Source organism: Magnolia sinica, chromosome 9, assembly GCF_029962835.1.
Source record: "Magnolia sinica isolate HGM2019 chromosome 9, MsV1, whole genome shotgun sequence".
NCBI classification, from domain to species: domain Eukaryota; kingdom Viridiplantae; phylum Streptophyta; class Magnoliopsida; order Magnoliales; family Magnoliaceae; genus Magnolia; species Magnolia sinica.
Genome location: NC_080581.1, coordinates 66,689,553 through 66,761,641, shown reverse-complemented (window position 1 = coordinate 66,761,641; position 72,089 = coordinate 66,689,553). Strand labels below are relative to the sequence as shown.

At 40.5% G+C, this 72,089-nt stretch overlaps 2 protein-coding genes and 2 long non-coding RNA genes across 4 annotated transcripts in view; 3 read left to right on the top strand and 1 right to left on the bottom strand.

Annotated features, from left to right (window-relative positions):
- The window catches only part of LOC131255058 (UDP-glycosyltransferase 90A1-like), a 10,721-nt gene extending 4,687 nt beyond the window's left edge, over positions 1–6,034 (top strand). The window contains exon 2 of the mRNA XM_058255756.1: positions 4,506–6,034. Coding sequence (XP_058111739.1) covers positions 4,506–5,908 — 1,403 coding nt within the window. The 3' untranslated portion in view covers positions 5,909–6,034. The remainder of the gene's footprint in view (positions 1–4,505) is intronic.
- A 17,084-nt stretch (positions 6,035–23,118) lies between these two features.
- LOC131256405 (uncharacterized) lies at positions 23,119–24,471 on the top strand. Its single transcript, XR_009176794.1, has 2 exons — positions 23,119–23,204; positions 23,866–24,471. It is a non-coding gene; the product is annotated as an uncharacterized LOC131256405 (long non-coding RNA).
- Positions 24,472–30,418: 5,947 nt separating this feature from the next.
- Positions 30,419–31,239, top strand: LOC131256404 (uncharacterized). The gene is made up of 3 exons (XR_009176793.1): positions 30,419–30,486; positions 30,567–30,624; positions 31,130–31,239. It is a non-coding gene; the product is annotated as an uncharacterized LOC131256404 (long non-coding RNA).
- Positions 31,240–59,669: 28,430 nt separating this feature from the next.
- LOC131255573 (U-box domain-containing protein 19-like) lies at positions 59,670–62,054 on the bottom strand. Its single transcript, XM_058256322.1, has one exon. The coding sequence runs from the start codon at positions 61,975–61,977 to the stop codon at positions 59,935–59,937; it is 2,043 nt and encodes a 680-aa protein (XP_058112305.1). The 5' UTR covers positions 61,978–62,054; the 3' UTR covers positions 59,670–59,934.
- Positions 62,055–72,089: the final 10,035 nt, after the last annotated feature.

The following is a 72,089-nucleotide window of genomic DNA, read 5'->3' as shown; positions in this document are numbered from 1 at the left end:
ATCGAATGAAGAAAGCTCGTGGGTAGTGTTAGTAGGATATTTTTCTTCATATGGACGACTTAGATTGCCCATAATATGGACTAAGTGTAAAATATGAAGACCCCACTTTGGTATGCTTTTCCTTAAGTGCGAAATTATCCTTTCAAGGCCTACCAACTCCTTATAAATCTGGATCTTCCGATTTAACTACTTCCTTCTGTCCATCGTAACTCAAATTTGGACTACACTTTAGTCTCATATGATTACGAGGTTATACAAAATTTAGGCCTCGATATATGATCCTATACCATTGAAGGTTGAAGTCAATTCCTTTCTTTTGGTACAAAAGGTAAAATTTTATATCTAGGATTTTTCCACCATCGATCAACTACCAAAGTTTGTCCAACCGTTTGCCTATCTTGACTACACATTTCTCCTTAAATTGGGCCTTGATAATTAAGTGTGGACCGTTAATTGAGATCAAGTTCATTTTGGCACCTATTAGGAGAATTTTCAAGATATGCCAATCTAAATTTTGGATCACTAAGAAAATCATATACCCTGGCTCTATTTGACGACCCTGACACAATGGATGAATTAGATTTAAAGAAAGATTGTTAAAAAAGAAAAAATTGGAGAAATCCAATTCAAGTGGGATGTGCAACACACTCCTCGCCCACTCCTTTTAAAACAGGTGTCCGTTCCCCTCTCCACTCACATGCCTAATGAGAAAGAGAAAGAGAAAGAGAGAGAGAGAGAGAGAGAGAGAGAGAGAGAGAGAGAGAGAGAAGGAGAAGCCTAGATGCCCTCTTCATTCTCCATATGCAGGGTGTCTCCCTCTTGCTCAAACGAAGTCATGATTCATATGGAAGCTTTTCATGCAAGCTTTCCTACATGGATACCTACCAAGGTTTATATCTAAAACTAAGGTGAGTAATTTCTTTAAACTTATATTAATTTGAGTTTGTATGATTTATACCGTTCCCTCACATACTTTGAATCCTCCCTACAAATATTTAATTTACTACTACCAATTATATATCCTTTAGGAATAATGGTTAAGGTGTGATGTTAATTATACATGATATTTCTGAATTTATGTGAGGAATTCCTTTAAGATTACCTTTATTTAAGTTGATATGAATCTTGCCTTTTACCTATTCTCATGTTACAATGATTCACTCTCTGCAATTGTTTAATTTACCATCAAAAATTATTTATCCTTTGGGATTATGGTATGATGTTAATTTGGAGTGATCTTCATTATTTTGATGTAGGGTGATGGATACAAGTCTTGCCCTTGCCTTTACCAATTTTGTTAAGTTATCCCTTACTATTCTTCTCTTGTTTGACTTGGTCATTGTCACTCTTATCTTTGTTGAGTTGGTCATTGTCACTCTCCTCTTTGTTGAGTTAGTCATTGCTACTCTCCTCTTTGTCGAGTTATACATTGCCACTCTTCTCCTTATTTTGTTAGCTTTATGCTATCTATCTTTATAGCTTGTGCATATGCCTTGGAATTTCAAAACTCCCATGATTCAAATCAAGTTCCTTTTATTGTAAGTGATGTGTTAAAGGTATCACAACTAGGAATTCAAATATTTTATCATAAATGTAATGCACTCCGGGTCGAGACCCTCTCGGTTGACGGGTAATTTCATGGGTTTTAGGTAGTAGTGCACAAATCGATGTAAGTAATTTGCAATGCGTGTTATATTACTTTCAAGATCGTAAATAGTCGCTCTATAAACAAATCATTTCATGTAATTCATCTGACTCATGTGTTGTGCTGCTTCGAGGTGTTCACGTAAATATACAGTAGCATGTCCACGTAAATACACGGTAGCGTTGGAAATACTACCGTGCATTTATGTGATGATCACTATGTATGATAAGCTGCATATTTTTTGCTAGGCATGCATTTCATGTAGGTTGTTAGCGCATGCTGATATCCCTCGTAGTAGTGGAGTACGAGACGTATCAGAACTCTTACATTACTTCCATGAATCTCTTTAATTATCATTAATCTTAAAGGATAACCATCACTATGAGTAGGGTGTTGATCATCTCTAACCGTACAGATAATACATGTGATGTACAGATTGAAGACCTAGAGGACTATCTCCATATGGAAGATTATACTGAATGAATAAGAAGATAGTTATATGATTTAGTTTTATATTTCCGCTACAAATTCGATAATGTAACAAGCTCTCATTGGGAGGGCATTTGATAATTTGTTAAATTCTTTTACTTCAATGAAATAATAACTCTGGTCAATTTTATTCTCGTGAATGGTTAATGTAATTGGATGTGATCATTATAATGAAAAAATATGGTACGATTTTTAAAGCATCCAATTTATACACTATTAACACCCCGAATTCTCGGGCACAAGTATATACTTAGGGCCGCGAAAATTTAGAATGTTACAATTGGTATCAGAGCATGAGAATGAAATTAACTAGGCCTAAAGGAATGAACCATCATTAGCTTTACGCGGCTGGAATAAAATCATAAATTCAATACTTAAAATTATTTTCCCAAAATAGTTAAGAAATCATGGAATTAGAAACATATATTCAGGTTTCGCATCAAACGTACTAGATGTGGAATTTAGAAATTATAAATCTAGGTATCCCCATAATAAATTTTCAAAATTCGATACTTATACTTAAAACTTTAATGGCCGACATTCATTCAAAACTGTTTCTGTAACATGGTCCACTTGAGATTGAGATATACCTCATTTTTGATCTCATACCATAAAATGATCTAGAAAAATAGATGGACGGCATGGATGAAACACATACATTCATGGTGAGGCCCACATACCACTGACTATCAGCCATTGGCCGGTGGCAGGGCGAGTAGCCAATGTATTTCCACCGGCGGGTACGACGAAATCCGCTTCCGGCTTCCGCGATAAAAACAACTATAAACAAATAAACTAGAATCTTCGACCATTGACTTTGATTATTCTGCCGACCTAAAGCATCCCCCAAGGATATCAGATTAGGTGCACCCCCGGCCTTACCCAACACGGTACAGCCCTGAGCGTGGGGCACACTTCGATGCATATATTGTATATCCTCACCGTCTATCATTTCTTCCACCTCATTTTAGGGTATCATCCAAAAAATGAAGACGATCCAAAACTGAGGTTAACTAAAACATGCGAAATATTTGTGATTGACCTCTAAAATCTTCTCGTGGGCTACAAAAGTTTTGGATCAAGCTAATCTTTGTTTTTCCCTTCATCGAGGTATTTTTCACGTTACCAACGGGTTGGATGAAAAATCAAAAATACAGAAACATCATCATAGACCCTATGAATGTTTTAATGGTAGGAGTTCAATCACAACTTTTCCTGAGATTTTGATCTACTTCATTTTGGGCTCACGACCGTAAATAAGCTCCCAGAACAGATGGACAGCGAGGATATAAAATACATACATCGGGGTGCACCTAATCCACTCCCCTCGCAAAGACATTTTCCGTGTGTCGATACTCGGGAATCCCGGATCAGAGCCGTCCATCTTCTCGGTGATACCCTAGATGATATATGTGTCTGTAGTCAAGCTGCAAGAATTAACTGCTGATGATATATGCCGAGCTGAATGCAAAGATCGACTCTCCTTGCAGTCCCCGGTGGGGCCACACGTGATGGTGATCCTGAGTCGAGAACAACCGATCATAAGGTTGTCGACTGTGCCTTAACCCAGAGCATCCACATGATGGGCCTCAAAGTTGAAGTCACCAACGTCCAGACGATCTCACAAAATGGACTATACTGAAACACTATGCTGGTTAATTTACGATGTTTTCTTCGGAAACGGATTGGCTACTCCCCTGCCACCAGCCCCGTGGCTGATAGTCGGTGCTCTGTGGGCCCCACCATGATTTATGTATTTCATCCATTTTTCTATACTATTTAATGGTATGATACTAAAAATGAGGAATATCCCAATCTCAAGTGAACCACATTATAGTAAACAGTGTTTAATGAACTTCGACAGTTAAAACCTTTCTGGGGCCATAGAAGTTTTGAATCAAGCTGATCTTTGTTTTTTGCCTTCATCTGCGTCTGTATAACCTAATAAACAGATTGGATGTACAGTGGGTCTTAGGATTTTAATGGTGGATATCTAGTCACTATTGTTTTCCTGTGGTGTGGTCCGGATAAGATTTATATACATCTCATTTTTGGGATCAAGCCCTAAAATAATCTGTAAAAATGGATGAACGGAATGGATGAAACACATACATCATGGTAGGGCCCACAGAGCACCGACCACCAGCGACGGGGCTGGTGAAAGCCGGAGTAGCCAATCCGTTTCCGTTTTCTTTCTACCATTCTTTTATTTATTTATTTATTTTTATTTTTTATTTTTTTACAGCTAAGATCCGTAACTCAAAAAATAGAACTTTTTGGAGCATGGCCAACCCAACCAACGATCATCACATGTACCAGGAACGAGTTGATGATTATAAATGTTGAGAGGAATGAGTTAGAAAGGCATAAGAAGAGCAAGGAGAAATAACAGAGATGGCTTCTCCACACCACATAGTTCTTTTTCCTTTCATGTCCAAAGGCCATACCATCCCACTCATTCATCTATCCCACCTCCTCTTCAACCGTGGCCTAATCATCACCATCTTCACCACTCCTTCAAACTCTCCTTTCATCCGCCACTCACTTGGCAGAACCCAAGCCACCATTATCGACCTCCCCTTCCCAGGAGATATACCACAACTCCCCGCCGGAGTGGAAAGCACAGACCAGCTCCCTTCCATGGACCTCTTGCTTCCCTTCCTGGAAGCCACCAAACTCTTCCAGTCCCACTTCGAAAAGGCTCTCCAGAATCTGCAAGGTGTCATCTGCATAATATCAGATGGCTTTCTTGCCTGGACCCAGCAATCAGCATCAAAATTCAATATCCCTAGGGTAGCTTTCTATGGGATGAACAACTACTCCATGTCCATCTGTCAGACGGTGATCCGAGACCGACCCCACAAAGGAATCACCTCCAATGACCAGCCATTCTCTCTTTCTTCCCTCCCTTGGCTACAAATCACAAAGAATGACCTTTCATATCCATTCAATGATCCAGATGCTTCAGGTCCTTTTTATGACTTCGTCAAAGAGACAATTGAAAAGCTGTCGGAGAGTTATGGAATGATCGTAAATGACTTCTACGAATTGGAACCTACTTACACTGACTACTGGAACTGTAATTTCAAACCTAAAGCTTGGTGCGTTGGCCCGCTGTGTCTGGCCATGCCATGTGCTGGGATTCCAACCAAAACCTCTATCGAGGTGCAATGGCTCGATGAACGGTTGTCCATGAAACGCTCGGTCTTGTATATTGCATTCGGCACGCAGGCGAAGATGCAATCTGCACAGTTGGCTGAGATTGCAACTGGGTTGGAGCGATCGGGGGTGGATTTCTTGTGGGTGCTGAAATCGAATGAAGTGGAGTTGGGAGACGGGTTCGAAGAGCGGGTTGCTGGGAGGGGTTTGGTTATTAGGAAGTGGGCTGCACAAATGGAGATACTGGGACATAAAAGCGTGAGAGGATTCATGAGCCATTGTGGTTGGAATTCGGTGATGGAGAGTGTTTGTGCGGCGGTGCCGATCTTGGCTTGGCCGATGATGGCGGAGCAGCATTTGAATGCGAAGATGCTAGTGGAGGAGCTGGGGATCGGTTTGAGGATTGGAGCTGGGCATGGGGAAGGTGGTGATGGATTGGTAAGGTCAGATGATGTGGAGAAGATGGTTAGGGAATTGATGGTGGGAGTGAAGGGGAAGGTGGTGGGAGAGAAGGTGAAGGAGATTGGGGAAGCGGCGAGGAGGGCTATGGAAGAAGGTGGATCATCGTACCGTACGCTGGACTTGCTCATCGACGACGTCTGCCAAAAGAGGTGAATCTGATCAAATTCTCTCAGGGCTGATTTTTGGATGATGAATCTCGGAGAATGGTCCATCAACATTGCGGCCCTGGACGGTATGGATTGGCGTGCACGTCGACTGCAAGTATAAATGAATATTGATGTGATCCTCTCGAGCTTTCTTCTTCTTCTTCTTCTTTTTTTTTTTTTTTTAAATAAAAAATAAAATTTCAGCACCACCGTTTCACCTTTTATAATAACTGAGATGGATATCCTTAGCCTTCATTATCTGTTTTTTCTTTCAACCGAACCGTTCACAAATAGTGTCTTTTTTATTGTTACAAATTGTTTCAATGTGTTAGATTCGATTGGAACGCATCACCAGAGGTTTGTACCGGCTATTGGTTCAGTCCGCGTGTCAAAGGACAGCGTTTAGCTCAAATTTGATCATGCCTAAAATCCGTTTATTTGCGAATGAAAAAGCCTTTCCTGAGAGATTTAAAAAAATAAATAAATAAATATTCGTGTATATGACCTTAATTAAGCAATAACACATGTAGATATAAAGTATATCCAGATAGAAATTAAGGGCCTGAAATTTTTTTAATTAATGTGGAATATGGAAACCGCTTGATGTTTAGTGGTATTTGTTAATGCCAGACAAGGAAAGTGCTCCATCATTTTATGCTGAAATTTTTTGGTGACAAAGGTTTATCTTAATGGTGAATTCAGGATGCACTTCATGAACTTTTTAAAAAAATAAATCCAAAATGACCTGTACAATAAAGATTTTCTCCTTTATGCAATACACAACCTAACTTTTTTATGTGTGGCACTTCTCTAGGCCCACCATGATTTATGTGTCAAATCCACACCATCCATCAACTTTTCTATGTCATTCTAAAGCATGATCCAAAAAATAGGCACATCCAAAACTTAAGTTAAGCACACCACAGAAAGTAGTGGGAATGGAATGACTACCGTTAAAACCTTCCTGAGGTCCACCGTGAAGCTTATTTACCATCTAACCTATTCATAAGGTCACACAGACCTAGATAAAGGGAAAACACAAAAATCAGCTTGATAATAGCCTTCCATGGCCCCAAGAAGTTTTCAATGGTAGGCACCTATTTCCTAATGTTTCTTATAATGTAGCCTACTTAAGCCTTAGATCTACATTCTTTTTTGTCTTAATTTCTAAAATGATATGGAAAAATGGATGGACAGTACAAATAAAACATATACATCATGGTAGGCCCCACAAAGCCCTTGACAGGTCCATCTCTAGCTAGATCCGGGTGGGGGTACTACATAATCCTCGCCCAAATTTGGGGACGCGGATTTTCTACAAAAGCCTTTTGCAGGAAATTCCTGCGTTGGAAACCTAGGTGGAGCCCACTGTGATGTTTGTGATAAATCTAACCCATCCATACGTGTTTTGAGCTCATTTTAGGACTTGAGACAAAAAATGAGCAAGATACAAGACTCAAGTGGGCTGAACTAAAGGAAAACGTGGGTAGATAAACATTTCAGTGAAATCCATCCGTGTTTGTGACCTTATCAACAGGTTGGATGGTTAATAAACATTTTAATGAAATCCATGAAGTTTGTAATAGTAGGGATTCAATCATGATTGTTTCATATGGGTAAATGTGTCAAATTAACATATTTCAAATATTTCAGACATTAGTTAACAAAATGATTATTCTAGATTCACTACTAGTTTTCCAACTTCAGATTCAGATTCTGGATTCAGACTTCGGATCTCAGATTTAACAAACAAGCCCTAAGAGTATTTTTATTACTGATAGGAATAAGTACGCCTACAATCAACTTTGAAAGACAACAATATGTTTGTCACTTAGTAGGAATCGGGCTTCTTAGAACATATGGTTATCAGGTGTGGGAGAGTTATTTTTTTGTCACAAGGTGAGAGCCGGGCTTCACAAGTGAGACGACCGATGGCAGGAGGGATTTTTGACAACCCGTTCGTCACTTAATGGGGATCGGACTTTGTAAGTTAGATAGCTGACGGGGTGACAATCTGTTTGAAACCTAGAGTGCCATGCCCATAGGCAAGACGGTTGGCAATTTGACTATTTGTTCGTCACTCGATGTGGGCTAAATTTCATAGGTAAGAGAATCGACAAAATCTCTAAGCATGTAGGAAGGAAAGCCCTACAGCTTTCCTTTTGAAACTTAAGGATCTTCTTATTAAGAGATGTGCTCATGGTCAGAGGGTGGAGGGGTAACTAGCAACCATACTTCAAGTTATATATTCTTGGTCTTCTCTAAAATCATAAGTGGAGTATAGGGCAGCCGGCATAAACCTCTAATGTCAGTCCAATCATATCAGTGTGTAAAATAATTATGTCTAGGTTAACGCAACCATACTTCAAGTCATAAAAAAATTTATTTATTATGATCAAAGTGTCAAATTCAGAAACTTGAATGGTAAAAGTATAACTAGAATGACACTTGTCTAGGAAACTTTTAAGCCTAATGCATTATAATGTGTGGCCTTTTGTTGAGATTTTGTTGCCATATAATATCATCTAAATCACTAGATCTGGCGCAATTAAATCAGGCGTAAAACAATGCTAAACTTGTGGCATGTACAAATTGCAAGCGGTGAGCATAGATGTAGATGATTTGGATACATACAACATGTAGACACTAGACGTGGATATGGCGGTGTCACACCATCCGCCAATGGTGTTGTATTGGCCATTGTGGGGCCCACTGTGATTGAACACCTACCATTAATAGCATCTGAGAGCCACTAAAGTTTTGGATCAAGGCATATATATACCTTGATCCAAAACTTTAGTGGCTCCCAGATGCTATTAATGGTAGGTGTTCAATCACATTATAGTAATTGTATAAAGACATGAATGATTGTGAATATTGTGTGTGTATGTGTGTGTATGTATGTATATATATATATATATATATATATATATATATATATATATATATATATATATATATATATATATATATATATATATGAGAAAAGGTTCTATGTAGTCGAGCTCAGGGAACTTCCCATGAGGTCAAGCTGTGTGGGCCCCACCGTGATGCGTGTCGACCATCAACACCGTGCATTTGATGGGCCTTTAAACTATATGATATCCCAAAAATCAGTCGTATACAGAACTCAGGTGGGCCATACCATCTAAAATCATGTGAAGACATGCCTAAAACATATAAAAGCACTTGGTGGGGCTCACCTGAAATTTGGAAGCATCTGACACCTGGTGTGACCCCTCATCCAAGTGAGACACACATAATGGATGGGTTGGATTTGTGAACCACATCTCGGAGGGCCCAACAAATGATTATGAATGTTTTAATGGAGGGTAACCCCTCTCAACTTTCGAATGTAGTGTGGCCCACACAAGTCACTGATTGACTTAATTTTTAAGCCATATGCCCACCATGGAATGGTTTATCTGACTGATGGGGTAAATGTTCGACACAAATCACGGTGGGGCCCACACAGCTCGATCTCATGGGAAGCTCCCATGAGCTCGACCACATAGAACATTTTCCATATATATATATATATATATATATATATATATATATATATATATATATATATAGATATATATATATATATATCAACCGACCGCGGATTGCATAGTTGGTACTGATTATCGGTCGATGTTCTATGAGCCCTAGCGTAATGTATATTTTTTATACACTTAGGTGGAACCAATGGTGATCGAGTGCCTACTATTAAAAACTTCCTAGCGCCCACTCGACATTTGGATATCTCACCCTTCCTCCACCCCTTTGACCCTAGAACTATTTAGAAACCTTTGGAATTCCTCCCAATCCTAATTACACCCTATATATATATATATATATATATATATATATATATATATATATATATATATATATATATATATATATATATATATAGCCTTGGAAAGAATCCCATACGAAATCGGAAACAAATCCTGTAAATCTGCAGTTTTGCGTAAAAACTGCGCAGAATCCTTTTGATGTCATTGAAGGCCTTTCGATGACATCAAACTAATCCTTTCAATGCCATCGAAGCCCTGTCAATGCCATCGAACTAACGCCTCAACAATCTAGAGAGAAAACATGATTTTCCATAAAATCTCGTTTGCATCAATCTAGTTTCGATGTCATCAAAGGTTCAATCGAACATCCATTGATGTCATCAAAAAAATGCCCAAAAAGGTCAACGACCAACCGGAGAAAATTCAGAAAATCTCGATGGGATTGAGCACTGTTCAATGTCATCGAAGGTGACATTAAACAGACTGTTGATGACATCGATAGACCTTGTATCTGATTAGATTTAAGACATCAAATACAACAATCTTCACCATGTCTTTAATCTTCAAACGTGTAGTTCCTTATTCTCTTTTCTTATATGTATCTCGCATCATAGCTCCATCAATGCTTCTCGTGCACACTCTATTTTCCTTTTATGCCATCGCCAAGCCCAGAGAAGTTGCACAGAACTTGAACTTCTCCGTTGGAACGACCTTAGTAAGCATATCTGTCGGATTCACACTAGTGTGAATCTTCTCTATAGTTACGCCTCCTTCATTAAGTACCTATGGGATAAAGTGGTGATGAACATCAATGTGTTTAGTATGAGAGTTATAAATAGAATTTTTAGCCAAATGTATAGCGCTTTCGCCTTCACAATTAACTGGCATGACTTCCTACTGAAGCTCCAATTAATTTATCATGCCTCTCAACCAAACACCTTCCTTAAAGGCTTCTATCACTACCATATACTCTGCTTCGGTTGTGGAAAGAGTCATTATAGATTGAAGCTTCGACATCCAACTAATTGCTCTACTCACCAGAACAAACGAGTATCCTAAAGTCGACTTTCTGGAATCTACACTACCTACGTAGTTTGAATTCACATACCGTATCAACTTTGCCCCTGTCTTTTCAAAAGTTAAGACGTAGTCTTTTGTACCTCGAATGTATCAAATTAGCCATTTCACCACTACCCAATGTTGCTTGCCGTGGTTTGACATGTATCTGCTCACAACACCAACTACCTATGAAAATCTATTTTCGAACGGACCATTACATACATTAAACTGCTAACCGCATTCGAATAAGGCATGTGAGACATAACCTACTTTTCCTCATTTGATTTAGGACATTATTCTGAGGAAAGCTTGACGTAAGCTATCACGCCCCAAAACCGAAAATCGGATTCACAGGAATCTCGATCGCCGAATTCGGTACCAACAGCCTCCGCAGTACCCCATTCTCGGCTCCTAGCGTCCATACGCCAGATTCTGATCCTGGGATCCTATAAGGAGGATTTTTCAACGTACATTTAACTCGTAATAAGCATAACCACAAGATTACCCAATTCACAAAGGCAACATCATCATCACATATCCACTAATATAAACATTTGAGTACAATGCTAAAAGGAAATACATAAATCGAAAATCAAGCTCCAGAAGGTCGCTGCATGCCCCAAGCTCAACACTGGTGCAACCTAACATCACCTGCACGCATCTATCGTGCATAAGCTTATAGAAAGCTTAGAGGGTAGTGTAAGTGTGTGCATAAGGTGAATGTCAGGTAAGTAATATCAGAGTAATCAAAGTGAGCAAAAATACTGATAAACCCATAATCATACAATATCAGAAACACTAGCAAGATCATAAATCATACAAAATCAGAGAAATGCGAAAACATACAGATATGCCCATAAATACCATCAGCCTTATCCAGGCTATGCGACGCAAAAATATAATAAAAACAATATCATATACTAATGAAGTAATGTAGATCAACTATGTAATGCGGAGACAACAAGCCAAATGTCAGATGCCGCTGATGCAATGCAATATACAAATCCTGATGAGTCCACGAATACCGTCAGTTGTATCTATGTCATATAAATGCATAAGCATAGTAACCCGAAATGCCATATGCGGCGGATGTAATGCGATATGTGGTGCGAATGGAATGACCATGCTAGAGTGTGAAGTCGGGATGATAGTACGTAGTATCGCAGGTCACGGGGTCCATCACAAGGGACTTCTATCCAAACCAGTCTCATACCTAAATTTGGATAGTCAGACTCAATGTGGTAAACCCCTAATCTCAGGTTAGTCGCGCGCCCAACCGAAATCCTATTCATGCGAATGTACACGTAACAAATAGTTGCGCACCACTAGCCCGAGTGGATAGTGAATGAATGAATGAATGAATGAATGAGTATGCAACGCCTACTCAATAAGTCCACATATCAGTACGGTTCCTCTCTAGAAAAATCACCGGGGTCTATTACACTCCAAACCAGAGTGCCGCCTCATCGCGCGCAACAAGGTGAGTGGAAGAGACCTCACTATCCGCCTGCCAATATCAGGCCCGGCTCGTTGATAGCGGACCCATTCCTCAAGCTGGTCAAATCAGCCTAGCTTTGCCCCCTCCTCTCAGGCAGGTAAGGTCGCACCCCCTTCCAACCGACCACGACACAGTGGGAGACGCGGCCTAACGGTATACGGCCCTCATGCGCTCATGCATCCACTCGGTCTAGATGTTGGAGCAACCTCTGGAACCAAGAGGGTTTAGGACTTTCACCCAGGGATATCTATAACACCCTATGTAGAACAGATTTTCGGTGTTCCATCTGGCCATCCACAAAATACCTGTGGAGGCTACGACCCTGATGTCGCTAGGGCGTACAATTATCACAATGCAAGATGCATGAGTCATATAATCCAATCATGCATCACTCCTACGCATACCATGCGGTCAGGTGAGACAATCTCTGCCTATCAGGGAGTCTCATAACAACCTGTCCAATGACATATGCAATGGTCAACCACATCTCATAAAAAACATGCAGATGATGCGTATGGGTAAGTATCATGATGTTATGCTGTCAAATACTCATAATCGATATCAATAATCGGCATCGACAATCGACCTCTACAATGTGGACATTTAACCAACATTGCCCCCAAGGAATGACCCACATAGAGCCTAACATATAGTAGACCCATGGCCTCACACAAGGACCTAATATACAACACCATGGGCCTCGCTCAAGAGTTTAATACACATCATAATAAGCCTTTCACATGAGCCTAGCATACATCACAATGGGCTTCATCGCCTGACCCTTAAATGCATCACAATGGGCCTCATCACATAGGTCTCAATACTCGGCCTCGACAATCGGAATCGGCTTATACAATCGGAATAAGCAAATCGGTCACGCCAATCGGCAATCGATCACGACAATCGAAAACGATCGATAATCAGAACCGACAAATCGGTCTCGTCAATCAAAATCGGCAATCTGCCATAACAATCGGAATCGATCGATAATCAAAATCGACAAATTGGTCATGACAATCGGGATCGATCGAAAACCAAAGTCGGCAGATCGGTCACGCCACTCGAAATCGACAATCAGCCACGACAATCGGGATCGATCGATAATCAGAGTCGGTAAATCGATCACGATACTCGAAATCGATAATTGGCCATGACAATCGGAATCGATCGATAATCAAAATCGGTAAATCGGTCATGACAATCGAGATCAATCAATAATCAGAATCGAAAAATCGGTCACGACAATCAAAATCAATCAATAATCAGAATCGAAAAATCAGTCATGACAATCGGGATCGATCGATAATCAGAGTTGGCAAATCGGTCACGACAATCAGGATCGATCGATAATCAGAGTCGGCAAATCAGTCACAATAATCGGGATCGATCGATAATCAGAATCGGCAAATCGGTCACGGTAATCGGGATCGATCGATAACCAGAGTCGGCAAATCGGTCACGACACTCGAAATCGACAATCGGCCACGACAATTGGGATCGATCGATAATCAGAATCAGAAAATCGATCACGATACTCGAAATCGACAATCGGCCACGACAATCGGGATCGATCGATAATCAGAATCGAAAAATCGGTCACGATACTCGAAATCGACAATTGGCCATGACAATCGAAATCAATCGATAATCAGAATCGATGAGAATGGGCCTAATAAGGCCTAAGGGAAGGTCACAATGTGGACATCTAACCATTATTGCCCATCAATGTGGACATCTAACCAACATACTCCCAAGGAGTGGCCCACATAAGGGATTCATACGTAACGAAATGGCTACACATACATCACATCGGGCCTCGCGCATGGGCCTCAAATACATCACAATGGGCCACAACCCATGGGCCTCGAATACACAATAGGTGGGCCCTACACATGGGTCTCGTAAACGTCAAATGGGTCACGTATCTAGGTATCGAATACATCAAATGGGCCACGTATCATGGGCCTAATACACATCATAATGGGTCTCGTGGACATCAAGTCGGGCCTCATCATATAGGCCTCATATACGCCAAGTGGGCCGCATCAATGGGCTGCACTAATGGGCCTCATACACATCAAGTGGTATGCATCAATGGGCCTACTACACAACACAATGGGCCTCATACTTGAACCACAAATACACAACAGGTGGGCCCTGCATATAAGCCTAATATACATAACAGGAGGGCCCTGCACCTGGGCCTCAAGTGCATAACAGGTGGGCCCTGCACATGGGCCTATATATATTAAGTAGACAGCGTGGATATGAAACACATACATCAGGTGAGTCACACGTCCCACGGACGGTGTGGATAAAACATACATCGTGTGGAGTCCATGTCCCGTGGATGGCATAGATGGAATACATACAACATGGTGGGCCTTGCGATTACACAACAGGTGGGCCCCATACATGGGCCAAAATACATCATGATGGGCCTCATGGGTGGGCCGCACCAATGGGCCTCAAATATGCATCACAGGTGGGCCTTGCACATGCAGCAAGCGTGCCCTAAACTGATAGACGACAAGGATAAAACATAAATCACGGTGGTCCCCCGTCCCTGGACGGCGTGGATGAAATCTTACATCAAGGTGGAATCCCACATGGCAGACGTCGTAGTTAGAATCCATACATCATGCGGGGCACTATACCATCGTCCAAACTGTCCAGCACCATCCAGATGGTCTGGACAGTGTGGATGTAAATCACATATATCAAGGTGGGTATCACATCATTGTCCACCCATTTTCAGCAGATTAGCACTGTCCAGGCATTGGGCGGTGTCGTGGACAGTGTGATATACAACAAATCATCAAAGTGGGCCCTATGCGGATGGTCCAGATAAAACCCATACATTGCAGTGGGGTCCACACGTCCCACGTCCTGAAAACGGACGGACGGTGTGGATCTACACATACATAATGGGAGGGCCCACCAGAGATTTGAATCTGCTTCATTTCTGCCTCACACCTTAAGACGTGCTCACCAAATGAATGGACGGTGGTATATAACGCATGCATCATAGTGGGGTCCACGCGCATGGCCCACAAAAATGGACGGACGGTCTGGATACAGATTACATATACCAGGGTGGGTATCACTGTCCCTTATGGACGGCTAGACACAGCACATGTACGTGCAATAAAGGTGGGTCCCACGTGAGACCTGCCATATATGTGTATATGTTATAATATAATATAATATTTCTCTTTATATATATATATATATTCTTATATCAAGCTGCTGCTTGTATAAACAGATAACAGTGTAAATTAAACACATGTGCTGGTGGGTCCCACCGTCTATATTACTGGACAGTGAGGATGTAACTTCAATATATCAAGGTGGGTCCCACCCCCACATGTGTCACACGAGAGGGGTGGGCTTGCATCTCATACAAATGGACGGTATAAAAAAATACATACCTCAATGGTGGGATCCCACCGTCCAGCTGATTGGACGGTGGGGATATAAAATATGTACATCTCGGTGGGTCCATGTGAGTGTGGCCCACCAAGATTTCAGGGTCAAGTTGATATTTTTGTTCCCCATCATCCAACGTCCAGGGGGTTTGGATGTCCATCTAACGGACGGTCTGGATTATCACAGCACCCCGCAATCCTACCTGCAGCTGCTGCTGCCCAAACAAACAGATGGAGTGGACTTCCACATACATCACGGCGACCCACGGAGTGCTGCTGCACGTACAGCGGCTGCTAGCCCACCGTCCATCAGACGGACGGTTTGGATTCAAATCAGATGGACAGTGGGATATAATATATAAATCACGTGGTTCCCAGCTGCTGGACCACGTGGATGCAATATGCATCATGCAGGCCCACTGTAGATGGACAGTGTGGATGATATACATCACGGTGAGGGTCACACTCACGTCCAGACGGTGTGTATTTCACACACACATCAGGTGGGTCCACGTACACATGGCCCACTCAATAAATCAAGCTGATATTTGTGGATTCCTTCATCCAGGCTGTCCATCAATGGACAGTGAGATGGGCTCCAACAACTGGATGCCCGGAAAAAAAATCTGGACGGCCTAGAGTTCGGCTGAACCCATTAGGTGGGTCACACACCCTATCATCACCGTAAACAAAAAAAAATGAAAGGGAAAGAGAGAAAAAGAGAGAGGGAGAAACGGATGGTGGAGAGACCCCGCCACTATGGGCCCCTCTCTCATATAATGCATACATCAAGTGGGTCCCACAACAAGTGGGCCCTCTAATCATTAAAATCATACAAAATCACCCACCGATTGACCTTCTTCTTGGTCCGATGGAACGCCAAACTCCTTGCCTTCGACTTTAACGGAAGATGATAGACATTGGACGGTTGGATGGTGGAGATGGGGGTAAGAAGTGGGCCACACAAACCTTTCTCATGTAGCTCTCATGTATGGACGGTTGCTTGCTTAAGAAAAATAGGAAAAAATGAGAGAGAGAGAGAGAGAAGATGGGATGTAAAGAGAGAGAGAGAAGGATGGGTGTGAGTGATGAGTGATGTGTACTTGACATGTAAGGGATGGGTTTGTAAGAGAGAGAGTTGACTTTAGGGGAGGGGTGGTTGTACTTGACATGATGTGGTGATTGATGGGATTGATTTGACATGTCCTCTCTAGGATTTTGCAACTGCGCAGCGTTTCGTCGAACTGAACGCGAGCCCACATCTCCTGGTCCGGTTATTGTCTCGGCGCGTGAGACGCGGCATTGGAACCGCGACGATGGCGCGGTCGCAAGGATATAAGTCTCGATTTGAGTCGACTCAAATATAAGGAACACGACTCAGGACCGCACGTAAATACCAGTAACAGGTCGAGGGTTTCCGAAATTCGACCGGGAGTACCGTGGAAACCTACAGAATGATACGGTCTAGAATATGGGTCTTACATAAGCCGCGTGGGGAACGCTCACCGGCTTTGCCTGGTCTATTCCATACTTGATCAACAGATTTTCAAGGTATTTTGCCTATGATAACCAAAGCCTTCTCATCTTTCTATATCCATGAATATTTATGCCGAGAACCCTCTTTGCAGCCCCTAGCTCTTTCATCTTGAATGTCTCTGATAACCGAGTCTTCAGTATGTTTGATTTCATACATATCATGACTGGCGATCAACATATCATTAACATACAATACTAAGATGATGAATTTGTCATCACTCAGTGTTTTGTAAGAAACACAGTGATTGTATTAACTCCGAATAAATTTCTGACTCAACATAAAATAATCAAATTTTGTATACCACTGTGTAGGTGACAGTTTCAAGACGTACAACAATCTCATTACCTGTAAACTTTTTTTCTCTGCCCCTTTAACTTTGTAGCCCTCTAGTTGCTTCATGTAAATCTTCTCTTCCAACTTCTCGTGTAGGAAAGCAGTCTTAACATTCATCTGTTCTAGCTTGAGATCTTATTAGGCAATCGGTGCCAACATGAATCTGATAGATACTTGCTTAACCACTGGCATAAATATCTCTTTGAAGTCAATACCTTCTCTCTGAACATACCCCTTCACTACCAGTCTTGCTTTGTATCTATCTTGTTTCCTTTTAAATAACCACTTACACTGATTGCTTTTGGGCCCACTGGAAGCTCTACCAGCTCCCATGTGTGGTTTTTATACAATGAGTCCATCTCATCGTCCATAACTACCTTTCGCTTTTCTAAATCAGGCTCATTAAGATCCTCTTAAATAATAGATGGGTCCTCTTCATCTGTAATAACAGCATATGCAATATTAAAGTCGTTCCTGTATATTGCCGGTAACCTGTGATCATGCAGTGGGTTTCTTCTCACAGGTGACTGCTCCACCTGCTCTTGTACCTCTGTCTGCGTATCTGTCTCTGCTTAAGTATCATCTGTGTCAATCTGGACGTCTAGGATCAACATTTTTGGTTCCTCTTACTCCTCTTGATCATTCTTATGAAATAGAGAGCTTTCATCGAATCTAACGTTATGTCTAGTAATGACCTTGGGTGTGACCTTGTCGAATAACGTGTAACCTTTCACACCAACATCATAGTTAATAAATATGTACTTTTTGGCTCTATGGTCTAGCTTATCTCTCTCAACTAATGGTATATGAAAGTACATATGAATAGTACATCTTACGACCACTTCATACTTCCTCTATAATTTTACATTCAATTGTCATAAATGGAGATTAGTTCACCAAATAGTAAGTCATGTTAATGGCTTCTGTCCATAAGTCCTTGCCCAACGCAGTATTACTTTACATGCATCGGGCCCTCTACAAGAGAGTCTAATTCAACTGCTCAACTATACCGTTTTGTTTGGGCGTGTGGAGCACTATGTTGTGCCTAATGATCCATTCATCTTTGCAATATTCATTAAACTCAGTAGAAGTAAATTTTCCACCATTGTCAGTCCTTAAAACCTTTATTTTTTGCCTTAATTATTTTTGCACCATTGCCTTTTATTGTTTGAATATGATGAAAGCTTCGGATTTACGTTTTATGAAGTAAACCCAAACTTCGGGAGTAGTTGTCAATGAATGAAACAAACCATGACGACTCTCCAATGGAAACCTCTAGCGATGACCCCCATATGTCGGAGTGCACATAATCAAGCACTCCCTTACATACATATTTTTTATATTTAAAAGAAAATTTAGATTATTTACCATACATACAATGCTCGCATATATCTAAATTACAATTCTTAAAAGCTGGAATCAAACAACGATAAAATAGTACCATCATGCCCTGCTCGCTCATGTGGCATAGACAAGCATGACACATATGTGCAGACGTGGAGTCTGCAACAGCCGTTGTCACTCCACCTACTGAAGTGCTCCCGATCAACCTATAAAGGTTTCTTTACCTTTGCGCTCTCGTAACCATGAGTACCCGTTTTAAAACTTTAAGGACACCATTAAGACCAATGAATTTGTACCCTATAGCCTCGAGTGTACCGAGAGAAATCCGACTCTTCTTTATATCAGGAATATGCCTGACATCAGTTAAGGTATGCTCCATCCCATCAAATATCTTGATGCTCACCGTACCAATAGCCATAACATTACAGACATTGTCATTGCCCATAAAGACCTGTCCACCATCGCATTTTCTGTAGTTGACAAACCAACCCCAATGAGGAGTCATGTGATATGATTCTCCTTTGTCAAGGATCCACTCATCTCAATGATTGTCGTGAAAGTGTTCGATTATGGACACAGACAGAACATCGCCTCCACTTATTTCTTCATCAGATGTAACAACATTTACCTTCCTGGAAGAAGCCTCTGAGTTTTCTTTCTTCACTTTAGGATTAGTATAATCCTTCTTCATGTGTCTAGTCATCCCACAGTTCCAGCACTTTAATTTGCCTTTACCCTTACCATTTGATTTAGATCTAGGTCTCGAAGATCCTGTTCCTCACTCAGTATTCCTGCCTCCCGTAAACAGTGCATCAGAAGATGTCCCTATGCCACCGTTTATCTTTCTCATAGCCTTACCTTGAAGGGTTAAGATAACGGTGCCCACACTTAGGGATTTATTTGCGGTACACATTGAGTCCCTGAATGACTTATACGATGCTGGAAGAGAATTCAATAATATGCATGCCTGATCTTCATCTTTGACCACTTCCTTCATATCCAGCAACTTGCAGATAAATTTATTAAAGTAACTAATGTGGGCCTCCACATCTCCACCCTCTGTCATCTTAAAGGTGAACAACTGTAGCTTCAAGTGTAGTGGATTTTTAATGAATTTTTTCACATAAATATCCTCTAACTTCGCGTATAAACCAGCTACAGTTTTCTCCCTCAAAACATTATAGAGAACGTCATCCGTAAGGCACAAATGGAAGAAGAACATTATAGGCCTTCTTATCAAGAGTATTTCAAACGTCATCACTCATAGTCGACTTTCGCGCCTCAAGAACACCATCCTCACCTTGCTTGGTTAAGGAACTAATCATCTTGATCTTCCATAACTCAAAGTTATTTTTACCTGATTACTTCTCAATGTCATACTTAGTGTTTACTATTAGTGCTAATCCTTCAGATTCATGCCTGCGCCCCAACGATAGCTCTAATATCATTTGTTGGGAGAATGGCGGAATCACATAGAGATGAATCTAGGATAGCGATCCAAAAGCACGAAGCAAAAGGAAGAAGAACACAATGATTTAATGTGGAAAACCCTTTCGAGAAAAAAAACCATGGCACAAAGCGACAAAAATTCACTATGAAAGTAGAAATTACAAAGAGAAAAGGCTTACCCAATTCGAACAACCTCGAATCACACCCTTGCTCCACCCCTTTAAAACCCTATAACTATTTAGAAACCCTTGCAATTCTTCCTCTGTGTGTGTGTGTGTGTGTGTGTGTGTGTGTGTAGCCTTGGAAAGAATCCCATATGAAATAGAAAACGAATCCTGCAAATCTGCAGTTTTGCATAAAAACTGCGCAGAATCTTGCCAATGCCATCGAAGGCCTTTTAATGGCATCAAACTAATCCTTTTGATGCCATCAAAACTCTGTCGATCGCATTGAACTAACACCTTGATCAACTATCGAAAAACAAAATATGATTTTTCGTAAAATTTCGATTGTATTAATCCAGTTTCAATGTCATCGATGGTTCAATCGAACATTCATCGATGGCATCGAAAAAGTGCACAGATAGGTCAGCGAACTGGAGAAAATCTAAAAAATCTCGATGGGATCGAGCACTGTTCGATGCCATCGAACAGACTGTCGATGGCATCAACAGACCCTGTATCTGATTAGATTTAAAACATCAAATACAACATGGACCACATCCTAAGAAGATGTGATGATTGAACACGTATCATTAAAAGCTTTTGCGGCAACAAACATTTTAGATCAAGCTGATTTTTTTTTCCCTTCTTTCCAGTTTTGTGTAACCTTATCAACGGATTGAATGGCAAATAAACATTTGTTTTATTACTTTCATCCAGGCTAGTGTGACTTTATTAACTGGTTGGATGGCAAATAAATATTATGGTTAGCCTTGGGAAAGTTTCAATGGTGGGTGTCATTAAACCCCACTTTTTTTAAAGGTGGGGCTCATTAGATCTTCGATTTTGCTTCATTTTTTAGTTATGCCCTAAATGACCTTGCAAATTGGACGGAAGGCATATCGATATAAAACACAGACATCATGGTGTGCCCCATGGGAGTGGATTAGGTGTTACCAGGGCAACACCTTAGTGAGTGTTACTCTTATTGTAGGGCCCACCTTGATGATGTGTTGTATATCTAAGTTGTCTGTCCTTCTTTTTTTTTTCAGCTCATTTTAGGAGATGGTGTAAAAAATTAAGCAGATCCAAATCTCTGGTGGATCACACTTCAGGAAACAGTGGTGATTGAACGCTCTCCATTAAAAACTGCCCCGGGCCCAACATAAGAAGTTCTGTAATGTTTATTTTCCATCTAATCTCATTATTGGAGTAACGTCTACAGGTTTTGTGGGGCCACCATGATGAATGTGTTGTATCTACGCCCTCCATCCATTTGGAGAGACCATTTTACTGCATGAGCAAGGAATGAGGTAGTTCCAAATCTCAATTGAACCTTACCGTAGAAAATAGTGGGGACAGTGATGCAGCGTTGAAACCTTAGTAAGACCTACCGTAATGTTTATTGGAGTTCTAACCTATCTATAAGTCAACACATACATGGAGGAAGGGAGAACACATATCTTTCACTCAGTCTATCACTTGAGCTATGGGATCAGGGTGTATGTAGTGGGGTCCACTTGAGCTTTGGATGCCTCAGTCTTTAGGTCATGCCCTGATATGGTCTCTCCATGTGGACGAGGCCTCTTCATGTGGACGAAGAGTGATACAACACATAGATAAAGGTGGGCCCACAAAACCTGGTGACGTGACTTGATTAGCTACTCAAGCGGTCAATAGCTAACCCGCGTCTTGCACTGCCACCTAATCCGCGTGAGTGCGGAAGCCGATTGGCGGGTGTATCTCACACCAGCTGTATAGCTGACCACGAGGTATCTGTTATATCCAAACCGTCCATCTATTTGACGAGCGCATTTTTAGGCTTGAGAAGAAAAATAAGACAGATCTAACAATCAATTGGACCACACTACAAAAAGCAGTGGGAGACTGAACGTCTACCATTGAAACCCTTTTTGGGGTCACAAAAGTCTTAGATCAATATGAAATTTTTTTTCCCTCTTCATTCAAGTCTTTGTAACCTTATGATCAGATTGGATGGAAAATACACGTTATGGTGGGCTCTACAAATTCTTAACGATGAAAATCATTATCTCTGCTATTATTTATGGTGTCGTCCAGGATGATCTTTGGATATGATTAGTTTGTTGGATAATCCACTAAAATGATCTCTAAAATTAGATGAGCAGTGGATAATCTATTAAAATGGTCTCTAAAAATAAATGAACCATTTCGATATGATAAATACATCGCTGTAGGCTTATAAAACTTTGACATCCTTTGAACCGTCCGTATAACTTGGAGCTCAGAGCTTGAGGATCCCCGTGCTCGCCCTGACACGTACCTGCACCAGCTATATAGCTGCAGTCCGGATCCTCTGCCTGTTACCCTAATCCTCATTGGTCCACGTCACCACTCACTTAAAAAATAAAAAAATAAAAGAAAGCTTCGGACGCCAAATCATTATAAAAAAAAACAAAGCAAAAAAAAAAATACCAGAAAAAGAAAGCGGGGAAGGAGGGAAAAGAAAAGGAAGAAAAGGAAGAGAGTCTATCTCCTATCTCTCTCTCTGTCTCCTCTCACTCTCACTCTCCCTATCTATCTCTCTCAGATATTCTTTTCAAGGATTTAGGTTTTGATCTTCTTTTTTTTTCTCTCTTCTTTCTTGAAGCTATTCGAGTGATATGCAGAGATTGGGTGAATCGCTCTTGTAAATTGCGGAAAAGACTCTCAACTCTACATCTATCAGTAAGATCCATGTGCTTTTACATTGGAGGGATAGTGAGCCATTCAATCTCTTGTTTTTCAAATCTAAAACCTCCAGATTGCATGTTTGGACGTGGGTTAATAAATATGTATATAAGGTGTGAGGATTTGGCACATGCCCGCAAGCTATTCGACATTATGCCTGACAGGAACATTGTCTCTTTAACTGCATTTTTTTTTATTTCTATTTTTTAAATATAATCTTCCTACTTGCGATTGGGTTTTAAGAGGTCTTAGTTTGGATATATTCTATTAATGATCTCCCAGATAAGATAACATTTGATTAGTCCCCTGCAAATAGGGCCACTGCAGGTCTGTGATGAAATAATAAAATATATAGCAACTGTCCACGTTCAGTGAGAGGAAAAAGAAATCGGATACAATCTTCCAATCTGGGGTCTTGTGGGGCCTGTTAAACCAAATGTTCTAGATCACTGAGCCACAGGCCTCTCTTGTTCAAACTGAGGATACTATGCCTATCCTGAGTCTGGGGTTCCTGTAATTTCTCTATCCTCCAACATAGCAAAACACGCTGTCATTGCTTATCTTTTTTCTTTGCATCATTAGAGAAGCACTAATGATGTACTGACCTTGTTTTTTGGAATAAGTCAAGTTGTCTTCCTTTCCATGATACTGTGAACAGGGCAAGTACACACTTAAGATGAAGTTGTTGGGCGGGAACGGGAACCAAATGACTTGCATCACCTTCGATTTCTCAATTGGGTTCGGATCACCCATCAGCGAGGGTTAAGGTCGAGGCATGGATGGGGGACAGCTCTCGTCTACATCTCGTGTAAGTTTCGAATTTGAATCACTACGTGGATAGTTAATTTCACTCGAATATTGTGATCGTTCTAGCAGAACTCTGTATGTATGCTCATTCTCCTTTGGATTGTGAAAACACAAGCAAATGCTATATCCACCTATTTAGATGATATTACATTGTTCATATTTAGAAGTTATTGGGTTTGTTTGGATGCACTATCGTTTTGAATTGCAATTGTTAGTCTAATAAAGTGGGTTAAAAAAAAGTTCAAATCATGAACTTCTCTAGCATTTATATTTGGGGATCATTGCTCGAGATTTCAATTAGTAATTTGATGTGGGATGTGAAAGGAAATGCAACTACGAATTGAGGGCTACTTCCTGTTATGAATACTAGGAAACATCATTCATTTATGTTATTTCCTCATTTAACAAACTGTTCAGAATTCAATTTGCTCATGCATCCAAGCACAGCCTTTGTGTATGCTTTGGTGGTTTTTCGAACACATTGCGATGGGGATACTGTTGTCAGGACCATTTATAGTTCTGCTAAAGCCCACATGCATAGTGGCATATGCCAAAGAATGTGCGTATGTGGTACATCTGAGTTGTGAATGAGGTAGGCCCCACCATTGAGATGACCTAGGAGAAAAAATATAAATCTCTGTAGACCATTAGGGTACTTCATTGATGTGAACGGTGGGAAAATTCTTTTTAAAATAACTTATTGCCATCGTACATGTGTGGCTCACCTAACGAGATGAACGGCCTGACTTCTGCACCATTGGGTTATTTCTATACAATTATCTAGTGAATGGGATGCTTACTCGAATTGAGGTATTGCATTAAATTGCAACACTTTTGGCCAGGCATCATACAATTATCTACTGCTATTTTTGTCATTTGGGCTGCATTCATCTAACATCTCTAGTAGAGAAGAGGTACTTGAAAATTTTCAAACCATGGGAGATGTTTACAAATATTCCCTTTTATTACAGTAAATTAGCATTTCCACACCAAGAATCGAGGTTTGGACAAAATGAGGATCCTGTTTCCTATTATGTGGGCCTGGTGACCACTTACCACCATTTGGATGGACATGTAATCATATGCATTATTTAATAATTAATGCTCAATGTAAACATAAAAAATCAGGGTAATAAACATGTATGTTGAATCCACACCACTTGATTTTTTATTTTTTATTTTTCTAATTGCCTATTATTCACATACAAGTACCTTTTGGTCTAAGCCATGTTCACAGCGTATATTAGAATCTTTTGAAAAGCAGTAGCATTTAAACTTTTGAAGTCTATAATTCTGCATAACCGTCTACCTATATCTACCACACCCCTCTAATGAACACTAATTCTTCCTTAATCTAATTCTCATGTAAGTTAAGTAATGGATCATAAGATCTTAATTGTTGAAATTACCATTAAGTATGATAAAAATAATTTAACTGTTAAATAAAAGATCAATGGTTGAAAACACTCATACAACTATTTTAAATATTTTGAGTATTAGCACCAATAAAAACAACTTGATGAATGGCCTGATCTACCAGATTTTAACAAAAAGAGTGTCCCCATCTAACTATATACATTACTACCGCATTGGCATCATAGAGTCAACAATAACTGAGCCTTCTTTCCTGGTCATATTCAGCAGTAGTTGGGTCATGTTTTAGACCATGGTTAGACCCTAAGCTAATGTAAGATTGGTAAGCCTCCAAGTGCAAAGTTTGCATGGTAACTCACCGACGTTACTTACAGGAAAGCTGGAAATGTACACGACATTTTTTTTTATATAGTTTAATTGGACACATTTAAAATGTTGGTTATTGGTGGGATGCACTTGAATCGAGCTGATTTTAAGAAGCCTCTTGTCTTTCTTTCTTTCTTTTTATTTATCTAAAATTCTGTGTAGTGATGCTTTCAAGAGACTAGTAAAAGCACCAATAAGAATCTGTGGTGATCGACAGATCGAAAGAATTCATTCGTCTCCGACAGTTAAGTTCTTTAAAAAAAAAAAAAAAAAATCTGCTCTGTATTTGATTTTCCTGATCTGTTATTTCATCTGCTTGTTTTGCTTTGATCCATCTCGTTTCATCTAGAAAAAATAGATTTTTTCCATTGTTTTGATGGATTCATGTGAATTTCACTTCAGTTAATTTTCACCATACAACTTGTTTTTGTATGTTATGTAACAAGGAACAGAAGGTTTGAGAGGATGTTAGCCTCGCATGACGTGTCTGACTCCCACCATCAGAAGGTATGCTGGTAGTAGGTCCCTGCCTTACAGGAGAGGTTGACTGTTTGAATTCCATCCTGCTCAACAATTTCATTGTATGTTCCTAAAACAGAAAAACATGTAATTCAGTAAACTAGTCCCTCAAGCTAACAGTTTCTGTATGTTTGGCTAGAGCAATCTTCCTTGGTTATGGTTTCTCAAAGGCATCAGTCCTGTGGCGATATTGAAGAATGTAGCTCAAGTGACAAGATATTCTGACCAAAACCAGCAGCAATCTTCTAAGATACAGCAACACTCGTCAATATAAAATGCATCAATAAGAAGACAGGAGAGTAGTACATGGAAGGGCCCAAGGTTGAAAAGTAGAAGGAGATGCTGATGAAGAAAACTCAAGATCAGGGCGCCCAGTTTGTTTCTTATGACCCAGTCAAAGGGGAGTGGAAGTTCAAGGTTGATCACTTCAGCTGGTATGAATTCTGCAAGATTGAGGATTCATGTGCATGCTTCTTTTCAAATTGCAACTTATGTTTGTGTAGCATTTCAGATTGCAAGAAATAAGACCGTTTTTGCACACTGAAGTAGATAAAAGAGGCATGTTTGTCTTGCATTTGTTTATTTTATTTTTATTTATTTTGGAAAGGATTTTTTCTTTATAGCTACGGATTTAACCCGTAGCCTTTGACCATTTTCCTGCATAACTGACGATTTAGGGGCATTTAGCACAACCGCGGGTAAAGGTCCCTGACAGCTAGTAAAGGCTTTACCAATGCCACTTATACCGGTGGTTTTTTGGGCTTTTATAAAGGTCAATTTTCTTGTAGTGTAATGGAATGCCATTTACATATTAAAATTTTACTTTTGAGATGTGATAACGATCAAGAAAGTTGAAGTCATGCAAGTGACAAGTTTGGAGATTGTTGGAGGCTCTTCAATTGAGTCGTTGCTTACTTTTGATGATTTACAAACACAACATACTTGTATAACGAATATCATATCTCCAAGCTTAGGTGTTGAATTGCAATTTTAGTCATCTTGATTGTTAGGTTTGATACATCCTGCCTTAATTAGTATTCGACGGGTCGGGGCTGGTGCTGTTTTGGGATGTACAGTATCATACATAATCCAATTCAACATCCAAACATGACCTTTTATTCACCGACTGATATGACCTCTATTTAACTAAATTTTGTGACTTGAATCTATCTAGGTAACTATTACTTTTGCTTTATCACCTAAGTTTTTTTTTTTTTGCTATTTCTTTTGAGGGTTTTAAATGAATGAAGATTGAAAACTGGAAATAGAAAAATAAACTATAATCTTCGCCAAAATAAACAATCATATCATATTTCTAAGTTAAATCACTTCACACTCACACAACCATATCATCTCCTCAAGTGTAACCTCATCATATAGTCTATCAATCGTATCACATTCTCAAGTGGATTCACCACACCAACTGTTAAACAACCATATCATATCCTCAAGTGCAACCTCATCACACAGCCCATAAAGTGTTTCACATTCTCAAGCGGAACCACATCACGCTATCACACAACCATATCATATGCATCCTCAAGTGCAATCTCATCCTATAGTCCATCAACTGTATCATATTCTCAAGTGAAATCACATCACACTATCGTCTCAACCATGTCATGCGCTCAAGTGCAACATAATCACATAGTCCATCAACCAAATCATATCCTCAAGTGTAACCACATCACATTATTATAAGACCATATCATATCCTCAGGTGCAAACTCATCACGCTGTTCATCAATCATATCACATTCTCAAGTGGATATATACCTCATCACACTATCACACAACCATACCACATCCTTAAGTACAACTCCATCATGTTGTCCATCAACTGTATCACATTCTCAAGTGGACACATCACACTCACACAAGAGATGTGGTTTTTCACTGTGACATTATTTCAAAGGGAAACAACAATAGCTCACCTTGAAAAGTTAGAAAGTTGATTTTAGCTCAATCTATGGTTTGCATAAAGTGGATCTCATCATTGTGTAGTTTCTTTCGGTAGTGTTTATTTACTGTGTGAAATCAATTGCAGGACTTATCTACGTGCAAGGAAACATTGTCAACCCTTAAAGTCATGCAGGGGCAAGGAGGCTATCCACAACTAGAACTGGACATAGCTCACCTTGAAAAGGAAACTGAGTTATATTCACTGGAGAAGCTGTGTTATGAAGCTCAAATGATGGTATGGTAAATGAGAAGGCTCCATCTCCTTTTCAAATAGGTACTCTCTCTGTATATTTGATCACTTTAATGTTAATGCATTAATCTATTTATCTTATTCGGAAAGTGGTTGTGAACTGTGGACTGTGGTAAATGAGAAGGCTCCATCTCCTCCTTTTTTGTGTTGTTGTGAACTATGGACTTGCATTTGATCACTTTAATGTTAATGCATTAACATTGAAAAGGTGCTTTTTTTATTCCATCCTTTACTTCTTTTAGAGTAGATTTGGAGAGTTCCTTTCTTTAATGGAAAGATTGGATTTTTGTAGCTGCTTTTAATCAACTCGAGTTCAAGTAACTTGAATAATTTCCTTTTCAATCCTAACCAGAAAAGAATATTGTTTTTTTTTTTTCCTTTTACAATTTTTTTTAATTATTATTATTTTTGTAGCTGCTTCTTGAATTCCTAATGCTTTGTGTGAGTGGTTAGGGTATCCTAATCCAGAGTTTGCCAGGTCCCATACCCTCCACATCGATTTGTGCATGAAAGCGCCACTTTTATGCTTAGTCACAATTTTGGAAGTTTTCTAAAAAGAAAATAGTTCAAAATTGCGATTATTTAGAAGAAAATGCTGCTTTTGTTATGGAAGTTTGATGTGGAGGATATCAGAGATGGGAAGTCTTTTACTTAATTGATATGGAATCAGTTGGATACTGTGAAAATTGTATGGAGGCAGATTGTAAATCTTTTGGGTCTGTGTATCTTCTTTCAATATGCTTCAGTCCACTTGATCTATTTGATGATATAGATATACCAATGCAGAGAAAATCTTCTTTTCTTTTTTGGTAAATTGAAAATCATTACATACCCACTTTATCATTTATAATATCTGGACTGCAACATTTCAACATGCAGGGGGAACTTGGTGCAAATGCTATATTAGCTGTGTCAATTGCTGCTTGTCAAATGCTATACCCAAAACTCATGTGGGGTATTACACCACATGAAACAATGTGGATTGAACGCCTAGTAGTGACAAAAGTTTCGTATCAGGATAATATTTGTTCCTATGGTTTATTTAAGCGATAATAATTCTATTTATTTGTCTGTTGTCTAGTCATGTAGGTCTACAAATGTGCATTCAGAATCAGTATTCCTCATTTTTAAAATCACTTTATTAGATGATGAATTATGAGATCCTTGACCGAGGGTGTGCACAATATACTTAGATTTTGAGGGGACTGCGGTAGTTTGGTATTTGTTATCTGTAGCATTGATGTTGGACGGTGATGGTCCTGCAGTCTATATAAGTTTATTGATGTTCTTAGATATGAGAAGATAAATTGCTTCATTACATTTTTTGTGCAGGAAATTGCTTCACATCTGGGCTTTCCTGATGGTTCTGTAAGCCACCATGGTCTGGATGTTGATGTTAATAGTGTGTTATTAATGGCTGACATTGTTCTTTATGGTTCCTTTGAAGTACCCATCATTGCTCCTGACTTGGCTAGCATAAAAAGATATGTGAGTTTAGTGCCATTTAAACTCATCCTTGTTTCCTTTACATTTACATGACTGAAGTTCGCAATTTTTTATTTATATTTATTAAAAAACCCGTCTTAATACAGGTTGTTAACAGAGTCCATGGTTTGATTTTTCAAGCACGTGAACCTGAGATGATAGTGTAGATTATAGGATTTTAGTATCGGACATGAAGCTGTCTAAATTTGCTCGTGTTGTTGCTTACTCTGGAAAGTTACTTGCTAGGAACATACTAGCATCAGAGTTTATAACGGGCTACGCAGAGCTTTTAGAAAATGTTCTTCAGTTTCCATCAAATTCCATGCTCCCCAGGTCCATTTCTCAGCTTCAAAAATACAATTGGGAATGGAATTTGTTCAGGAAGAAATCATATGAGAGAGGCACGAGCGAACAATGAAGCCAAAACTAAACTTGAGAGAAGCTGGGAAGCGAGAAGCTACCCTTGTTCAAGCACTTGAATAACTGAGGCAGACTCTTAGTAGAACAGAGCAGCAGGTGTTTATTTGATCTTGATTCTTGGTCCGTAATTTCACTAAGTAACAAAAAATGATTCATTTGTTGGTTTGCTGTTGTAGGCAGTTTTTAGAGAGGACATGGTTCGAAGAGACATTGATGATCTTCAAAGATTGGGTGGTATGCAACAACAAAAAGATTAAAATTGTAGTAATTGCCTGTTTTTTGCTGATCTTATTTCTTTTTTATTTATTTTTTTTTTGCTGGTAAAAGTCTCCGTTATAGCGTTTGGTTGCATCAAATGGCCAAAGGTACATTTGGTTGCATCATGATCATCATCACCATAACCTTGTCCCATCTATTTGATGTTGGCTTTCTGACAATTATCATGGTTGGTTGGCAAAAGTTTGACAACTAGCAAACCAGTGCCACCTGAGATTAGCACTTTTATGTGGACTGGGGACAAAAGTTTGACATCCAGCAAACCAATGCCACTTGACATCAAGCCTCCTTTAGCCCTATCCACATATTAGTTGGCATGTCGCTACTTTTTATCTATTTAGTAACTTTTAATATTTTCTACTTTCAAAGTCGCCAAATGAATATTGGCAAGAAATTAGAGCTGTTCAGGCAATGCATGAAGTGGCAACTAGCTAATTTCATTTTTTTGCTGACATTGTTGTAGGAGGCAGCCATGATACGATTGGATATGAGTGAATATATAGAGCGGCAAAGAAAGTAGTTGGCAAGATTAAAGTGGAAGGTTAGTTTTCAATGGTATAAACCGAATGTGGGTGCTAATTGATGAATTTTTAGGGATTCTATGCCCACTTTTTAGTTTTAAGCACAACCTGTGAACTGATATGAGCTTAGCTATAGGAACTTTCTGCTCAAGATGCCACTCCTGCTTCCTTTCCCATTCGAAGTTGTGATGCTGCTACAATTTTCTTTTTTCTAAGAATTTCAACCATTGTGGTATTGGATGCTCCAGGCCTGGTCATATGGAGAACTTTGTCTTGGTTTTTAATTAATTGTGGGCTTTTCTATCATATTACTGTTCTTTTTAGAGAATGTGCAAATGAAGTGGTGAGCTTTCACAATTTTTGCTTCAGTTATTTTCTCTAGGAATGCAACTATAGAAGGATTTAACTCTTGGAATTACTTGAAGATGCTCATACCAGACATGGACTGCTGGTCTATGATGGTATGATGCATATAGGCTTCTTCTCTTTTCTTTTGTAGGTTATTAAAAAGAAAAAAATATCATTCCTGTTACTTCTGATCAACCACTGGAGGTTATAAAAAGTGTCTCAAAATTTCAAGCCTTCATTGTATTATAAATTAGAGGTACAATCGATCTACAGTGGAATGATGGCCGCACACACATTGATGAAAAGATGGCCATTTATATTAATTTTCTTTTTTGGACGATTATTAGAGTAAATTGGTGTAGAGTGAGAATCCTTAACATAATTTCTTTTTGCAAGAAGTGTATGCTCAAAGTAATATAAAATCTTGAGAACTCATTGATCTACTGGCAACTCAACCAAGTCCTTTCAATTGGCCTAGCCTCTTGAGTCCAAAATTGACCTATTACATTACCAACCTAGCAAATTTCTTCTGACAGTTCACTTGGACTGCAAAATCAAAATACCAGTTTTCTGAATTGACTTCCAAAAATATCGAATTAGAATTATAAGCTAGCACATAATTGTATGCATCTCATGCTTGTCTACTCTCATCGTTCAAATCTGAAATTGCTTGGCACGATGCAAACTACGCCCAGATATTGGAATACCTTCGAGATGAGTATGAGCCTGCGCAATATTTCGGAAGCCTCGATTTTAAATTGAAATTTGTAGAGGTATAGTCCTTCTTGCTATTGTTGTTTCCCTTTGAAACAATGTCTTGTAGAGTTCAATGTTCGTGAAGAAAGTTTGCAATTGGTTTAAAACTCACCGATTGAGCTAAAATCAACTTTCTGGCTTTGTTGTGAGAATGTGATACGGTTGATGGACAACACGATAGAGTCATACTTAAGGATGTGGTATGATAGTATGATAGTGTGATGAGGTATATATCCACTTGAGAATGTGATATAATTGATGGACAACGTGATGAGTTTGCATCTGAGGATATGATATGATTGTATAACAATGTGATGTGGTTACACTTGAGGATATGATATGGTTGATGGATTATATGATTACGTTGCACTTGAGCGCACTCTCACTAGCGGCCCCAACGAAACGCCAGTGTAAATATAAAATGTGCGGTGTTTTTAAGTGATGAGCTGACCAGCCTGATTTTAGGCTAGAGCAACTGTGCAATTGGACCCACCTCATGATAGCTTGTTCTTGCACCTGATGTCAACATTACGGAGTTCATAAGCTTGGGGTATTTCATCTATTTTCCTGTTATTTCTGTGGTGGGATGAGGCTAGGATGATGATGATGGTGATGTAAATAAATAAAGAAAAAGAAATTCAAACAAAAATTAGTGACTGACCAGGGAGTATTGGTGTGAAAATGGAAAATGGTTGTTAAGCTATTAGTGGCTCTTACTTTTTTGGTTGGAGAGCATTCTGATTACAGTATATCTGCATCCAACATGACTGTTCATTTTCTGATACATATGTATCCCACCTTATATTTGATCACTTTGGTCTTTTTTCTTTTTTTCTTTGGGTGAAATTGGGCAAGTTTGAGTTGAAGCTTATTGAGTTTGGAGTGTGTGGGAGAAATGTCGAACAAGGCTACTGTGTTGAAATGCATTGAAGCAATTGAAAATGCTGCTTAGTTCTCTATGATCATTACTTGGTGTCACCTTGAGTCACTCTATGATCATTCCACCAATCCAAACAGCTATGTAATTCAATCACCACCCTATATGGCCTCATGGAAGCAACAAGCACACGACATCGATAAGCTGTAAAAGAATTTAGAAACAAACCTGAAAACTAACCCTGAAGCTTGAATCTAAGCAATTGATTATATATATAATTGCAAATGAAAATCTCTGCTTTCCCTAACAGCTCACTACCTCTACCTTAATAGATTCCTCAATCTATGGTATCTCATCAGCCAACTACATCTGTGAAAATATCTGCTTTCCCAAACAACTCACTAACTCTGCCTCTTTTTTTTTTTTTTTTTTTCCTTTTCTAATTGCAATTGTATTCTGCGAAGAAGATTTGGATAAGGCTACACTATTGAAGTTGAGATCCATGATGGCCCATACAATGTCATCAAGAACTGGAACTACATTGCATTGATTGACGCCATCCACAATGGCGAAGGCAAATGTTGGACAGCCAAGGTAAGTAGGAACCTTTTATGACGCCATCCATAAAAACTTTTGAGGTTTTTATGCTTCCAATGGCAGGTTATTTCTATTCCCAGTCAGGACGGTTAGTTATGGATGATAGGTTATGCTTTAAACTTCATTGATGTAGTGAAAAATAAGAGCTCCTTGGTATTTCATTGTAGATTTTAATCAATCTCCACCATTCACATTATACATTTCAGCTTGATTGAACTGTAGAAATTTGTACATAGGCACATGCCCATCATTTGGGCACATCAGATTTTTTGTGTGGGTATTTGAGATCTGATAAATGAATTGGGTAAATTAAAGATGGTAGTTTGGAATCCTCATGATTCATTTGTTGTATATTTCAGGTTATGTGAAGGTGGGAAGCACTTAGAATACTTTTTAGGTGATTCTTTGTTGATTACGTTTATTAAGTTCTGTCATCATGGTTTCATTGCATTCAAACATGAACTCAAAAGAATCAATCCTGAAGCTTTTGAAATGGACTATTGTGTAGTTTAATGAAATCCAAAATCTGAAAATTTGAGATTGGTGGCTGTTAAGTCGATTGATCTATGGCCATGGATTCTGTTAACAGTTTCAACCCTGTTTGCTACGTGCCTAAAAATGATTTCATCGCATTTCATTAACAGTAATTATATTTTAGAGATTAGGAACTTTAATACAGAATTATTGCTAATGTGAACTCACTATGTATTAGAGCACCATATGTCTAATAAAAAATAAAAAATTTACAGTTAATTAAAAATGAGATGAACTCATTTCAGGCAACAATCAGACGGCCAAAATATTTTATGAATAACCGCTGCATTCTTCGAAAACTACTGTAAGATCCTTGCTTTCTGAAAAGTTAAAGCTAAGAAAACCATACTGCTTGGTTAATTCCGAAGCAACCTCCAGTTTTAACTTTTAAGAAAGAGCTAGAAATGGTTGGGGCTGTCAATGAGCCAGGCTGGAGCCATGTGAAATCAAAATTTTGAATAGGTCTGGTCTCTTGACATCCCTAGAAATATTGTCAATGAGCCAGGCTGGAGCCATGTGAACTCACTATGGGCTATAAGGAATGGCCTGGTGGTGATCTATTGTATAGGCTGTCAAGGGACCAGGCTTCATATTGCCAAATCCCAGTAAAAAGTCCTCAAAGCTAGCCCAAGCTTTGAAGACTATAGAGTTGTACTATTCTATTTCCGAAAGTAGAAAAAAAAAGCTGCCTACCAAACAGGGTGAGTATAAATATCAATTGCTGATTTTTTTTAGTGTGATATTTTTACATATCCATATGGAAAAGATTACGAAAACACTGCATGAACCAAGGTCAGGCATAACATGTTATTAAAATTATAGTATTTTAATACATTGTACAGGAAGTATCACATAAGAATTCTCATAGATACATAATCCAGTTCGGTCCAGATTCGAGCATGGGCAGGGGTGTAACAACACCTGGTGCATTTAATAACCAGGCTAAAAAACTTACCCAAACCCATGCCCATGCCCATTTAGCCACACTCTGGGTGCAGGAACCTGTAGGGCCTAGCCAGCTCATTTACAGCCATACTGAAATGTCATTCTTATCCATTTGCACGTTGGATTATGCAATATATGCTGATTTTTATGAAACAACAGGTCTGCATTCAATTTATTTTAGAAAGACCCATGTGATGCTTTGTGGAAGTCACAACTCTTCTAGTATCGCCCATTGCTATAATGACAGGTCTGCTAATTTCTTCCTTCTCCTGTCATTTCAAAATACAAAGGCACCCACTAGTGTTATAATATTGCCAACCCACCTCCATTATTTGAAATTCACCAAATTCTTCTCTCTCTCTCTCTCTTTCCCTCTCATTTCACTCTACTCTTTCGTCTCTCCTTTCCTTAGCAACCCTCCAATGTCCCCTTCTCCCCCATTTTTTCAACACATTCTCTCTTAAATATCTCCCCATCTATCATTTCTCATCTCATCTCAACCGTTGATTCATGTTTCTTGGAGTCTCTTGATGAAAGTGATATAACTTTCAAGGTTGATTCCTAGGTGGGTGTTCTTTAGCTTAGGATTCCTTTCTTCCTTTCTTAGACATCTTCATTTCCTCTTTAAGGAACTTGTGGGGCCCACCAAGTGATGGTGGAGGTCCCCAAGTCTCCATGGATGAGGCTTATGGCCCATCTTCCTTACATGCATGATTCCATGGATAGGGCCATTCTCCATGGACCCCATCATGTCTTTTTCTTTTAATCCATGTTCTTGTGGGGTCATCTAGACCCTAGACCCTAGTGGGGATGGCATATCCACATTAGATTTGAATTTTTATTGCATGCATACATATGATGTACCTTGTAAATGCATATAGTGTAAGATGTTGCGATGAAGGGAGGGCCTCAATGGTGGCGGAGACCATATCTTATGGCCGGATCTTGATTTCCTTCTTTCATTTTCATCTTTTCCCCATCCTCATTATCTGATTTCTGAGGTGTGTGGCCCACTTAGAGGCCTTACAACATCCAGACCGTCCAAACATAGTGGACATCCATTGCAGTCCACACTGGGGATGTTGGTGCGCCTTTTACCCCACATGTGATGCATGCAACGAATTTTTAGAGTGGGGATATGGCCTAGATATTTGTGGGGCCTACTAAGGTGGACCATAACACCAAATTTATGGGGTAATTTCCTTTTAATTTGGCACATATACTTAGTTTATTACATGTATATGTTGCTGTCCAAAAATACTCTACACAGTTTCTGATTGTTTTTGGACCAGATTTTGGGACTAATTGGGGAACCTTTCCTGCCCCTCAAATATACTTTTCTTGAAGATGAGGACCCCACCTAGATGTCCCCCAAATTTTAGCTCCATCTGACCTTGATCGAGGTCCCAAAGGAGTGGCCCAAGTGGGATGGACAGTCCAGATTTTCTGGACTGTCCAGCAACATTTCAGTTTGGAAATCTTAAAATATAAAATAGTTTTTGTATTGGTGGGCCATTTTTGTGGACCCTACCTTGTAGTATACATATGTGGGGAGGTTAAGATTAATTTTTTCCAATTTTTAGAGGCCTTGGGCCCACCCCATTGGGTGATCAAAGCAGGGACAACTAGAATTCTACTATAACCATATTTCTAGACAAATAGTTTTCTATTAAATCATAAAAATAGCTTCCAAGCTCAAAAAAATCTAACATTTTACCTGGAGGTGTCCCACCCATGCTGGGACCCACCTACCAATTTTCAAGCCCAACGGGCCACTGTGTAATTTATGGCGAGGGCTAGACCGGCCCACATGGTTGGACACCCATGGTTGGGACGTCCAGCATGGGCTGGCCGTCCACCCCAGTCTGTGGCCCACCATGATGTGTGTTTTATCTCCATAGCTATCCATTGTGTGGCTCACTTGAGTATGGCCCACCTTAGCATGGGGTACCCGAGGTGGGGACCACCTTTTAGCTAGTGCATGGGCTGGGCTTCCAGCCCATTAGGATGCCCAGGCCCATGTGGGACTCCCCATGTGAACTACCTGCTGGACTTTGGTCCAACAGTGTGGCCCACCTATTTTCATGAGTAATATAATGAGATCCTATGTGGTGGGGCACTCTAACTTGATAGCTGGACCACTTGGACTAATGTCCTAATCAAATGGACCATTTTCTAGGCTCCAACAGGCCCATAAACCTGTTGGGTTAAAAAAAATAATAATTTTTTTAAAAAAAATCCAGCAATATGTTATAATAATGCTTGGCCTTTGGGATGAAATTTTGAGGAGTGGGGCCCACCACATTGTGAGTACTTAGAAGAAATAAATCATGCTTTAAATCACCTAATTTTTGGGCTTAATTAGTGGCATCTTTCAGGCCCACCATAGGTAGAGTTTTTAATGGATCCATAAATGTAACTAGTTTTTGGACTCCTTAGGCCCTTTAGACCCTTGGGCCATTTTTACCATATTATTGTGTTGGGTTTATGGGGCGGATTTCACAAGTGATTAGGCCCTTGGTCACCCACCAAATCAACTTTATACTTGGGCCGGGTTGTAGGCCCAACTCACTTGACTTACACATGAGAATTGCACATGTGGTTTAAGTAATGGGCTACCCACTAGGCCCACCACAATGTGGACTAATGACCCTTATGTTTGGGCCCAAACCTTACGTATGGGCCCACGATATTACTCATGGATTGGGCTATGTGTGTTGCTCACTAGACCCATGTATTGGAATAGGCCTTGGGCCTTGATCCGTGATTAATTAGAGATGGACCACCTCTTGGGGACCAGTTGTGGTTGGATGTCCACATTGGTGGCCCTAAGGTAGGCCCATGGGTTTCTATTAGTTACTAAAGGCCTATCATAGACCCTTACTAGGACCGTTCATCTATTTAGGCCCATGTTATTATTCTCCTTAGCCTTGTGGATTACCCCAAACTATTGGGCCGCCACTAGAAGATGACTCCTTAGAGAATTTGTCTAAGTACATAAACTTAGTCCCTCCTTGGAAAGGAGGCGTCGCCGTATGGCGCACCTAGTTCATCCTCATGACCCATGTGCATCATTGCGTGATTTGATGGCATTGTGCGTGGTCATTGGGCAGATGTGATAGTTTCCCAGAAGGATGGAGTTTCCCATCTTGTGCATGTTGAGTGCTTGGAAGTGATGCATGATTGGCATGCGCAACTCATGCATCTGGCATTACATTTCATAGATATTATTTGTCCTTGCTTCATCAAGGCCGATGCCTCCACTAATATATCGTGGGTGGCCGTTTGTGGATACCGGAAATACTATTCGAGCATTTGGGGTGCATAGGATGCCCCTGGGTGAAAGCCCCTAAACCTTCAAGGTACCGGAAGATGCCTCAACGCTGTGACTGGGTGGAAAACAAGTGCGTCCAAGTGCCTTACACCGTTAGGCCGTGTCTCCCATTGTCATGAAGTTGGTTGAGATGGGATGTGGCCTTATCCGCCTGAGTGAGGGGACATTACTAGGCTAAGTCTGACCAGCTCGTAACTAGGTCTGCTACCGTCAATCCTCGCTAGTGATTAGCTATCCACAAGCGGGTAGTGAGGTCTCCTACGCTCGTTTAACTGTGCGGTTCTTGGAGAGCGGTAGTCATCCTGCAGTGTACTTAACCCCGGTAGTTGCCTTATGATGGAAATGTACTTGATATATGGTTTGGATATGAGGACTGACATTACTTCGCATTGCATTGGCATTGGCTCTATAAGCCTCATATTGCATCACCTTGACATGGCGTCCAGTACTCATGTATTTCATTGCATAGCCTTGGTACGGTTTACCGTATTCATAGCTTAGCCTCGGTACAGCTAGTGTCATTCATGTTTCCTTCTGTATTCTCACATATCTTCTTCTGAGCACCATTGTCACACACCTTCATCGCCCTCTAAGCTTTCTATAAACTTATGCATGATTGATGTGTACAGGTGAGACTAGGCAACAGAGTAGTAGGCCAGGAGTGAGAAGCGTACCAAAGACCTTTTAGAGATTTCCTTATCCTATCTATGTATTTCCCTTCTGAGTCTTATATTTTGTAAAAAGTTTAAAATTCTTAGTGGATTTTTGTATTGTGTTCCTTGTGGCTATGTTTCTGAAATTTACTTGCTATGATCTTGGGTATGCTCAATTGGATTGGAATCGTGATATGGAAATCTTCCTTGTAGGATCTGGGGATCATAACTTGAGCCAGGAACCAAGAATGGGGTACTACGAAGGTTATTGCGGCCGGAATCGGCTATCGGGTTCCTTACGGATCCGGTCACCGAGTCTGGGGTGTGACAGGATGCATACATGGACTTAGAGGAGCTCTCTTACTTCCAGCTATTAGATGGGCCATTGTAGCTGCCGGCTCACCGCTCGGCTTGATACAACAAATATTTTTATGTTGGGCTGACTTTATATTTCACACATTTTGGTTTATTTTAGAACTATAAATTAGGACCCAATGTGGACCTTATACTCTGGATAAATGTGCATTGTATATTTTATTTTGTTGTTCGTTTTAGATGCATAATATGTTGCACTGTTTAGCTTAGTTCTATTATTACTTGGATATCAGGCTAAAAGCATTATTAATTCACGCTTCTGTGTAAATATAAGTGACACCCAGAATATCGAGTATTTAGAGTATGCTACACTCAATCGGTCCCCGCCAAGCTTGAAACACTCCCTTGCACATAACAAACACAATCAATGCATTCCTATGTTCATAATTTCCAAGTTCGGAACTTAATAACAATAGGGGGTTTAGTCCTAAGGGCCAATGCCACTAGTTTCAAAGTCCTTATTAGTTAATTTTAATTATTGATTTATTGTTATATTTTGATTTTAAAAAATTGATTATTTCTACATTGGAAGAATGTGGGATTTTGAAAAGTTGAAAAGTTCGAATCAAGCATCAACTTAAAATCAAACCATCCAATTATATTTTCTGATTTGACTTCTGAACTTGCTGAGATCTGGACCATTCAATTAATAATAAGAATCATCCAATTTGATTAGTAAAATCTATCAAAATTTAGATTTGTTCACAGTGCCCCATACGGGCCATTCTTAGACCTTAGAATCAACGTCATTTGAACCGTTAAAATTGTCCAAATATTGAATAGTGTGTGGGGCCCAAATTGGTTCAAAAGCAAGCAGCTTAGTGGACCCTAATCTGAGCAAAAGGTGGATAGCATGATGTGGCCCAAACCGATCTGTCATGGACCACCGGTTTAAACTACAAATCTGTCTTTTTGGACATCAAAAATTGGACCCCAAGTCTTTTCATTTTTGGACAGCAAGATGGTGTATAAATCTATCCCATTAATTAAACATCATTTTTCGATCACAAAACTGCCTTTGTGGATATAGTGTTTGGGACTCAATTAGGCAGCGTTTGGACGTAGATTGCTCCAAAAGCTGACTACGTGAGGAGCTGTCTGTCCTAATTATAGACAATGGGACACCAAAAGTTCTCAAATCTGTCCAAGAAAGCAAATGAGATTTGGGCTGAAATCTATGCAGTATGAATTCGCCTGTGTGTGAGTGATTGACCTTCCAGATGTGTATCGCTGTACTCGTGCACCGGCGCAACCCTGCGCACGTGTGAACCCTCATGAATGAGGAGAGAGGATTACGTGAGTCCCTGGCCTCACCCAAGACGAGACGGCCCTTACCATAGGGTTACCATAAGGCCCACAATGTAACCATGCTGTCCAACCATTTTTCCATATCATTTTAGGGCATTATCCAAAAAATGAAGCAGATCTAATTATCAGCTAATTATCAGGTGGTAGATACCAAAGAAAACAGTGTTGATTGACCATTAATTGGCTACAAATTTCTTGGATCAAACTAATCTTTGTTTTTGCCTTTATGTGATCTTAGTAAATAAACACTATGGAAACATTAGGGAACACCCTAAGAAGTTTTTGATGGTAGGATGTTTTTTTTTTATTTTAAAAAAAAAAAAAAAAAAAAAAAAAGGAAAGGAAATTTTCCATTGATCATCAAGATTTACAGACATTTGGGGTGGGTCCCTACAAAAAGGGAGGGGACCACACCTATCATGTAACCACAACTGAGAAACGGAAAAGAACAAAGAGGGCCCACGGTTGTTTCTTATGGTATGCTACACCTCATAATTGGATCTGCTTCATTTTTCGGATAATGCCCTAAACTGTTTTGTTAAAAATGAACAAGCAGCGTGAACACATAATACTTACATTAAAGGTGGGCCCTGCAAATGGGGTTACCATAAGGTCCACAATGTATCCATGCTGTCCAACTATTTTTCCATATCATGTTAGGGCATTATCCAAAAAATGAAGTAGATTCAATCATCAGGTGTACCATACCAAAGAAAACAGTGTGGATTGACCATTAATTGGCCGCAAAATTTTTAGATCAAGCTAATATTTGTTTTTGCCTTTATGTGACCTTATCAATAGATTATATGGTAAATAAACACTATGAATTACATTAAGGTACGCCCTAAGAAGTTTTTAATGGTAGGTCGGTTGATCACAACTGATTCTTATGGTATGCTACACCTAATAATTGGATCTGCGTCATTTTTGGGATAATGCCCTAAAAGGATGGATATATGGTATGAATACATAATACATACATTAAAAAAGGTGAGCCCCGCAGATGGGGTTACCATAAGGCCCACAATGTATCCATGTTGTCCGGCCATTTGTTTAGATCATTTTAGGGCATTATTCAAAAAAAAAAATGAAGCAATCCAATCATTAGGTGGAACATACCAAAGAAAACAATGTTGATTGATCATTAATTGGCCACAAAATTTTTAAAAATATTTGTTTTTGCCTTCATCCAGGCTTATGTGACCTTATCAACGGATTGAATGGTAAATAAATACTATGGAAACATTAAGGTACGCCCTAAGAAGTTTTTAATGGTAGGGCAGTTAATCACAACTTTTTCTTATGGTATGTTGCCCCTAATAATTATACCTACTTCATTTTTAGGATAATGTCCTAAAATGATACGGAGAAAATGGATAGACAGTATGAAAACGTAATACATACGTCAAAGGTGAGCCCTGCAGTAACCCCGTATTAAGGGCTGCACCATCTTGGGCGAGGCCGGAGTCTCACCTAATCTGCTCTTGCGAATGAGTGTGTTTGTGCCGCATACATATGCACATACCAAATGCTTTTTTCATGAAATATTTATTACCTAGAAAGGTATTGGCTTCACTTTACATCTCATCTTTCTTTCACTATACCATTTTACACATCATCACTTTTATAGATGGGCCTTTGATTGGTCAAGCCCATCCAGCTACCAAAGCCCACTCCTACATCATTCACACACACTCTCTCATCTTATTCACACATTTTCTTCCAGTACATCTCCGTTAACTCTCTCCTTCCACCACCTCACTAACAACTAATGCATGTGGCACACCTCATTCTCTAATCAATGCATATTGGCCACTAAGCCCCCCTTCCCTCTCTCCAAGCAAGTCCTCCACATGGTGCCCATGCTAGTTCATGGTGGATTTTTCTAACAAAAGAAAGAAAAAAGCTCGAGTACTTCCCGCATTTTGCTAGAGGGAGAGAATTGTAGAGAAAAATAAGCTGAGAGAAAAGAGAATAAAAAGAAAAAGGGGGAGATGTTGCTGAAATTTAGGGGTTTTGGCGGGCCATCAAGGTGGGCCAAAGTCATTGGATGGTTCAGATAAAAGGGGAGGACACCACACACATCAAATCGGGTAGTTTACCTTGCACCCTTCTCTCTCTTATTTCATTTTTCATGTGATCTGTAAGGGCCCACAGGGGTGGGCCATGCTGCGAGGACAGTGTGTTCATCACGCTGTGTGGGCCACTATAATGTACGTGTTATATCTCACGCTGTCTACCCATTTTGCCAGCCACCGTTGAAACATTTCTTTGGCCCATCATGATACTGGCATTCTGCCCACATCGTCCATCTACTTACCATATCAGTCCAGGGTGTGGGCCAGGCAATGCAGCAGATCCGAAGCTCAAGTGAACCCCATCACAGGATGCAGCGGCGGATGAATCTCCCACCGTTGAAAACAGTTTTTGCCACCCCCACCTATTGCTTAGATCACGTAGACCTAGATGCAGTGAAAGCATAAAATCAACTTGATTTCCACACTTCTGTGAACCCCACCACAGGGAACAACGGTGATTGAATAAGCACCGTTGAAACCGTGTGTGGACCCCACTGTACCGCTAGAATGTTATCCAACCTGTTGATAAGGAACAGAGGGGATAACGATGCCCACTGTTGACACCTCCCTGGCCCCACAAATGCACCAGATCCAAATCTTAGGTGGGCCCCACGGCTGGGAGCAGGGGGCTATAACTCCCTCCGTTAAAACCTTCCAGGAGCCCATGTATATTTGTCATATACACACCGTTCAGTGGGCCCGCCACATCGGCATGCTGTAAGAAATCCACCCCTGTCATCAAGAATGGATTGGCTACTCCCCTTGCCACCCGCCCGGTGGCTAGTGGTCGGTACTCTGTGGGTCCCACCATGATGTATGTGTTTCATCCATTCCATTCATCCGGTTTTATAAATAATTTTATGGCTTCGTACCAAAAATGAGAGTGATATAAATCTCACGTGGACCACACCCAGGAAAGCAATAGTGATTGAATATCCACCATTAAAATCCTCCTAAGGCCGACTGTAGTGTTTATTTGACATACAATCTTCTGATTAGGTCATACAAACTCAGATGAAGGGAAACAAAAAGCTTTTAATGGTCAACATTCATTCAACACTGTTTCCTATAATGTGGTCCAGTTGAGATTTGGATATACTCATTTTTGGTCTCATATTATAAAATGATATATAAAAATAAATGGATGGCATAGATGAAACACATATATCATAGTGGGCCAACAAATCACCTACCACCAGCCATTCGCCAGTGGCAGGGGCGGGAGTAGCCAATCCGTTTCCTTCGTCGAGAATGGATGGGCTACACCCCTGCGTGGCTGGTAGTTGGTGGTCAATGAGCCCCACTATGATGTATGTATTTCATCTATTCCATTCATCCATTTTTGCAAATCATTTTAGGGCTTGACACAAAAAATGAGAGTAACATTAATCTCATGTGAACCACACCGCAGGAAAGCAATAATGATTGGCTATCCACCATTAAAATCCTCGGAAGGCCGACTGTAGGGTTTATTTGACATCCAATCAAAAAACAAAGACCAGCTTAATTCAAAACTTTTATGGCCTCTAAAAAGTTTTTAATAATTAACATTCATTTAACATTGTTTCCCATAATGTAGTCCACTTGAGATTTGGACATACCTATTTTTTGTCTCATATCATAAAATGTTCTATAAAAATATATAGACAACAAGGATGAAACACATACATCATGAGCGCCCACAGATCACCTACCACCAGCCATTCGCGGGTGAAGGGGGAGTCGCCAATCCGTGTCCTTAGCCACTTTAACTGATCATCTTGGAAACGGATTGCCTGCTCCCCACACCAGCCAATTGTGGGTGGTTGGTACTCAATGTGCCCCATCATGATGTATTTGTTTCATCCATACTGTTCATATATTTTTAAAGATCATTTTAAAGTATAAATCCAAAGATTAGATATGTTTCGATCTCAAGTAGACCACATTATAGGAAACAGTGTCGAATGACCATCAACCATTAAAAATATTTTGGAGGCCATAAAAGTTTTAGATCATGTTGATTTTTGTTTTTTCCCTTGAGTTGGGGCCTGTATGACCTTGTCAACAGGTTGGATGTCAAATAAACAGTACAGTAGGCCTTAGGAAAATTTTAATGGTGGATATCCAATAACTATTATTTCTCTCATTTTTGGGATCAAGCACTAAAATAATCTTTATAAATGGATGAATAGAATGGCTGAGAGCACCGACCACCTGCCACGGGGCTGATGGCAGGGGGAGTAGCCAATCTGTTTCCGATCATTTCAGGGCGATTGATCCAAATCTTACGAGGCCACCGTACAAGGAACAGTGACAATTCAGTGCTTACCGTAGGAACAACCCTGGCTCCCACGTGATATTTATTTAAGGTCCAAACCCTGTGGGGAGATATTTTTTCAAGAGCGAGAGGAGAGGGGCAAGATATGGCGCGCCATCTAGCCTTAAATGGAGTGGACAACCCCATCAGGTTAATTAAGAAAGGAGTGGACCACCCTAGATCGTCCAACCAAATACAAAAATATAAATGAGTCGTACTTCCCTTCATCCCTCTTTATTTACTGTTTTCAAAAAGAAATTATTAGTACCAGAACTACTTACCGGTGGCCATGTTTGGAACCTCATATGGCGGACCCATGCTCTATAGCTAAGGGTCGAACCATAGGAAATGTTTAGTAATCTTATTAGAAGATTAGGATGTCCCACAACCTTGATTAAAATGAGTCCCAAGCATTTGGAAAATGAGCTCCAAGTTGGGACAAATTTCAGTTTGAAAACTGTAATGTCAGATTTTTCTGATTTTGGACCAACTTTAAGTATACATGGTGGGCCCCATGTAAGAGTTATGTGGGATACATTACTTGTATGATAAATCAAATTATATGTTCTATGGTTGATTGACTAGTGTTTTATTTATTAATTGTGAAAAATCAGGTCGATAATTTCTCAGCAATTGATATTACCGGTCGATTCATTTAAGATATATGGTTTATGATAAATGAGAATAGTAGTTCGGCAAAAAATTTGACCTGCCACCTCCTGAACCACTTGTAAAATTTGGTCATGGTTCACATGGCAAGGGTCGATTATAAGAGATAACTCAGGACGTACATAATATTGTTCCCCAATGTGAGAGATATTCTGTCACACCCCAGACTCGGTAACCGGACTCACAAGGAACCCGATGGCCGGTTCTGGCTGCAACAGCCTCCGTAGTACCCCATTTTTGGCTCCTAGGGCAGGTTCCGATCCTAGAATCCTATAAGGAGGATTTTCATAATAGTATAATCATTTTCAGTACGAGCATACCTAAGATCACAGCAAGTACATCTGAGAATAACAAAGGCACACATCACAAAATCCACTATAAATTTGAACTTTTACAATAAGGTTCAAAAGGACATACATGAGAATAAAAGGAAAAAAGAGAGAAATCAGCAACACTGGAGTCCTCACTTCTTAACTCTACTCTACGCTCTGCTGCTATGGCGCCTACCTAGAGTCTCCTGCACGCATCAATCGTGCATAAGCTTATAGAAGCTTAGAGGGTGGTGAAAGTGTGTATCAATGGTGCACAGAAGAATAGTAGGAGGTATAAGGAGAGAAGCATGATCAATGAACATATCACTAACCTTACCAAGGCTTACCATGAACGCGATGCAATGAGTAATGGGTGCCATACCAAGGCAATGTATGAAGGGGCTTGTACAGCCAATGCTAATGCAATACAAGTAATGTCAGTGCTCATATCCAAACCATAAGTCAAGTACATTTCCAATCATAAGGAAATCACCGGGGTCCATTACACTGCTGAATGATTGCCGCTCTGCAGACCCTGCACAGTCAAACGAGCGTAAGAGACCTCATTACCCGCCTGTGGACAGCCAATCACCAACAAGGCCTGAAGGTAGCGGACTCATTTACGAGCTGGTCAGACTCAGCATAGCAATGCCTCCTCACACCAGGCAGGTAAGGCCACACCCCTATCCAATCGACTACACGACAGTGGGAGTCACAGCCTAATGGTATAAGGCTCTCGTGCGCTCATGTATTCCACACGGTCACTGCGTTGGAGCAGATCCTTGGTACCATGGAAGTTTTGAAAATTTCACCCATGGGCATCCTATGCACCTGGTATGCTCAACTAATATTTTCGGTGTTCACACATACGGCCATCCACGAATACTCCTGTGAAGGCAAGGCCCTGATGAAGTAAGGGCGGATATTCACAAGCTATGCAATGCCAGATGCATGAATCACACAATTACTCATACATCAATCCCAACCATCTATCTCTCGGGGAGATACCAACATATCCTACACAATGGCACAACCATGGCTAATCATACCTCAACCAAGCATGCATATGATGCGTATGGGAGTGAGCTATGAAGATGAATAGGGGTGCCAATGAGGTGAAGATGAACTCTCTACCTAACCATGAAGGGTCTAGGTACTTAACCAATTCCTGATAAGGAATACAACCTCTAGTGGGGGCCCATATACCTGGGGTAGCCCACGAGACTAAGGAGAACAATAGTATGGGCCTAAATAGATGAAACGGGCCTAGCAAGGGTATATGGTGGGCCTTTAACTACCCATAAAAGCCCATGGGCCTGCCTTAGGACAACTAATGTGGACATCCAACCACAATTAGTCCCCAAGAGGTAGCCCATCTCTAATTGATCATGGATCAAGGCGCAAGGCCCACACAACATCAGAAATAAGAAACGGGCAGCCATAATCATACCACAAATACTCATGTTAGGCTTCAGAAAGGCAGCCCAAGGCCTATCCAAAACATGGGTCCAAGGGAAACACACATAGCCCAACCCATATATACTACTATGGGCCCATAGGAGAAAAGTTAGGGCCCAACATAAAGGCCACTAATCCCATATATTGTGATGGCCTAGTGGGCAACCCATTGCTCAAACCACATGGGTAAATGTCATGCTCTTAGTCAAGTAAGTTATACCTACAACCCGGCCCAAGTATTAAAGTTGATTTGGTGGGCAACCAAGGGCCCATCTACTTGTGTAATCCGGCCCACTAACCCAACACAATAGTATGGTAAAAATGGTCCAAGAGTTCAATGGGCCTATCTGGAAAGTTCCAGCCCAATTGGGCCTAAAGAGTTCAACAACTAGCTACATTCATGGACCCAATTAAATTCAACTGTGGTGGGCCTCAAAAATGCATTTATTAAGCCCAACATTTAAGGAACCAAAGGTATAAATTATTTTCTGTAAGATCTTTACAATGTGGTGGGCCCCACTCCTCAAAATTTCAGCCCAAAGGCCAAACATAATTATAACAAGTTGCTGGATTTTTAACCCAACAGGTTTATGGACCTATTGGAGTCCAGTAATTGTTTCATTTGATTAGGACATCAGCCCAAGTGGTCCAGTTATCAAGTCAGAGGGCCCCACCACATAGGGTTACATCATACGACACAAGGGAGTAGGTGGGTCACAATGCTAGACCAAAGTCCAGCAGGTAGCCCACATGGGGCGTCCCATATGGGCCTGGGTATTTGGTCCAAACTGACCTAATTTTACAGGCCACACCACGGTCAGCTCGAACGTCCACTGGGCCTGAAATTTTGTAGAGTGATACTTCCATTGGTGGGCCACACCTCCAAAAAATTTTAGAATTTTTAGACATTCCTAAGTATTTTAATTAATTTAAATGAAAAAGTCTGTCCAGAAAATCGGACTAGCCTGGACGTCCCAACGTGGTGGGCCAGTCCGGACCTTTCCACGGTGTGCACAGAGGTCCATTGGCCCTAAATATTGGTAGAAAGGTCCCACCATGGGTGAACCACCTCTCTGTAAATTTTCATGATTTTAGGATATCCAAAAGTATTTTAATTAATTTGAAGGATACCATCTGTACAGGGTGGAGTGTTGTTGGAATATGACTGTGCTGAATTTGGGCCATTCCAATGGGTGGGTCCTGGGCCTCCAAAATTCTGGAAATTAAGGGCCAAGGTCCCTCATCATGTATACAATAAGAGAAAACTCAAAAATGTGGCCCACCATCATCAAAATAATTTATGAATTTCAGTTTACAACAGTCTACATTGCTGGACTGCACAGCAGAAAATCAGGCTAACCACCCCTCTTGGCCCACCCTTTTGGATAACCAAATGGAGTCGGTTGGGACTGAAATTTGGCATACTTATAAGTGGGGTCCACACATTCAAGAAACATATATTACATGGGACCAAACACCCCTCCAAATGCCTAAAACTCTGGCCTCAAGATGACCTAAAAATCTGTCCAGACAGATTTGGACAGCAACATGTTGCTGTCCAAACCACCCCAAAAGATAATTAAAAGGGAAATAAATCACTATTTCCTTAGGGTTGGGTCCACCTAGATGGATCACACAACTCTCAGATCCAAGCCCCTTACAAGATTACCCATAAAATCAAGCCCAAAGGCTGTCTAAAACATGACAAGAATATGAGGCAACAAGGTGGGCCTTGACATCTAACCACTTGGGCCTACTTGCATGGAACATCAAGTGGGCCACAAACACATCAGATTTACCATAAAGACAAAAAAGAAAAGATGGAGAAGAAACACAATCCGGCCATGGGGTAGGGCCCCGCCACTAATGGGCCCTCCCAAGAATGAATCATACCCATACAACTACATTGATTGTACATGCAACATAAAATCACTACATGCATGTTCTCTAATTGCTATGGATTGTTGGGATGCCATCTCAACATGATCCTTAGGGTCTAGATGACCTTAAGATGGAGTGGATCATTAAATACATCATGATGGTGTCCATGGAGAATGGCCCCATCATGGGTCATGACATGCATGTAGGATGGGCCAAAGGGCCACATCTATGGGATCAAATGGGATCGCCACCATGGATTGGTGGGTCCCATATGATCCATTTAGGAAGAAAAATAAGATCAAAGGGTCGAAAAGAAGATCAAAAATTATAATCACCTACCTTAATGGATCTCACTCTAAAGTTACATCAATCTTCTCTTCATGCTCTAAGGGACATGTTTCAATGGGTGAGATGGATTGTTGAAGGTTAGATGGGATGAGATTTAAGGGAGAAGGGGCTGGAGAAGAGGGAAAATGGGGCTGAATTTTTTTTTGTAAGAGAGAAAGAAAGAGAGAAGAGAGTAGAGAGAAATGAGAGGGAGAGTATGAAAATTTGCTAGAAAAGAGAGAGGGAGAGAGTAATCATCACTCTCTCTCCTAGATAAGAGAAAAATCAATATAACCCATGGTGATATAAACTATGTTGCTAGGCTAAAGTAGGGATGGGTAGTGTGTGGGTGGTGGGTGGTGTAGGATATGGGGGGTTTAGGTGGTGTATGGGTGGTGTGTGTTGGAATTTGCACAAAAGAGGGTGGCCACCTTAAAAAATGTGCCCTCCCCACTAGGTGGGTCACATGATCATGCTCAAAGGCTACAAATGAGATGCACACAACTTATAATCTACACATCGGATGGACGCACAAGACGCACCATTAGAACCGCAGCGACGATGTGGTCACAATGGCATAGGTCTCAACTCAATCCAAGTTGGGTCTTCACAACTGAGCTCATGGATGACCGCAAACACTATCCAAGGGTCACGGGTAGCCGAGATTCGACCAGTAGGACCGCGGAACCAAGATGGACGGAATGCATACTTACACCCACATGCAAATAAGCGAACTCGGGTCGGGTCTCACAACTTACAAAAAGATTGCCCCACAAGTAATCCTCGGTTCCTAACCCTAGAAATAAAATTTCTATTTTTCTTTTTAGGTTGTTTAACCTCAACAGGTTAATGAATATTCGGTCGTTCTCATACCGGAACAAGATGTGTGTTCCGTTGTAATAAAGGTACCGAGGTACTATTGACGCTTGCAATGTTAGTGCCAGATTTCTGATAGAACTAGTATTAATAATTGGTTAAGGCATGAATTGTTGAGGCACAGCAGGTGATCTTTCCATAAAAATAGCCATCATTCAATTTAAGTTCTCAGTCTGAGTGCCCATCCCCTTATTAAAGTTTCAGCATGAATTTGAGATTGTTTGGCCTGAGCTCATTACTATTTTGTAATATGTTGAATCCGTAATTGGATATCATGTAGCCCAACCAACATTATCTTAGGAGGATTAGTCCAAGATGAAGATACCCTATTTAGATTTAAAGGATTGGGTGCCGAGTTCGGCAACATCTCAGATACTGGTTAGACTTACATTTCCTTCTCTTGTGCAGGAGGTTCACTAGCGCCAGAAGTGTTACAACTCTTTCAACTCCTATTCTACCGATGCACAATAAATATTTATAACAACCTAGCAGTTTTCAGTTCCACCAGGCGTGCCAAAAATTGTTGAAACTCAATTTGTTTTTTGGTTGTATGTGGTGCGTGCGGGCGTACCAGAATTGATTGTGCTACTCGATTCAAATCGATCAACTTTGACCCCAAGCGTCAAGATAGGTAAATACGTTGAATGTGAGTGTATGTAATTGAGACCTGAGAAGATCAGTCATCTATTCAACCACTCGCATAAGATTGTTATGAGATGATCATGTGACTATCAAAGAGTAGGGTTCTTCCTCTGAAGATAGATTGCATTTTGCCTTCTGTACGAAAGGACTTTTGGTATACCAATCAAAAACAATAACACAGAAAAAGGAATACTCACAATCGACCATAGGGTGGGTGGGACTGCAATTAGTCTTCCTAAATAAAAAATTATTTGTACTAAAATGGAAATAGTCTAGCATATGAGTGTAGACTCATATTACCGCTAAAGATTATAGCTATTTCTAAGATAGAGTCAGAGATATGATAAGGAAAAATAAATTGATTGGTTTGTTTGGTTGGTAAGAAACGATTTGTTATGTATTTATTTTTGTTCTTTACTTCAATAGCTATGGAAGCCAAATCATTGCCACATCAATCTTTTAGATCATTCCGCCTCTTTGTATTCTTTTAACCATTCCTCTTCTCTCCACTGCTTTCTGTCTCTTAAGCTTTTCGGCCGTGCCTTGCCATCAAATGATGTGTATTATCCAGTTCAGTGCTAGTTGTACTTCTGTAAAAAGTATTCCAAATATCTTTTGAAAATCTTCATGTGTGTTATATTCTCTTTGTATATCGACATTTCCTGATTGACTATTCTAAAAATGGCCAAAGATAGAATACAACAGGCCTCACTATGATGCATATGTTTTATCCACGCTGTCCATCCATTTTATCAAATTGAGGCGGAAACAAAGCTCAAGTGGACCACATGACAGGAAGCAGTGCCGATCGATAATGATGCCCACCACTAAAACCATTTTAAGGCCCACGTGATGCTTATTTGCCATCCACCTGTTCATGAGGTCATATAGACCTGGTTGAAGGGACTACTATCAGCTTGATCCAAAGCTTCTGCGGCCCAAGAACTTTTCACCGGTAGGCGTTCAATCCCCATTTTTTCCTGCGGGGATTGTCCGCTTAAACATTGGATTTCCCTCATTTTTGGCTCACGCCAGAAAATGACCCGGCAAAATGAATGCATGGCGTGGATAAAACACATACTGGCTGGTTGGTTGTGTTGTCGAACTGAATTGGTTGACCGAGTCCGAGTTGACTCTGATGAGTCAGATGCAATTCATCTGAGTCATGAATCCATGGGTGCTGTATGCAACTCGATCGTACGAGTTGTCAATCCATGAATACTCACACAAATATTGGAATTTGAATGTCATGCACGTTAGCAGGATAGAAGCTAAATTACAACTGGTTGCGGGAGACCGAATTGCCTACAGCAGCGTAGCACAGAACACTCCCAAGCTTTGTGGGGCCCACCATGTTTTATATGTAAAATCTACTCAAACCATCAGGTGAAAATCATGATTTGGAATATATATACTTACAAAATATAAGCCTGATTGAAAACTCAACATGAAGGCTACACACCATGGTGGCCCCTAACTAAAATTTATGGTCGACAACCCATCCCCATTGTTCCATGTGGTGTGGCCCACCTAATTTTTAGATGATTTTTGGCTGCAGATACTGACATCAAGGATAGAATCTGATAACGGGAGTGGATTTTACATATACAATATTGTGGTGGCTCCAGTATTTAACTCACCACAGAAAACAGGTTGTGTAAAGGATTCCAGTCCAGTTGCAGGCCCACATTCATTGTATTAAGATTTTGACTTGTCCTGTAAACCAGCTAAGTTTACGTTTGGATGCACAAGTTGAATTGAATTGAGGAAAACCTGACACCTACGCAAGAGATATGACTATATTTGCTCTTTTAGGGACAACTACCAAATGATAGTCTTAAGAACAAATGGCAATGGGGGATTCACTGACATCGAATTCAAATGGATGAAATCCACACCGTCCATTTTATCCCTTGATCACGGATATCACAATGATCCAAAACTCAAGTGGGTCTCAACGTAGGAAAAAGTGCAAAATCTTTCTGAAACCTCTAAACTCACGTGCACTCAATTTATGTTTCTGAACAACTTGAATTTTCAAGGGTACCTTAGCCTGGCTGAGAAGAATAATATGAATGGTTTGGATGGCATATAATAACCATGGTGGGATGTACACTACTTCCTGTATATGGGCATCCCATCCTAACTTGATGCAGGGAGGACGTGAGGTCAAGCACTCTCTTTCTCATGGGAGGACTTGACCACCGTCTTTCTCATGAGGATTACTATTTTGAATTCATGAAACTTTTCTAGATTCCTCACAAAGACTTCTTCAATTCATGAGGAAAGAAAGCAAGAAAATAGAAATAAATTCTAATAAATTTGAAATTAATTGATGAATTTAAAAAAATAAAAATAAAAAAAAACTAACTTCATAACCCTTTAATTAAATATGGATATCAAGCAATAGGAAAAAAATCAGAATCAAACTATGACTAAAACTCCTAGAATTTGTGACTTACTATGAGTAGTAAAATTACTATTTATAGACGGCCGTGATGCCTTCTAGTGCCGAAGGTTTTCGGCCAAAAATAATAAGTGTCTGTTTGGCTTCACCAAGCTATTCTATTAATTTTTCCAAACTCTTTTCGGATTGGGCACAACTCCTAAAGACTAACGGATGAAGAGTTATAATCAAACTAAAACTTTAAAACGAAATTAAAATAGAGAAATGACCATCGATCTGGCTTAGGTAATCCAGCGTAGCAGGGTTGGATTGCTAAAGTAGCTTGTTCTACCTTAAAATCATATATTTTACGTCTGATAACTCATTCCGGATTGCAAGATATGCCTGATTTAAGATCCAATGGTCTGGATCACTTTTGTTGCTAACCGAGTCTTTTCTGATCCATTGTGGCCATGTAACTGTCCGCGACCCTCCGCGACCCTCTCGGCATCATAACTCTTCCTAATGGTATGGCCTGCATGCGTTTTATACCAACCCAATTTCTGATATCCAAGCTATATAAATACGTGGCAGTGCAGCTGATGGACGGCATGAATCTCATGCACGTACTGCCCACATGGTGGTCGGTTATTTGTAGGCATGCCCCGGCATGACCACGTCCAGTCCGGCTAGCCCCTCACGCAACTTTCATATGATAGTTGCGTTTCTTTCTTGCTTACCTTGAAAGTAATGTCATTGCAATTTGGACCCACACGCTCAATATAAACTCCATCCAAATAAATTAAAACGAGGTTTTCTCCACTTCGTTAGAATAATATTGCAATTTGATATGATAGTGCATCCAAACGTACGGAGAAAAAGTCATAGAAGATGACCACCCTCCATGTTGTAGCTGGCTTGATAAAGAATATAATGGGGTAGCAAGAAAGTTCCAGAGTCAGAGATAAATACAAGAAAAAGGAAGGTGTGAGAGAAGACGGGCCCTCTGTCTTCAGTAATCCACATATGGCCCACTTAACGAGTACACTTAGTCTTTCTTCGACCACGTCATACACGCAATGGGAACTCGTGAACGGCCGGTATCTCTCACATGTTTGCCACGTTGGCACATGTGTCAACAATCACTTCTTCATTCTACTTGATAAGAAGGATTATTATCCTTATCACCCTCTTTCCGTGAATCGCGCCATACGGCCTGTTTGGCAGACCTAAAAATCGCCTTAAGTCCCTGAAGACAGGGCTTTTTTCTTTTTTCCTTTTTCCGTTTCCGGATCATCTCCGTGCAGACATGAGTCTCTTTACATAGCCCATGTAACACATGGTTGTGTGGGCCTACTGCAATGTCCGTGTCACATCAGCTCCGTCCATCAGCTTCACCAGTACTAAGATGCGAACCCAAAAATGATGCAGATCCGAAACTCAAGTGGGCCTCACATAAGAAACATCAGGAATTGAACACCCACCGTTGAAACCTTCTTGGGAACTATAGAAGTTTTGGACAGTACAGCCCAACATAATGGATGACGCAGATTGAAGGTGAACCCTACATGATGCATTATTCACGTCCAAGGTGGGCACTGCATGATAGACATTCTACATGAGGTGGGCGCAACATGATGAACGGTTGACGTTGAAGGTGGGCACGCATGATGGACGATCCACATTAAAATGTGGGCCTCCCATGATGTTTTGTCCATGTCAAAGGCGAGCCTCTCGTGACCAACAGTCCACATAGAAAGTTCGCCCCACATGATTCACATCAAAGGTGCACCCACGTGATGGACTTAAAGGTGGATCCCACCTGAGAGATGGTCCACATCAAGGGTGGGTCCCCAAAATGGAGAGTGCGTATAATAATGCCTTATATTTTATTACTTCATAATTTTTTATTTTTAGAATAATGTCATCCAACAACATTACGAGTGTGTGTGTATATACGTGTGGGCCCCACCATGATGCTTGTTGACCATCAACACCGTGAATTTGATGGGTCCCCTTTAAATTATGGGATATCCTGAAAATCAACCGTATAAAGAACTCGGGTGGGCCATACCATCTAAAATCATGTGAAGACATGACTAAAACATACAAAATCACTTGGTGGGGTCGACCTGAAATTTGGATGCCTCTGAAACTTGGTCTAACCCCTCATCCAAGTGGGACACATATAATGGATGGGCTGGATTTGTGAATCACATCTCAGTGGGCCCAACAAATGATTATGAATTTTTTAATGGAGGGTAACACCTCTCAACTTTTGTATTTGGTGTGGCACGTACAAGTCACGGATTAACTTTATTTTTAAGCCCTAGCCCCATCATGGAAGGGTGCATCTGACTGATGGAGTAGATGTTCAACATGCATCATGGTGGGCCCACACAACTCAACCTCATGGGAAGTTTATATATATATATATATATATATATATATATATATATATATATATATATATATATATATATATATATATATAAAGAGACTCCTCCAAACAGTATTTTTCATATAAAATTAGATTTCTAGCAAGAAGATTTCAAAGTTTGCCACGCATAGAACTTTTCTTTATTTTTTTTATTTTTATTTATTTTTTCTATAAATGACTGCCGAGCAACCCTAGCATTTTTCATTTGACCCGTATTCTACTTGGGATTATTTCAAAGTTGAAATATTGGAGGTAGGTATGTAGGCGGGGTAAGAGAGCTTTTGATAATGATTCTAGTAGAAAATTCATCATCGAAACTAATGCGAAAAGGCCTGATTTCATTTGATAAATTGATGTAAGCAACTAACATTTTTCTAAGAGAAGTATACGATACACAATCCACGGTTTTGCCGTTTACATGGTTTGTGAGGTTTTCAATTCTGACAAAGGAGGCCTCTAGCTCAACGATCAGGACCATTGGTCTGTTGACTCCACCGTGGATGTATCATGCCCCAAAATTTTCCCAAATTGGAAGTTCCAGTGACTATTATTTGAGATTTTTTAAAATAGGAAGCAAAATTTTGTTAGATTAAGATTGTTTGATCAAATATATTTTTAGAGAACTCTCTGCCAAAGTTGGGGGCAAATCTTCTCTTTTCTTTCTCTTTCTTATCTTCATCTGCCATGTTGCTTATATTTGATTTTCAACACAATCCAGAAGAGAGGTGGTAAATAATAATTCAATCATCTTAAATTGGACTGGGAATACTTGATGGAAGATTTTGGATCTATTTGATACAAAGAGAGATGCTTACCGCACTCTTTTAGGTGAGAACTCGTGCACACCTTTGCACACCTGTCATGGGTAAAAAATTTGAATGGTCCACGTGACATGGAACCCTATGAAACCCTAAGGTCCAAATTTTAGTCTGATCTAAAACTCTAGTGAGCCATGGCAAATCAAGGGGGGGGAATTGTTTCCCTTTGCTATGGCCTACTAGAGTTTTGGATCAAGCTAAAAGTTGAGCCCCAAGGGTTTGATGGCATGTCACATCACCTGGACTGTTCAATCTTCAGCCCATGGTGTATGTGTAAAGGTTATGTTTCAACTTGAGAGCATTTCATGTAGTCTATCAAATTACCATACATTTTTGATTATTTAATTATTATAAATAATAGTAATGGGAAAATATGGAAGTGAATCGGCTGGGGTACCACACACCACAAACTTGGCTGGTGTGAGTCGCATGTGTGCTGATGCTCCTTGAATTCCTAGTTGTAGAAACGGTCTCAAGGAGATCAAAGTTACATGGCCCCACAAAGATGTATTTATTATATCCACAATGTTTTTCCATTTGGTGAGATTATTTTAGAGCATGAGCTAAAAAATGAGTCATACTCAGAGCTCAAGTGGACCGCACCACAAATAGCAGTTGGGGACAATGATTCCCAACATTAAAACATATGTAGGCTCAACCATAATGTTTGTTTTCCATTCAATATGTTCATAAGGTTACACATATATGGATGAAGAGGAAAAACAAATATCATATTGATTCAAAGCTTCTGTTAACCTTAAAAGGGACATGTAATCTCCCATTGCTTTTGTAGTGTTGTCCGCTTGATCTTGGATTTGTCTTATTTTTCTATTAAAGCTTTACATCGAGTTGGCCAAGTGGACAGATGGTTTGAATATAGCACATACTTCATGGTGGGACCTAATGAGCTTGGTGACCTCAATAGACAAGCCAGGTCGGTGGTGTGTGGTACACCAGCCAATCTGCTTCCGGAAAGTGAAAACCCCAACCCTTCATCCATCTCTGTGTGATCTTATGAACAGGTTGGATGACAAATAAACATCACTTTGGGCCCTACCAAGGTTTCAACTGTGGAAGTCATTATTTCCACTGTTTCTTGTGGTGTGGTCCACTTAAGCTTTGGGCATGTTTCAATTTTCAAGTCAACCACTAAAATGAGCTGTAAAAACGGATGAACAGCGTGGATAATACACAAACATTCATGGTAGGCCCAACTGAGTTTACTCAATATGATAAAAGCACTGAGTAACTCAGTACATAATTCCGTTTCTATTTTCTTGAAATTGGATTGCGCACTGGGTTACTCAGTACGCTTTTATCTAAATGAGTAAACTCAATTGGGCCCACCGTGAATGTATTTGTCTTATCCACTCCGTCCATCCATGTTTTTTCATATCATTTTAGTGGTACAACCCAAAATTAAGGTATATCTAAAACTCAAGTGGATCATACCACATAAACCATGGGAATAATGATTTCCACCGTTGAAACCTGTCTGTGGCCCACAGTGATGTTTATTTGTCATCCAACCTGTTCATAATATGACAAATACATGGATGAAGTGAAAGGACAAATATTAGATTGATCTAAAACTTCTATGGCCCCCATGAAATTTTCAATAATATATGCTGAATTCACACTGTTTCCGATGGTGTGGTCCATTTGAGATTTGGATATGCTTCAATTTTGGGCTAAAGACCTAAACTTATCTTCTAAAATATATGGACAGAGTGGATAAAATTCATGAATGACTGTGGGACCCATAGAGTTTTAGCATATTGAGTTACTCGGTACATTAATCCGCTTCCTGTTTTCTCTCCACACCTTCAATAAGTGAACAACGAATCTTTTCTTCATCACATATAAATCGTAGGCCTTGTTTGGATGAGCAATATGCAAAGAACAAATTAGTAAAACGATCAAGATTCCTTGGAATCTCTTATTTAATAATCATATTTTCTAATGTTTGAGTTTGGGTAGTTTGCACCCGTAAAATTCCAGTGACTCAGCTGAAAGGAGAAAGGTAGGAAGAAGAGTCCCAAAATTCTGCTTTTCAAAAAATTCAATTAAAAGTAGGTTTTATAGATAGAAGTTTTGCGGCTCAAATCAATCTTTGAAAATCCAGTTCAGTACATCCAATGCCAAATATATATATATATATATATATATATATATATATATATATATATATATATATATCCAAATCAAATTTAATAAAATCTTGTTCACAAAACTCATAAAAAAACAAATGCCCTTGACAGACACCCAAGTGGGCCCTTGTGTATGTTGATAGACAACCAAGATAATCACCTGATGAGAAAATCAGGCCCATCCACTCACTGGACAGGACAGAACGTAAAAATCAATAGAGATCTGATGATATGACTCAATATACCATTGTGACCCACCAATTGAATGGATCAACCCATTTTAATGCCAACCTGGTTCCCACATTTTCACATCACATGCTGCTATATAAATAAATAAATAAATAAATAAACATGAAAGTAGACTATTGCTCTCTGTTTCATATGGGATCTCGTCATTTCTTCTGGTAATTCTACTCGTCATTTCTTCTGGTAATTCTACTTTTTCATTCTGTAAATTCAGATTCCATACAACAAATACAACTAAGTACATATAAACACGTATTCGAATCCTTATCTCTCCAAACGGATCCTAACTCATATTAGCTCTTGAATAAAATCGAGCTAATACCATCAAATACAAATAAAAGAATCATGCACCCACATTCGTATATATGTACACGGACGAATACATCCAAAAATACAAACACATCAATAAAAGAATTGTAAAATAAATAAATAAATTAGATTACATAACATGAACTATCGCCCGCTCTCGTCTGACCGTTGAATTTTGCATTCCAGATGGACCTGGATTATGGCCCCCATGGAGGAGACTGAGTATCAATCTTGCCTTCTTACTAGCACGAGAACTGCCTTCGGTGAGAAGAGAATACAGCGACCCTGTCAGCAAAGGCATTTTCTTTAAAATGGTAACCACTTCCAATCCTCCGTTGATTGACAGAGAAAACAGAATCGAAGCACAGTACTCGCTTCCAGTCCGGGATCCAGACGAATGTAGATAGCCCACTAAGGGCTGTATTGCTGAGGCTCGTGTTATTGCAACCGTTCCTTCAGTTTTCTCTGCTAGAGATGCTAGAACTGCTAGAGAATCGGTTGCAAGATCCAATCTTTCAGATTTAAGGAGATTTAACAGTGGAGGGATAGCTCCAGCAGCCAAAACTCTTCGATGATTGCCAGGGAACTGTAGTAGCCCGAAGATTGCGACAGCTGCGTTCTTCTTCCCACGGTCGTTCCCACTCTGTAACAGGCCTACTAGCATGGGGATCGCTTCTGGTATATCTCCAATCGCCTCACGATACTCTTCAACTGAAGATAGATAAAACAGAACCGCTGCTGCATTATTCCGTGACTCCGTTTTCAGCCCTTTTTGCAGAATGTGAATGATCGAGCCCAATCCACCGCTCTCGAAGATAACCGTTTTTCCCTTTGAGTGCTTTGAAAGGTTCAATAGAGCTGAGATTGCATTTTCTTGTGCAGTAGGATTTGAAGAAGACAGCAGATTCAAGAGCCCCAGAATCACGCCTGCTTCTACTAAGCAAGCTCGATGGAACATGCTCGTTTTCGCAAGCAAACGGATTTCGTAAGCAGTTTTGTTCTTTGCTGTTTCTGTTCCAATTGAGAGCTTCTCGAAAAGGAAGACAGAAAGCATTCTCATGGATTCCAAAGCAACCGGACTACTCCTAAATTGGGCTTTTTCGGATTTGTGGTTATGATTTCTCACTTCAGCAATCACAACGCCATTATCATTACAGAATTTCTGAATAAGCTTTTGTAGAGCGTAATTTGGGATAAGCTCTGTACTCATTAGCTTCTCACCGGTTTTTGGGCAGATGAGATGGCCTGCCTTGAACCATCTTACAATCGACGATCGATCGTAGGTCTGCCCGGTGGCGATTGTTACTGGATCCTTCATTAGCTCGAGAGTAATGGGGCATTTGAAATCTTCTGGATTCAGGGAGCTGTCTAGCTCTTTGCCGTGTCTACAATCTGACCGTTCGTTGTTTCCGCCATCTAAATCATCGAACAATACCGACCGGCAGTAGTTCATGAATCCTAAGAGGCTGAAAAGGAGGACGATTTCCTTCTCCTCCCCTTTCGAACTTTCACATTGGATCTCTTCCTCCAAGAACCGAATCTCTTTATTGCAATCGCTCCAGCTCCGAATCTCCAAATGGTTGAGAACCCGTTTGAGATCGTTCGAATCAGGAACAATCTTATTCTCGAACGCACCCAAAATATCAAGAACATCATTCGCGGCTCGCTCGTCGCATGGATCCGTCTCGATCTTCACCTTCTGCGATTGCTTCCCGACCAATTCAATCAGCTCCCTGATTTCTGTCGGCACATCGATCGATTTCAAGGGAATCACCTCAAGGGCTGTCGCGATCGACCGGATCAAGATCCGGAATTCGTGGGTTACCCGCTCGGATTGCATCAAAATCCAGAGGCGGGCGCCTTCGTGAGAGCAATCTTCTAACAGGTACCGCATCTTTTGAAGGACGACGTAGAGCTCGGAGAAGCAGACAACGATAGAGCCCGAGATGCGGGACCCACGACTGGCGATTTCTTCCAAGAAGAGGAGAAGGATTTCGATCTCACGGATCGTCTCCCGCACGTTGCGCTTGTGGACCGGGAAGAATTTTGTACGGTGATCGACGACGGTGTGGGAGACGGTGATGAGGGCATGGAGAAGGGCGGCTGGAGAAACGCCTTCGCATGGACGGACGGCAGGAAAAGTCAGAATCCGGCGGTTGGACTTTTGTGTCATCTTAGAAGAAATACGAGTTTAACGGATTTTTCGGTTTGGGAAATGGATAGAGAAGGAAGAGAGGAATCGGTAGTTTGGTTTATGGCTTATGGGTGTATATAGACGGGAGGTACGAAGAAGGGAATCTTTGTGACACGTGTCGGTTTGAAGGGTCTTTGATCATGAGAAAATATTAGCTATTGCGCGGCTAATATCTTAGTGTTATTACGCTAACCATGTGGGGCCCACATTGGTATATATTTTATATATCCACTCTGTTCATATTTTTTTTCATCCAATTTTAGTATGTAATCATAAAAATGAATATAGAAATCTTAAGTAGATCACACCAATTGATATCGTGATTAATGAACATTAAAACTTATTATGGACAACAAATGTTTTAGATCAATATGATCTTTATATTTTAACTTAATAAAGATCTTATCGAGATTATCAAAAGGTTGGATGGAAAATATACACTGTGAAGAGCTTATGATGGGCCCTTTGGAAATTTTAATGGTGAGGCACTCAATCACCACTATTTAATTTGGTGTGGTCCATGACAGAATTATATCTTCTTAATATCTGGTACAACGTCCTAAAATAGTCTTGAGAAACGGATGGACGGCGTGGATATACAATAAATCATCAAGGTGGGGCCCACGGAAAGGGTGATAACCACTATGGTGTTGCCCAGTAACACCTCATCCGCTTGCTTTGGTCAGATGGGGTGCAGCAGCGACGACGCCGGGAGGCTGGAATCTGCTGACACGTGTCGACTGTATATGGGAGAGGCGGCTTCTTGGATCGGCGATAGTAATGCTGTCTGCAGTCACGCGCATGTGCTTACTAAACACAAGCGCGAAAAACCTGTTGCTTTGTTACACGTATAAAAAATCCAGTCCGTTAATCGGACGGACACAACAGGTATTATGCATAAAACGTGTGTAGAACATGTGAATAATATGTCAGCCTAATTTTTAGTTTAAAGAACTCTCACTGACGGGGCTGCCTGTATGAACGTTCAGGATCTATCATACATGCCTATCTTCGGCATGTGTGGGGCGCTTGTCTAGTGCTCATGTGCATGCCAGCGGTTAGAATTGAATTTCCTTACGTGGTTTTCTGTTCACGTCCATATGCGGCTAGGTGGGGCCTACTAACCGACAATGGAAACGTGAGTGCTCTCGTCGGGGACGCGGTGGCGCGGGAAAAGGGGAAGGCTCGTGGAGCGGAAGATTGGAGTTGACGTCGCCGACATCTACATTAGGGCGCGTATTTTTTATTTCGACCAGAATTTACGGAAATGCCACCGACGATCCTAATTACGGAAATACCCTGCTTGTCCGAATTGATCAGTTTTGCCCATATGGTGTACTCAGATGGGGCTTTTTTCTCGTAAATTTCGAAGGTTTGCGGGGCGAATTCGAGATGTGGACGTGGAAGGGTCTGATGCCTCTCCCTGAGAGGAAACGGGGCGCGGGTTCGAGATCGAGTGGGTGGGACGTCTGACTGTGGGAGCCCACCTTGATGAATGTGACTACATCCACGCCGTCTATCTGTATGGAAATGTCATTTTAGTGCATAATACAAAAACTGAAGCAGGTTCAAAGCTCAGCTAACCAGAGTACAGGAAATAGTGGTAGTTGACCATTAAAAACTTCTTGTAGGCCTCCAAAGCTTGGGATCAAGATGATTTTTGTGTGATCTCTTCATTTAGGTGTTTGTTACGTTATCAACTGGTAGGATGGAAAATAAAAATTCCGATGGAATATACGATGTTTTAATGTCGAGGATTCATAACAACTTTTCCTGTGGTGTGGTTGACCTAAGATTTGGTTCAGCTTCATTTTTTGATCATTAATCTAAAATGAGCTGAAAAAATGGATGGACGGTGTGGATTGAAGGTACATAATCACTGGGCTCCACAGTCAGGTGTGTCACCCACCTCAATGGATCCGGGGATCCACGGAAGCCGCGCACGACTAAACGTGGTACACGTGACTGATTCTGCTGTCAGTTTTGGCGGGCCCAACAGGATGAATACCTCGTCCACAGAAGAGGGCTGGTACTGCTTATGTGGCAACTCAGGATTACCGGCTGGGGCCACGTGTAAAGATGCTTTATGGTGTGAACTTTCCATCTTACCAGTACAGCTAGGGCTATAGATCCAGTGGAAAAGTCGAGCTTGCCTTAGTTCAACTAGGTTCAAATACCGGCTAACCTCAGCTAGAACTTGGCTCGGCTCAGTTTGAGGCCCGACTAGCCAGCTCGAGGCGAGTTCAAGCCAAGATCGAGCCAAGCTCATCGTTAAGGCATTTCCACGTACACCTGAACTGCAACTTTAAAATCTCAATATTTATTAAATCTTCCACTAAAATTACTACTTTACCAAACTTAGGTGGAAGAAAAGAAAAGACATATAGGTGGTGCATAATCCTTGAGTCACCACATGTCGTCGGAAGCATTGCAGGCAGTCTGCCTCTTTAAAAAAAACAAAAAAACAAAGGCACTGCGCCTCCAAAAGAAGCTATCTAGTGCTTCTGGGACAACATTTCACTGCGATCACACGTGTGTGATGATCTGAATGGATGATTGGTTGAAAAGATAGTATGAGATGCTGAGTGATCATAAATAGCTGAGATCCCAGTTGACAAACAGATATGGGAAAGAAGGTCAATTCCACGTGGCGAGCTTTGGTTGCACATCTAGAATTGGTGATTCAAGTTAGGTTCTAATGGTTGCGGGTGGTGATGAGAGTACTAAATGAACGGTGCAGATCTGGTAATCTTCACATTGGTGGAGATGCAAACATGACGGTTGGAGAAGACAATGCCATTCAAAGAGAAAGGCTATAGAGAAAAGTAAGATAGAACCACAGTTTTATATTTCCATTGTCAAACAAAAGAATAAACAACAATAAAAAAAGAAAAGAAAAGACATACAATTTCTTTTTCTTTTATCAAACAGAAGATGAGCAACATCAATGGCAAAGTAACCGAGTCACCGGACTGGTTCGAATCGAGCTGGATTCGATCCAAGCCGAGTCGATCTGGGGCCTACTCGAACTCATTTTCAAGCTCAAAAAATCAATTCGACTCGGCTCGAACTCAGCTTCGAATCGAGCTGAATCAAGCTTTTTCGAGTCGAGTCGAGCGAGCTAACCGAGCTAGATCGGTTCGTGTACACCCCTAGCAATAAATCCAAATTATTCATCCATTTTGAGAGGTCATTTTAAGACACACGACCAAAAATGAGGTGTATCCAAAGTGAAGTGGTCCGCATGAGAGGAAATAGTGTATATTCAATGACCACCGTTTGAATATTAACGGTGCAATTGAAGTTTTAAATCAGGCTAATATTTGTGTTCTTAGTTCATCCCAGTACAAATGACGTCATGAATGGTATGGATGGCGTGTAAACGTCACCGCAAACCCAAGGAGGTTTCAACAGTAGGAATTTCCCTACCCACATTTTCCTTTAGTGCAACCCACTTGAATCTTGGATCCTGTTTAATTTTTCTCTCAGGTATTAGAACGATGTCACAAAACAGATGGATGGGATGGATTTCTCAAAAACATGACGGTGGGCCCTATCTAATTTCCACCGTGCGAACTACCTGTGTAGATACTGGAAATCGGTGCCCACACTGGTTTATGGGTTTTATTTTGGTGGTGGGGTGACTAGGCTGATGTGTGAATGTTGGAGTCACCACTAGCCAATTAATATTAAAATCTTGCAGTCAGCTAGAACCCGCAGAATATGTAAGGTTGAAGAAATCCAAAGACTCCCCTACCTTAGATTGACTCCTGATCTGCGATCTGGGATTCCGGATAAGGGACCTCAGTTATAAAGAGGGAAGGGGTTAGACACCCTCTCTTCCCGTACAAATGTACGGTCTCTACTTAATGTGGTAAAATAATCTCAAGGGACGATGGATGTTGTGGTCGAGATGGGACTAGGCACATACGCGAATTTCTGATGTAGTAAGATTCAAGATTTTGGCAAGCCACAAAGCATACGTCCAACGGCGTGTCTAGAAGGCGGATGTAATAATGTTCATGCAAAGGGAGTAATAAAAGTGGACTAAAATATTAGAAATTTCTGATGTGAAAGGATGCGATGCACAACAAGTCACAAAGCATACGTTCACTAGAAATCTAGAAGAGCAAGGGGGTTGAGAAGGAAATAAATGTCATGATTATGTATGAAATAAATGGATCTTTAGCTTTGAACTTGTATAGGCTATCACATGGATTGGACTATAACCAGACTGGGCTAGGTTAAAGGGTTAAAAAGGGTCAACAGGAAAGGCTGGGGGGATGGCCAAAAGATCAGAACTTTGGAGGTTTAGGAGCTCCTTCCCCTTCCTTCACTCTCTTCTTTCCTCTCTCCCTCTCTCTCTCTCTCTCTCTCTCTCTCTCTCTCTCTCTCTCGGATGAGAAGGTGTGTTGTTGTTGTGAGAGGAGGAGAGGGCTATTTATAGCCTTTGCCAATGGTCCTTTGGTAAATGGTAGGCAGGTAAGGGTTAAAAGATGACATGGCAGGTTGTGAGTGGTTGGGGAGAAATAATTACCACGTGGCGCATTCCCATTAGTTCTTAGGGTTAGTAAAATGGTAAATAGTAAAGGCTACAGGGGTAACTTCAGAGAAAAGTTGACTTTCGGGCTAAGGGACAGCTATTGCTCAGAGGACACACGCGTTCGGCGAGTGGCGGTAATTAGAGTACCGCTGGCGGTAGTCAAACTACCTCCGGTGGTAGTCTAACTACCGCCTGGGCGGGGCTCGGGCCGAGCCTGCACGTGCGGTCCTCGTGTGGCATGCTAGTTTGTCTGGTGGTCCTTTTTCAGGTTTTTGGCTCAGCCGGGTGTATTACTAGGCTGTCTTGGCTCAAATGGGTTTTAAATTTAGGATTTTGGGCTAGGTTTGGGAGGTTCTAATAACTTAGAGTAGGGTTTCAGATTCAGGCATAGTTTTTGGATTAGGGTTTCAAGTTTGGGTATGGTTTGGATTAGGGTTTCGGGTTCGAGTATGGTTTTGGATTAGAGTTTTGGGTTTGAGAATGGTTTGGATTAGGGTTTTGGGTTCGGGTTATTGATCATGGTCCAGATTGTCCTTGTCTCTTCAAGATGATAGCTTGGGTGGGGTGTCTACAACCTGCTAAAGACGTTCGCATGAAATTTGCATCTGATTCTCTGGATGAACGGGCGTTGTTGGCTACTCCCATGTCGGTACTCTGTGGACCCCAACATGATGTATGTGTCTCATCCATGTGGTCCATACATTTTTAAAAATAAGTTTATGGTATAACTCAAAAACTAAGGTAGATCAAAATCTCAAGTGGGCCACACAGTGTTGATTGAACTCACCATTAAAAACTTCTTAGGGCTACCAAAGTTTTGGATCAAGCTGATATTTGTTTTTTGCCATTATCCAGGTCTGTATGACCTAATTTATAGGTTGCATGTCAAATAAACATCATGGTGGACCCTAATCAATGGTAGGAATTTCCCTACCCACCTTTTCCTTTAGTGAAGCCTACTTGAGTATTATATCCTGCTTACTTTTGGTCTCAAGTCTTAAAATGAGCTAAAAAAAATAGATGAATGGGATAGATTTTTCAAAAACATCATGATGGGCCCCATCTAGTTTCCAGCATGGTAACTTCTTGTGAAATCTAGGAGCGGATTGTGTACAGAGAGGACACGGATTGCGTCCTACCGCTGCCCATCTCTATCTAGGAATGGGCAGGAGCTTTGTGTGGTCATCATGATGTATTGGTTTTATCCACACCGTCCATCCATTTTTACTTATCATTTCAGGGCATTATCCCAAAATTGAGGTAAATCCAAATCTCAAGTGGACCACACCACAAGAATCAACAATGATAATGATTCTCATTGTTAAAAATTTTTTAGGGCCCACTGTGATGTTTATTTGACATCCAACTTGTAGATTAGGTCATATAGACCTGGATGATGGCAAAAAACAAATATCAGCTTGATCCAAAACTTTGGTAGCCCCAAGAAGTTTTTAATGGTGAGAGTTTAATCAACACTATGTGGCCCACTTGAGATTTTGATCTACCTCAGTTTTTGGGTTCATACCATAAAATTATTTTAAAAAATGTATGGATGGCATGGATGAGACACATACATCATGTTGGGATCCAAAGAGCACCGACGACAGGGGAGTAGTCAATCCGTTTACAAGGCTCGTTGATCTAGAGAATCGGACATGGATTTCATGCGGAAGTCTTTAGCAGGTAGTTCATGCCCTGGAAACTAGGTAGGGCCCACCATCATGTTTTTGAGAAATCCATCCCATCCATTTATTTCGTGAGATCATTCTAATACTTGAGTGAAAAATTGAATAGGATCCAAGATTCAAGTGGGTTGCACTAAAGGAAGATGTGGGTAGGGAAATTATTACCGTTGAAACCTCCTTGGGTTCGACGATGATGTTTACACGCCATCCATACCGTTCATAACATCATTCGTACTGGGATGAACTGAGAACACAAATATTAGCCTGATTTAAAACTTCTGTTGCAACATGAATATTCAAATGGTGCTCATTGAATATACACTGTTTCCTGTCATACAGACCACTTGTTTTGGATACACCTCATTTTTTGTCGGATGTCCTAAAATGACCTCTTAAAATGGATGAACAGTGTGGATTTATCACTAACATCTTGGTGGGACCCACCTATCATCCCAGCGCAAGAACTTCCTGCGAAAGGCTTTCACTGCGTCCTTCGGAGAGTTAGAGAATAGGGAGAAGAGGCGTGCTAAAAACGGAAACTCGCTCTCTGAAACTCGCACATAAGATCGCCTTCATCCAAACCGTCTACCTAATCCAATGGTTGATAGCAAGGTACGCAATTGAGCGTCTCTCTCTCTCTCTCTCTCTCTCTCTCTCTCTATATATATATATATATATATATATATATAACGCCCCGAATTTTCATGGCTAGAGTTTATACTTGTTCCCGAGAAAATCAGGTATTAATAATGTATAAATTGGATGCTTTAAAAATCGCACCTCATTTTTTATTTTCATTTAGATTACATCCAAATACATTCATGAAGGTAACATTCACGAAAATAAAATTGACTGCATTGATTATTTCATTAGAGTAAAAGAATTCAGTAAATAATCAAATGCCCTCTCAATGGGAGCTTATTACATTTATTGAGTTCGCATCGGAGGTATAAAACTAATTCATAAAACTATCTTCTTATTCTTTCAGTATAATCTTCCATAAGGAAGTAGTCCTCTAAGTCTTCAATCTGTACGTCACATGCATCATCTGTAAGTTGGAGAGGGTCAATGCCCTACTCATAGTGATGGTTATCCTTTAAGATTAATAATGATTCATGATATTCATTAAAGTAATGTAAGGGTTCCGATACGTCACGTACTCCACCACTACAAGAGATATCAGTATGCTCAAACAATCTACATGAATGTACGCCTAGCAAATTAAGTGTGTACGGATCATCATACGTAGTGATCACTGTCACAATGTGGAAAATAGTTCATAATATCTGACTCGACCCGCATTCTTGCACTACTAATATTCGTCAGCGCGTCCAACGTTAATGTGGATTTATGCGATCATCTCAAGGCGACATAACGATACGATTAGGGGATTTATGTAATACGATGTGTTCATGGAGTGACTATTTGCGACATCCAATCCTGAAAAGTGATGTAACACGCATGGTGATTTACTTACATTGATTGTTTACCAAACAACCAACCCACGAAATTACGTACCAACCAAGAGGGCCACTATCCGTAACGCATTACGTTCCCGATAAAATATTTGATTCACTAGTTGTGATACCTTTAACACATCACTTGCATGTAGGGAACATAAACTGAATCAAGGTTCCAAAAGGGATAAATAAGTGTTGATGGCAATTTAAACAATCGCAGAGAGGAATCATGAGAACAGGTAAAGGCAATATAATTCAAACCAACTTAAATCAAAGTAAGCTTAAAGGATAAAACCCTCACCTTTGACGTTGAAGTGCCTCTCATCTTGTTAGAACTTAGTGTGTGCACTTTAAATTTGACTTCAACCATAGTTTAAACTAATTATAAAATTAGGGCTTAATCCAGGGTTTCACCTTTAAACTAATTATTATTTAAATTAAAACTTAATATAAACCTTCATGTCAATGGCTAACTTACCTTGTTCTGTACTTCAGTCTCGGCCCAAAAACAGGTTTAACGCTAATGCGTGTTTCTTCCTGTTTCTTCTTTTCCTTTCTTTTCCTTCTCTTTCTTTTTCTTTCTGTTTCTTTCTTTCTTTCTTTCTCTTTCTCCTCTCTTTCTTTCTCTACTCACCAGACCTCTCTCTCTCTCATTTCTTTCATTGTTAGCGTGCCTCCCAGCATAGGAGGTACATATTTATAAGGTTCTAGATTTCCAGAACTTTATGCGAACGTAGAGGCCTGCCCTTCGTATTTTGCACACGGAGGAAACCTCATTCAAACAGCTGCGTAACGTTTGCAGTGTCCGTTTTTTTAAGAGTTCCTTCTTCTCTCCTCCGATCTCTTCTGAAGGATCTGGAACGTTCATTGGGTGGGGCCCATAGAAGGAGGCTATGGCTATGTTCTTGGGTACAAGAACGTTCAACCAATGGCTCTGCAAGGAGATCTGTTCGAACGAAACTTCCATTTTTGTAGTAGTTTTGTTTGAAAACCGGGGAATGCAAAACCCACTAGATTCCTTTCTTCCCTTATTGACGACATGGTAGTGGTCAAAATCCACACCCTTATGGTTTGGTTGGTCCAGATTTGCAGCTTTGATCCACGTTCACCTACCTTTCGCAGTGGGAGTTGGGGTACGAACGGATCTGTCGCAGTTTGCGCTAGTGTTTGGCCAATCCGGAAGTCCTTAGTTTGATCAACTTTTCTCTGATCTTTCTAACGCCTTTAGGAGGGTCGGAATCTCCTTTTCTTGGCTCTCGACGGTCCAGATTGGGATCCAGTCCTTGGGTTTTCTCGTGGGAAGTCTTAAAAGGTGGTTGGTTTCTCGTTGTGGAGTGAGTGGCCGATGGACGGTCCTGATTTCTTTTCTATTCATGGTGACGGTTGGTTTTGGGTGGTCGATAAGATGGACTGTCCAGATCACTGAGATAGGTGGTCGTGGTGGGCCACGCCAATCCCAGACGAACATTGTCCGTGCATTAGATGCAGCGGGAGGTCTTGGGTTTGAAAGAGTCAGGTCAAACCTGGTTTGACCCAATTCTAGTTGCGGTGCACCACCGATGCACATGTATCATACACACTGGGACTACTTGTGGGGCCTACAGTGATGTTCCTTTGAGAAATCCACACTGTCCATTCATTTCTCCATCTAAATTAAGGGGTTGAGCCCAAAATGGATGCATATCCAAAGATCAGGTGGATCATACTACGTGAAATCGTGGTATTATGATTTGAACCATTGAATCCTTTCTAGGCCCTATAGTTGTGTTTATTTATCGTCTAATCTATTCATAAGATCATACAAGCATAGATGAAGGGAACTTTCCTACTACGACTACCCAGGACCTTTCTTCACTCGATGGATACCAAAATCAACGGTTGAAGGGCTGATATGACAATTGGGTCACTTTTACACTGATCTAAGGGCTGAAATTCGACGTGTAAGGGTAATTTATGATACATAGGTATGGTGTAAAATTTAACTTTAAACGGATAGTGGGAACTATGTGATCTAGAATTTAGGGGTCTAGGTTAATGGCATTTTCGTAATTATTGCTAATATAAGAGTTTTGTGAAATCTAAGGGTCTATGGGTTATATGCGCCTTATTAAATAATCCTTACAAATAGGCTCATATCTAGATCATTATGGAGGATGAGTTATTCGCCAATTCTTTTAAGGAAAGGTACATATGTTAAATCACATGATGGAGGGTCTTATCTTGAAATCAACGGTCAAATGGCTTGATCTATTGAATGGAGGTCATCCCCAATGGTTGGATTCGTGTCAGGGAATAGATGTAAGGTTAGGATGTCACACCCCAAACTCGGAAACTGGGCTCACAAAATTTTCGATCGCCGAATCCGGCGCCGACAGCCTCCGTAGAACTCCATTCTCGGCTCCC

Coding starts and splice junctions, on each gene's coding strand:
- LOC131255573 (XM_058256322.1), bottom strand. CDS start 61,977: ATGACACAAAAGTCCAACCGCCGGATTCTGACTTTTCCTGCCGTCCGT.